At 36.6% G+C, this 72,089-nt stretch overlaps 1 long non-coding RNA gene across 1 annotated transcript; it reads left to right on the top strand.

Moving 5' to 3' along the window:
- Positions 1–13,583: 13,583 nt before the first annotated feature.
- Positions 13,584–52,928, top strand: LOC138808702 (uncharacterized). The gene is made up of 4 exons (XR_011366581.1): positions 13,584–13,626; positions 17,493–17,540; positions 50,841–50,918; positions 52,871–52,928. It is a non-coding gene; the product is annotated as an uncharacterized lncRNA (long non-coding RNA).
- Positions 52,929–72,089: the final 19,161 nt, after the last annotated feature.

Raw genomic sequence — 72,089 nt, 5'->3', positions numbered from 1 at the left:
TTATCCTTAGATTGGGCCTTCTGATGGTGTCTTCCAGGTTTTGGATAGACCTATCATATTTCTTGGACTTGTCTTGGATGGTTGTACGTTCTTTCTCTATAATATCTAGGCTGTCTTCCATCCCTGAGATTCGATCTTCTGCATGGTCTAACCTGCTGTCAAGACTCTCTACTTTGTTTTTTACCTCTTTTCCTTCTAATTGGTCAGCTTTGATGGCTTCAAGTTGTTTGTTGAAGCTCTGTTTTAGGTCTTGTATGAATTTCTTTACTTCCTTAATTTGGTGTTCAGTGTTTGTTCTCAAATCACTTAGTTGATTGGTTATGGTTTCTTTGGACTCCCATTCCTTCTGTTGGGTTCCATTCAGCATTCCCTTTGTGGTCTCCCTGACTTACTTCAGCTCTTTGTTAATGGGTTCCATGAATGCCTTTAGTGATCTTTGTGTATTCTCTACCTGGTCTCTCAATTCCTGAATTACTCTTTGATTAGCTTCCTCCCGTCTGTTGGATTCCTGCAGTTCTCTTTCTTCCCGTTCGTGGGATTCCTGCAGTTCTCTTTGAGTGTTCTCTGCCTGCTCACGCCATTCCTCCCTTTTTCTTTGAGTATTCTAAATTTGATCACGCAAATCCTGTATCAGTTTTTGAGTAGCTTCCTCACGCTTATGATATTCCTGTATAACCTTCTGGCATGCCTCCTCTCTCCCTATCACGCTCATACAGAGTCCTTTGTACATTGTCAAACTTCTCATTTATCATGTTTGCTATTAGTGTTTGTAGAGCTATTTGGGAACTCTCCTCTGGATTATTCTTTATCTGTTCTAATCCCTGATTATCAAGATTGGGAATTGAGATACCCGAATTTGCCATTTTCCTTGTGTTTTTCCGGCTTACTCGGCCCATTTGAGATGAAGATTGCACCAGTTTTGTGCTAGAACACTATCTTAAGGCAACCATCAACCTAAGTTTGCGTTTGTACAGTCAATAGTCTACAGATACAATCTAGTTCAACAGATACATCTATTCAACATCAAACAACTATATGTTAAAGGACTTCGAAGCGCAGAAAAGAATTTGGAAAACCAGAAATTATTAGGATTAGGGAGAGATGTGGGTAAAAAATAGGAATAGATTGGTGTGGGGAGGCACAGGGAGAGTTAACTATGTCCTAATCACAATGCAGGAAATGGGTTGGGTAGGATGCAAGTAGAGAGAGAGAAAAAAAGAAGAGACGGAAAGGGGAATGAAGAGAGACCAGAAAAAAAATAGAAACGTAAAATTTAATGTTATTATAGAGGTTAAAAGACCGTCTATTTAGAGAGGAATGTGAATATGTTCAGAGAAGGGGAGGGACATAGAGGAGATGTGAAAAGCTTTAAGGTTAGGAAAGGGAGAAGAAAAGTTCAGAAGTTCAGTAGCTAGACAAAAAACAAAAAGATAATTAAGAAAGAAAGAAAAAGAGAAAGAAGACAAGAAAAGAAAGGAAAACGCTCATTCACATATTCCTAAAATAAAAATTACAAGACAAGAAAAAAAAAGTTACTGGAAAACAATTATTTTTTCAGAAGAGGCAAAAATTAAAGATTAATAAAACTTTTAGAAGGGAAAAAAAAAATATATATATATATCGTAACAAAAAACAAAAAACAAGCAAAAAAAAAAGAAAAGAAGAAGAAGAAAAAAAGAAAAAAAAGTCTTTTGATTTTTTTTGGGGGGGGTGGGGAGGAGTGGGAAGAATCCTGTATCTCCCTTTTGTCTGTAACCAGTCTCTTGTTGGAGTCTCTGGTCAGCTTGAGGTCCTGTGGCTTGATTGGTTTCTTAAGTCGGTTGGTTGGAAGAGGCAGAAAAATGCTCTGCTTTACCCAAGATTTTGAGATCCCCCTCCCAGTTTAGTTTTCTGGCAGGGTGATCTGCTTTGAGAATCACAAAAGAGGGGGATGTGGTGATGAGGCTAGGTTCTGGGTAGAGTTGAGGCCTTTCAGCAAACAGTAGCTTTTCCCTGGGGCTATTTTGTGATAAAGCTCACAGCGCCCAGCCTGGAGCCATTCTCAGGGTTTCTGTTTTTCAATTGATTGTGGTGGCTGCTAGAGGGAGGGGCAGCCTCTGGCTCTGGTTTCCCAGTGAGGCAAGGCACTCCCATGGCTGGCGCCTGAGCTGGGTGACTTTTCCCTGGATGGAGCTGAGTCTGGCAGGTCACTTCGCCGTTAAGTTCTTGTGACCTGCTAAATGACTCTTTTTATTCCAAGGCCTGAGCTGGAGCTAGCAGCTCCTCCGAGCATTGTTGGTATCCAAGATGGAGATCACCGGTGCTGGGTGGGGAGGGGTGGCCTTCCCTCCTCTGCTCCCTGAGAAGGAGTGAGGTCGTCGTGCTTGTACTCACACCGAGTCTTGGATCCTGGGTCGTCTCTGGTCTGCAAAGAGCAGGATGAAGATGTCCGCTCCTCTTCGGTTCTTGTTGGTGTTGAGTAGAATCCACTCGTCCGCTGCGTCTGGCTCCTTCGTCCGGCACTCTCTGTGTCTCAGGTATGACTCCGCGGCGGTGGTCGCCGCTGCGACCCTGCCGCCGCAGCGGCAGCTGATGTGTTTCCTTGGCTTCCCCTCTCTTGTCTAACTCTCTGTCCTGTGATGGCACACTTGGTGTGATTCTCTGGCTTAGGTCTGTTCACTGGAACTCTACAACTGCTTTCTATGCAAGAGCTTGTTCAGATTCCAGCTTCTCCTCCGCCGTCTTCCCGGAACTCCCTATGTGACTTAATTGTTGTACTGCACATCCTCAGATAAACCCATAGTTGACTATTATACCCTATCCCCCATTGTGAACACACTTAATCCACAAATTTATTACTCAAGTCACAACCTCTAAGACTTAAACTCCTTAATAGCAGTACTACCTCTTTATACCTATATAATATTTTAAATATTTTTATTTTTAAGTTTTTCACATCTTCATTAAATCCCTCCCCTTCTCTCAATAAATTCACGTTCTTATTTAAATAGATTGTTATCGAATCTACATATTTTGATTAATTTCTACCTTTCTATTTTTTCTGGTCTCTTTTCTTTTCCCGTTGCCTTTCTTCTTTTTTTTTTCTCTCTCTCTACTGTCATCCTACCTAACCTATTTCCTGCTTTGAGATTAGGACTTAGTTACCTTGCCCTGAGCCTCCCCACAACAATCTATTCCTATTTTTTATGCACATCTCCCCCTAACTCTAATAATTTCTGGTCTTCCAAATTCTTTCTTGCGGTTCATAGCCCATTAACGTATAGTTGTTTGATGTTGAATAGATGTATCTGTTGAACTAGATTGTATCTGTAGACTATTGACAGTACAAATTCAGACTTGGGTTGATGCTTGCCTTAAGATAGTGTTCTAGCACAAAACTGGTGCTATTTTCATTTGAAAAGGGCAGAGCAAGCAGGAAAAACACAAGAAAAAATGGCAAATCTGGGTATCTCAATTCCCAATCTTGATAATCAGGGAACAGAACAGATAATGAATAATCCAGAGGAGAATTCCCAAATAGCTCTACAAACACTGCTGACAAACATGATAAATCAATAGATTGAAAGCATACAAAGGTCTCTGTATGAGCGTGATGGGGAGAGAGAAGAGGCAATCCAAAAGTTTATACAAGAATATCATAAGCCTGAGTTAGCTACTCAAAAACTGACAAAGGATTTGCATGAACAGCTTGAGAATACTCAAAGAGAAAAGCAGGAATGGCGTGAACAGGCTGAGAACACTCAAAGAGAACTACAGGAATTCCACGAATGGGAGGAAGCTAATCAAAGAGTAATACAGGAATTGAGAGAGCAGGAAGAGAATACACAAAGATCACTAAAGGCATTCATGGAATCCATTAACAAAGAGCTGAAGGAAGTCAGGGAGACCACAAATGGAATGCTGAATGGAACCCAACGGAAGGGATGGGAGTCCAAGGAAACCATAAGCATTCAACTAAGTGATCTGAGAATAAACACGGAATATCAAATTAAGGAAGTAAAGAAGGTCATACAAGATCTAAAACAAAGCTTCAACAAAGAATTTGAAACCATCAAAGCTGACGAATTAGAAGGAAAAGAGATAAACAACAAAGTAGAATGACTTGAAAGCAGGTTAGACCATGCAGAAGATCGAATCAAAGGGACTGAAGACAGCCTAGATATTATAGAAAAGAATATACAACCATCCAAGACAAGTCCAAGAAACATGATAAATGTATCCAACACTTGGAAGATACCATCAGAAGGCCTAATCTAATGATAATGGGTGTAGAGGAGCACCTAGAAACAGAAGTTAATGGCCTAGGAAATTTGTTTAACCGGATTCTAGCAGAGAACTTCCGACACATGCAAAATGATAGGCCTATTCAGATACAAGAAGCTTTTAGAACTCTAAATAAAACAGAGAATAATAGTACATCCCACCATCACATTATAATCCACACAGGATCAACTCAGACCAAGGAAAAGATCCTTAAAACTGCAAGGAGAAAAAATTAATCACCTATAAAGGCAAACCAATTAGAATCACCTCAGATTTCTCAGCAGAGGCAATCAAATAAAGAAGAGCCTGGAAGGATGCATGCCATGTCCTAAAAACAAGCAACTATCAACCAAGAATACTGTACCCAGCTAAACTCTCCTTCACAATTGAAGGCCAAATAAAAACATTTCATAGCAAAGAAAAATTGAAACAATACATCTCCACCAAACCAGCCCTACAAAAGATTCTTAAATATGTCCTACACATAGAAAACCAACAAAAACACAATAATGGCCAAGAAACTGCACCCAAACTGAGAATCCAAGAACCATAGGAAGAACCCAGTTTTCGCAAACCCCAAGAAGGTGGATAACATGGCAGGAATTCCCAAATACCTCTCAGTCCTTTCTCTTAACGTTAACGGACTGAACTCTCCAATTAAGCGACATAGACTGTCTTTTTGGATTGAAAACCAAGACCCTTCTATCTGCTGCCTTCAGGAGTCACATCTTGCCCGTAAAAACAAACACATTTTCAATGTTAAAGGTTGGAACAAAATCTACCAAGCAAACGGCCCCCATAAACAGGCGGGAGTTGCAATCCTAACATCAAATAAAATGGAATTCAAATTAAAATTCGGGAGAAGAGATAAAGAAGGTCGCTACATACTAATTAAGGGATCTCTCTTTCAGGAGGAGAATACAATTCTAAATATCTATTCGCCAAACAATGGAGCACCCAAATTTATCCAAGGAACACTATTTTCCCTCAAATCCCATATAAATCCAAAGACATTAATTGTTGGGGATTTTAACATACCACTCTCCCCACTAGATAGATCAACTTGGCAAAAACTCAACAGAGAAACCCCAGATCAAAACAGCTGCATAGATCAACTAGATTTAACAGATATCTACTGAACATTTCACCCAGCAGCATAAGAATACACGTTTTTCTCAGCAGCACATGGAACATTTTCTAAAATAGATCACATTTTAGGCCATAAAGCAAACTTGCCTAAATTCAGAAACATTGAAGTTATACCTTGCATTTACTCTGACCACAACGGAACAAAATTAGAACTCAACACCAAAAGCCACCAAAGAAAGTCCGGTATCACATGGAGACTGAACAACACACTGCTGAATCACGAGTGGGTCATGGACGAGATTAGAAAGGAATTTCAAATGTTCATGCTATTCAACAAAAATGAATACACAAATTACCAGCTCCTTGGGACACAGAAAACCAGTATTCAGAGGCAAGTTTATACCTCTGAGCTCCGACATCAACAAATTGGAGAGATTTGGAACCAACAATTTAATGAGACATCTCAACCTCCATGAAAAAGAGCAGCAAGTTAAACCCCAATACCGTCGACAGAAAGAAATAATTAAAATTAAATCAGAATTAAATGATTTAGATTCCAAAAAACTATAGAAAGAATCAACAAAACAAAGAGTTGGTTCTTCGAAAAAATTAACAGAATTGACAGACCCTTAGCAAATCTTATCAGAAAAAGATGAGAACACACCCAAATAAATAAACTCAGATTTGAGAATGGAAACCTCACCACGGAAACAACCAAGATTCAAATTATTATAAGGGAATACTTGTCAAAACTTTATGCTAATAAGTTTGAGAACTTGACAGAAATGGACCTTTTCCTAGCAAATATTGACATGGCAAAACTAAACCAAGGTGAGTTAAACAGGCTTAACAGGCCCATATCAAGCATTGAAATAGAAACAGCAATAAGAGACCTTCCAACTAAGTAAAGTCAAGGACCAGATGGTTTTACAGCGGAAATCTTCAAGGACTTCGAAGCAGAGCTCACACCAATACTCCTCCAACTCTTCAATGAAATTGAAATAGAAAGTTCACAACGGAACACATTCTATGAAGCCATCATCACCCTGATCCCAAAACCAGGCAGGCACTCATCAAAGAAAGGGAACTATAGACCCATTTCTTTGATGAACATTGATGCAAAACTACTCAACAAAATTTTGGCCAACCGACTCCAACAATTCATCCAAAAAGTCAAACACCATGATCAAACAGGATTCATTTCGGGAATGCAAAGCTGGTTCAATATACCCAAATCAATTAATATTATTCATCACATCACCAGGGGCAAGAATAAGAACCACATGGTTATCTCAATAGATGCAGAAAAAGCATTCGACAAGATCCAACACCCATTAGGATGAAGGTTTTGGAAAAATTAGGAATCCATAGAACATTCCTCAATAGAATGAAGGCTGTATATGACAAACCTACAGCCAGCATTATACTTAATGGTGAAAAATTAAAGCCATTTCCTCTCAACTCAGGAACAAGACAAGGATGTCCACTCTCTCCACTTCTCTTCAATCTAGTATTAGAATGGCTAGCTAAAGCAATGACAAGATCCAGACATAAAGGGGATCCAAATAGGGAAAGAAGAAATAAAACTATCCCTCTTTGCAGATGACATGATCTTGTATCTAAAGAATCCCATAGACTCCAGTCCCAAATGACTCAAGCTGATTCAAAACTTTGGCAAAGTAGCAGGTTATAAAATTAACCTCCAATATCAATGGCTTTTCTGTATGCCAACAATGAGAAACGTGTGGCTGAAATTAGGAAAGCAATTCCATTTGTAATAGCCCCACAAAAAATAAAATACCTCGATATTAACTTAACCAAAGAAGTGAAGGACCTCTATGATGAAAACTTTAAAATCCTGAAAAAGAAAATCAACACAGAACTTAAAAAATGGCAAAACCTCCCATGCTTCTAGATTGGAAGATTAACATCGTGAAAATGGCCATATTTCCCAAGGCTATCTACAAATTCAACGTGACACCTATCAAAATTCCACCCTCATTCTTCAAGGAAATAGAAGAGGCAATCCAAGAATTCATAAGGAACAATAAAAGACCCCAAATAGCAAAAACGCTCCTCAACGCTAAGAACACTACTGGAGGAATATCAATACCAAATTTCAAACTCTACTATAAAGCCCTAGTAATCAAAACAGCTTGGTATTGGCACAAGAACAGACCTCAGGACCAATGGAATAGAATTGAAAACCCAGAAATGAACCTACAGACCTATAGCCATCTAATCTTAGATAAGGGTGCTAAAAAAATAGAAAGGAACAAAGACAACCTCTTCAGTAAATGGTGCTGGCAAAATTGGTTATCTACTTGTAGAAAACTAAAGCTAGATCCTTATATATAGCCCTGCACCAGAAACAACTCCAAATGGATCAAAAACCTCGAAGTCAAAGCAGACACTCTGAAAACATTATGGGATGGAATAGCAGAAACCCTAGGTCTCCTTGTCTCACGCCAAAATTTTCTGAATAGAGACCCGGAAACACAACAAATCAAAGAAAGGTTTGAAAAATGGGATTGCATAAAGTTGCAGAGCTTCTGCATGGCATAGGACATAGCTAGCAAGATTAATAGAAAGCCACGGATTGGGAGAAAATCTTTAATAGCCATACAAAGGACAAGAGTCTCATATCTAAAATATACTTGGAACTCAAAAAATTAAACCCCCAACAACAAATCCTCAAAGAAACAACTGCCCAATAAATAACTCGGAGAAAGACAATGAGAAACTTCTCTGAAGAAGAAAGAAGGATGGCCAATATACCCATGAAGAAATGCTCAACATCCTTAGCCATAAAAGAAATGCAAATCAAAACAACATTGAGATACCACCTCATTCCAAGAACTCTATCAAGAACTCTATCAACAACAGATGCTGGAGGGGATGTGGACAGAAGGGAACCTTACTTCATTGTTGGTGGGAATGTAAACTTGTTCAACCACTTTGGAAAGCATTATGGAGGTTCCTCAAAATACTTCACATAAAGCTCCCCTATGACCCAGCAATCCCACTTTTCAGCATTTACCCAAATGCTTACAAAGAAGACCACACTAAAGCTTCCAGCTAAACTATGCTTATTGCAGCATTATTTACCATAGCTAAGATATGGAACCAACCCAGATGCCCCTCAATTAATGAATGGATCTTGAAAATGTGGTATATATACACAATGGAATTCTATGCCTCCATCAGAAAGAATGACATTGCCCCATTTGTTAGGAAATGGATAAACTTGGAAAAAATTATATCAAGTGAAGTAAGCCAGGCCCAAAGAAACACACGCTCCATGGTTTCCCTTATTTGCAATATTTAGTATTTGTATGAGTCAAGCGGAAAAGGTCAGATAATGTAATGTTAGGAAAATGAACCCTTAGATATGTATTTTAATGTTTTTTTTTCTCTCATGCATGTGTTTCTAACGCATTTATAAGATTATTTCTTTGTTGCTTTGTATGCCCTTCCCCACAGTATAACCCCTGCTTTCACTATATTTTATGTCCGTATAATTTGTGGAGGAGATGGGGAAAAACAAGTCGTTTAAGGATACAGGTGGACCTGTTGCAACAATGAGAAGTACAAGTTATGTCCAAAACGAGCTTTACAATGTCGGTTTTGGGGGAGAAGAAGGATTGGGATTGGGGAGGGAGGGGGGAGGCTGGGAAAGGATGTCTAGGGTAAACAAAGGAGGAGGCTGTAATATTTGGTATGAAATGTACGCATTATCCTGCCCATGTAATTGTAACCCCTCCATACAATATGTTCACAAATAAAATAAATAAAATTTAAATAAAAATAAAAAAATAAAAAGGTGCGTTTGCTATTTTGTTCAGTCCTGGGGCTTTAAATCAGGCCCTGTACTAGGCCTGACATTATAGTCTTCAAGGATGGTGAGCTTCCCCTTCCCCCTCAGTGCAACAGAGCTATCGAAACCTGAGTTCAAATCCCGTCACTCACAAAAATATTCATCCTGATGTCAGAAGCCAGTTGTTTTAAATGTTTTCATCTCCTGTGTAAGTCCTGAGTCTCAACTAGGAAGGGGAATTCATAGGCAACCCTATAACCATGGGAACAGGTTGTCCTCCATGTCAGCACAGTTAAACCTGTCACCTTACTTAGTAAAATACACAATACCTCCATAAAGTAGAAACAAAATAAGGAGAAATTCACCGAACACAAGATGTTGTACACACACTATGTCAATATAGATCGTATGTTTAAATTATGAATTCATGACTGTAGTGGACCACCCTGGTGATCACTGTCAGATCCTGGGAATGGCCTAGCTCATTAGTAGCTCACAGGTTAGTGTGTTCACCTTGACCTATTGGCCAATTGGTTCTACTAGGCCCTGAGTTAAGATCCCAGCACTACCAACAAGTGAATCGTGGAGTAAGAAGCGAAGTGTAAAACTTGTTTTCCTTTTCTTTGAATATCCTTGGTGATCCTGAGAATCCTGGTATGATGGAGAACATTTCTATAAATCTATATGCTCTGTGAAAGGATGTCATCAATGTAATACATGGAAGGGGTTTCATCATAGTACAATCAATGGTAAATAAATGAATATAACAAAAGATACAAGAACAACCACACCAAACATGTATGGTTGAACATCTATAGGTAAGTAAATATCCTATCTTTACAATGTATATAAATAGTATGTTTCCAGGGCTGGGGCTTGAATTCAGTACTAGTGAACAGGCCTGACTTTTTTATCTTCATCCCCATTGCTGCAGGTTTACCCAGATCCTGAGTTCGAATCCAAAGCCTGGAAGAATAAACAGCATGAATTGCAAGCCAGGGAGCTAATTTTTTTTATTTTACTTTTCTCAATACGGCGCTTGAACTCAGGTTATGGCAACTCTGCCTCAGCTTTGATAACCCTAGGCTGGGGTACAGCCACTAGATCTATAGCTCCTCCTGGGATCCTAGACCCCCAGGCCTTGCAGGGAAATCAATGCACAAAAATGGCCATTTTACGTTTTCTTCCTTTGCATGGTGACCATCATGGGTCTGAATGACACTGTTGCAAAGGGTACTTCACCTTGCATTGCTGAAGGCTGCCAGACTATCAGGATTAACAATGGAATGTTGTCAATGTCAGGGTTGAATGAATTGATCATGGATGATGCTTTATAAAATTAGACAGCATCATTTCAGGAGGCTGATTGATTTGATTTAATATTTATGAAGCATTGAAAGAATATTATTACTTAAAGGAATGCAATAAATTCAGGACATTGATTTCATTAATAGTTTAAGAATGGAAACAATTTATTAATTACATTACATTAATTACATTAACTACATTGAGGCACAATTAATACCCAGGAATTGGTAAGAATGTAGTTTATATAACATCTTTGACACTCTATAAAGATATATATTTATTAGCGTACTGCCATCTGCATGTCAATCTTTTCTTATTTTGGTAACCCCTGGGGCTTGATCTGAGGTCCTGGGAACACCCTATCAGCTCAATTTGCCCCAGGATGGCATGCTAACACTCACCCATTCATGAATTGGGCCTTGTAGGCTTGTAGGCCTTGAGTTAAGATGCCAGCACTACCAAAAATGAATCGTGGAGGAAGAAGATGATGGTGACACATGTTTTCCTTTTCTCTGAAAGTTCTGGGTGTAAGGTATGAAGTGGAATACATATGCAGACCTATATCCTGTGTAATCAATGTAATCAATGTTTTATGTTCCATAATAGTCAATAAAATAAATGGTCAATACATGAATAAAACAAAAAATAAAATAACTATACTGAATGCAATATGGAGTCAACCAATGTATATAAATATAAATCATATATGTAAATTCTACATGAATAGGATATTTTCTAGTGGTGAGGATCTATTTTAGGCATAAGGAACAGACCGGAATTTCTTGATTTCAAGGAGGCCAGCTTCCCATTCCCACACAGTGCAACAGAGTTACTAAGACCATGAATTTCAAACCCAGACCTGGCAGAAAAATGACACCTTTGTAGTATGTGAGGCCCAATTCTTATGTATTTTATTATGTCTAAATTTTATGAATGTGATTGTTTAAATGCTTAATAAGGAATTAACTAAAATCGATCAGTGTCCTATAATATATTGTATATAATTTTATCCTAGAATCATTCAAGAACTGCCCATTCAATCAGGACATACATCACATTCCATTGGCATTCATATGGAAAGGAATGAGTTCCTTAGAATCTCCTGCCATTTGGAGGTGGCAGGACCAGGATTCCAACTGTGGGCTCCAGCTCCCAACACTTCAACCTGGGGATAGGGTACGCACCGGTCTGTCCAAGAATATCAGCAAGACCAATGATTAGGCAGGCACCAGTGGCTCTCAACAGTCCTCCTTGATACTTACAAGGCTATAATGGGAGGATCATGGTCAAAGTCATCCTAGGAAGGAAAGTCCTTGAGACCTCTGTCCAACTTCAGTTCCAACAAAGCCAGAAGCCCAGGGCTCCAGTGTGGAAGGCGAGCCTTGAGCAAAAGCAGCTCACAGACTGTTCCCAGATCCTGAGTTCAAGGTCCGGGTCTGGTAACAAACAGACATACACAACAATCTGTGCAGCCATCCAGCTAAAGCAGGTCACCCTCTTGTCTCCAACTGAATTGGTCCCTGGGAAAAGGGCTGCGGGAGCTGCTGTCTTTTTGACTCCACCCATGCTGCTTGCATCACAGAAATCCAGCCACACCCCCATTATTTCATGGTTCTTTCTGACCAATGGGATACAAGAATGGTGACCACGCCCACATTCTGTGATGCCCAGTAGCACCTGGATTCCCTCTGTTAGTTTACAACATTACCAGCAGTTGAGGAAGGTAGAGGTGGCTGAGTGGTGAGGAAGAGACTCAAGCGACTTTGGATTATAGTAGGAAATTGAGAAGCCTGCCCACACCCTGGCTCCCTCCCCCCTTCCCCAGGTGCAGGATTTCAAACCTCAGGTAAAGGTGCCTACCAGCCCTCCTAAAGCACTGACCTGGTCCCTGGCCCTGGTTCTTTGCTCATGGCCCATCTGTTTGCTATGCCACTGCCATTGATGCTTGCCCCACCTGGAGCAGCCTCCAGCAGCTTTTCCCAGCAGCACAGGTGAGTGGCTGCCCCCAAATCACCACTACCCGAGGTCAGACACCCCTCTGGGGGCACCATGACCCCCTGCTTGTTTCCTCATGCTGGCTCTGAGGAGCCACCTTTCTGTCTTGTGCATTTCTGAAACAGAGACTCAATATATGATTCTGGTTGGACTGGATTGAGGTCCTCCTATCTGGGACAGGTATGCTCTACCGCTCCACCAGACCTGGTCCTCTGTAGTTGGGATGGTAGACATGTAGCACCATGCTCAGTCATCGATTTAGATGGATTATCCCAAACATTTAGTCCACAGCAGCCGATTCTTGACCACAGGTGAAGCTCTGGGTAGGGCCACAACCATCAGACCTCATTCTCTTCACAGGACAGTTTTGAGGAAACAAGGGATTTATACAGAGAGAATCTCTGGAGCATGACTTGGCATGGAGGGAGTGGCCTTTTGAGAAGGTTCTCGGCTATTCTGTTAGCAAATGACAGGAAGATACCTGAAAAGGGCTCAGGTGGGGTCAGTTATTAATCATGCAACAGGTGGGGATTTTGAAACAAAACATGGCTCTCTTTCATCATTACCCTATCCCCATGAGTAAGGGGATGCTTCACTGTGTTGAGTTTTGCATCTGGGGAAACCGAGGCACAGAGAAGTCAGGTGATCTCCTTATCATTTTAACTTCACAGGAAACTCGTCCTGACTTCATTACCATCCTCCCAAGGACAATGGGTGCTATTCAATCCACTTCTTGTGGTAGGAAGTCCACTTCTTGTCAGTTGTGGGGCTTGAACCCTAGGCATGGGCGCTGTTCCTGAGCTCCTCAGCAAAAGGCTAGTGCTCTACCACTTGAGCCCACAGCACCACTTCTGGTTTTCTGGTGGTTCTTTGGAAATAAGAGTCTCAGAGACGTTCCGGCCGGGGCTGGCTATGAACCATGATCCTCATATATCAGCCTTCTGTGTAGTTAGGATTAGAGTTCTGAGCCACCGCCACCCGACTTAATTGTAATTCTGACTTTTCTCTCTCTTTTCACAAAAACTGGTTGAATGGGTTCTGGAGGAGGGGCCCAGCATTCCCATATGGCTGGAATCCAAGGTGACCCTCTCATTCTGGAGGTGGGCTCTGGGTCACGAGCTGTCTCGCTTAGCCTGTTGAAACAGCTCCCTGAGGTAAGACCCACTGGGCCCTGGCTAGACTGTGAAATTCATTGTCCATCCAGCCTTACTGGACTTATTATATTGTATTGCTTTCTGCATCATTTTCTAGCACCTGGACAAACTTATGATACATACTTACGGAATGAAAATGTAATGCCTTCTTAAGAAATTCTCTTAGGGCTTGGGAATGTGGCTTCATGGTATGGTGATTGCCTAGCATGAATGAAACCCTGGGTTCAATTCCTCTGTAACACATAAAAAACAAAAACACTGAAAGGAATGCTGTGCCTCAAGTGGTAGAGTGCTAGCCTTGAGAAAAAAAAAAGCTAAGGAATAATTCCCTACCACAGAGTTTAAGCCCCTGAACTGGCAAAAAAATAGTAATTGGAAAATAAAGAAACCATACTTGAAATATATAATTGCTCCTTTCATACTGACACCTGACAATAGCCCCTAATTCATGTATTTTACTTATGTTAGGATACTGTGTTGAAAAAAGGTTTGTTCATTAAGTCACAGCAATTAATGCCAGGAATGTGCTTAGATGTTAGGTGAAGATTAATTCTGGAAATTCAACGATTCCAGGATTTTGTGTCATCACTGCTAATCACAAAGTGAAAATAGTCTAAGTGTGATTTTGAAAACTTTCTGGTCAGTTTTGGCACCAAAAAGGCAGAAGTTAATTAATAGTTGTGACAGAAAATAAGGAATAACTCCAGATGGAAGGAAAAAATGATAGTAACTAAGTTTACCAGAAACTGGTCTAGAGAACCATTTTTGGTTACTGAAGATCTAGTTGTCAAGTAGGCTTTTCCTCATTGCCTTTAGCATTCTAAATCTCTTAGGCTAGTTCTTAATCTCTGCATGATAAATGTATCTCCTTCTATGCTGTTCTTTCATACCTTATCTCCTTTGTTTTCTAAAAATCTCATTCTTTCTACATTTCTCTATGAACATTTCCTGATACTAAATACACCTATACAGATGTCACAGGATGCTAATGTAAGGGTCCCATAGCTCATGAGTCATTAATGTAACAAAATGGAAAAGGAGGACATATTTACTGCTACCTCAATTTTTCTGAAAATCTACGATGTTATCATTTGGTTAAAAATTCCATTCTTTGTCTACACAGTGTCATTCAGTGCACATATATGCAAATATGAGCTGGGTGTTGGTGGTTTACACCTGTAATCCTAGCTACTCAGGAGGTTAAGACCAGAGGATTGTGGTTCAAAGCAAGCCTTGTCAGGAAAGTCCACGAGACCCTTATCTTCAATTAACCACCAGAAACCCGGAAGTGGTGCTGTAGCTAAAGTGGTAGTGTGCTCAACTTGAACTGAAGAGCTGAGGGACATTGCCCAGGATCAGAATTCAAGCCACACAACCAACAAAAAGTGAAATATGACTTTAAGTTTTCCCAAAAGGAACGACAAGATCAATAATCTTCCCAAGCAAAAAAATTAATTCCAAAATGATTCAGTGCACCTACTTTTGCTGAGTTATGTTATAGAATCTTTGCTGGACATATTCTCTAAAAACAAATCGTTTAGGGATACAGGTGGACCCATTGCAACAATGAGATGTATAAGTCATTATGTTGAAAAACGAACTTTACAACTTTGGTGGGGGGGGAGGATAGGGTGAGGGGAGAGGGGGTATGGGAATGGAAGGGAAGGGGAAACAAAGAAGAGGCAACAATGCTTGATAAGAAATGTGCTCGTTATCTTGCCTGTGTAATTGTAACTCCTGTGTACGGTATTCTCACAATAAAAAAAAGTCAAATACTAGCTTTCCAATAAACATCTAATATTTCTTCTTTGAAGAGACGTCTATACAGTTGATGTCACTTAGCATTACTCCTACGTGGAACACGAAGTATGAGGCCACTCCCTTTCTAAATCATGCTTGCTAATCACGCAACTTTGTAGACAGTAGAATGGAAGCATAATTCTGTTTCCAATGCAAATCAGATATAAGAGCATGGACTTAATTGGAAAAAAAGTCCATCCTGAGAGAGCAGGGATTATACTAGCCATCAACTGGTGGATAAGATCACATTTATTTTCTTTCCTTTACTTATATATTTTTTGTTGGTGGTGGTCTTGGCACTTGAACACAGGGCTGGGATCTGTCCCTCTGCTATTCAGCTCAAGCCTAATGCTCTATACTTGAGCCACAGTGCCACTTTTAATTTTCTTGTAGTTAATTGGAAAAAGAGTCTCTGGGACTTTCCTGTCCAGGCTGGCTTTTAACCCTATCCGAAGATCTCACCACCACCAAGCTTAGGATCACATTTCTAACAGTGTACACTCAGCATATGTAATGTGCATGTTCATCTATCTTTATATAAATTCTTTTTTTTTTAATTTAATTTTATTTTATTTGAGAACATACTGTACAGAGGGGCTACAATTACATGGGCAGGATAATGCATACATTTCTTACCAAGCATTGCAGCCTCCTCCTTTTTTTACGCTTCACCTCCCTTCCCCGCCTCCCACCTCCCCCCACCCAATTATACCTCCCTCCCCCCCCACACCGACATTGTAAAGCTGGTTTTGACATGACATTTTGTACTTCTCATTGTTGCAACAGGTCCACCTGAATCCTTAAACGACTTGTTTGTCCCCATCTCCTCCACATGTTATACTGACATCAAATATAGTGAAAGCGGGGGTTACACTGTGGGGGAGGGACATACAAAGCAACAAAGAAAGAATCTTATAAATGCGTTAGAAACACATGCATGAAAGAAACGAAAACATTAAAATACATATTTAAGGGTTCATTTTCCTAACATCACATTATCTGACCTTTTCCGCTTGACTCATACCTATACTAGATATTGCAAATAAGGGAAACCATGGGACCTATGCTTCTTTGGGCCTGGCTTACTTCACTTAAAATAATTTTTTCCAAACCTTTCCATTTGTTAAAAATCTATGTTACACCTTAGTCTTTACACTCACAAAATATTTGTAATTTAAAATTTGATACTACTGGAGCAATACAACCTAAGAATGTAAAGTAGTCTGGGAAGTTCAGTTTGCATCCAGCCTGGGCAGAACAGTCTTTGAGAAACTATATATAATTAACCAGCCAAAAGTTGGATTGGAAGAATGGCTCAACTATTGGAATACCAGTCATGAGCAAGGTTGCTGAATAAGATGTTGAGGCTTTGCATACATACATGCAATCATACACATATATACAGAGGCACTTATATGTGCACAAATACACATATGAAGCAACTCTCAGAATATGTGTAAAAGTTAGAAAACAATAGAAAATATGTCCTGAGTAAGACTAGAATCAATTGATAATTTTTAATGTTAGAAAATCCTCAAGTGAACTTTCTTCAAAAAAGTTTAAGAATACTACATAGATAGGGACCAGAGATAGTAAGAGAGTCAAGTATTCATTATTAAAGGGATCAGATCCATGGAGGAATGAATCAGAGACTCCTGCAGGTTCATCTGAAAATATTCATATCCTGTGTCAAATGTTAGAACATCTTTGAAGAGTACATGAACACTCTCAGCAGTGCAGTGGATAATATTACTGGAGAAGTTCAGAATTGCTAGTCTGTATCTAGATTAAATAAACCAAGAATCTATGGAGGGGCAATGTGATACAAGGCTAGAATTCTAGCACTGAGATTAAGATAGGAGATTAGATAGTGGAATTACACAGTGATACCTTCCCTGGACCAGGTAGTATACTTTTGTCTTAATAAAATAAACCAAACAAGAAAGGAATACAAAGTTGGACGTTTGGGCTAATTTTGTCATTATGTTTTGAGAAGTCAAGTTTCCTATTGAAGTGCAACTCATATATAATCCTCAGTTGTGTTTTAAATGCACTCTTCATTACAGAACCTTAGATGCAAAATGGATCATGATTCCCATCCAAAATTTGAAAAAGTAAGTAATCATCACTCTGTTTGATTCCAAGGAAAGGATGAAGGATTACAAAAACTTAAGCCTGGGGAAATAGCAAAGTTAATCTAATGAAGGACTATGTAGATCTTGCTAAATTGGAGTTTAGATTTAAAATAAATACTTCGGTTTTGTTTGTAATTTCATATTCTATAAGATACTTACAAAATTCTTTTTAAGTACAGTGTTTAATTGACAAATTTACAAATGTTTCTTGCATTCTATTTGCCTAGAATATTCTTTCATAAGAGTTATAATTAGAACTCAGCTAATAGATAATTACAACACTTCATGTATAAAATGATAATGTGAATAATGTAGAGAGAGTTGCCAACAAATGGATGATATTAATTTATAAATTTAGAAAAAGGGCAATTTTTTTTTGGTCCGGTAGTGGGGCCTGATCTCTGGGCCTGGGTGCTATCCCTCAGCTCTTCAGCTCAAGGCTAGCCCTCTACAACTTGAGCCACAGCACCACTTCCGGTATTTTTCTTTTTCCTTATGTGGTGCTGAGGAATTGAACCCAGGGCCTCAGGCATGCAAGGCAAGCGCTCTGCCACTGAGCCACCTTCCCAGCCCGAAAAAGGGCAATTTTTTGAGGCTTTGGTATAACATGGTATGAAGAGAATAATTGTGTGACATCTTCTTTCTTCTAACTGTATGTAACACAGGAAGAAATTTCCCTTAATTACTTCCTCTGTATACAGTGAGAAAAATGCTAGGTTTGGGATTTGTTTTTATTTTTGTTTTTGTTTTATTGGTTTGTCCTAGGGCTTGAACTCTGGGACTGGACACTCTCTCTGAGCCTGTTTATTCTCAAGGCGTGTGCCCTACTATTTCAACCTCAGCTCACTTGTGTCTGTCTTTTGCTGAGAAGTTTATTGGAGATAAGAATCTAGGAACCTTCCTGCCCGAGTGGACTTTTGTCAACATCTATTGCGTTGGGGTCCCTGGGTAAGGGTAACGAAATCACCAAGACATAAGGGATGCAGAGTGCAAACAGCAATTGCCACTGAATGCTGTGCTTTATTGTCAGTAGTATTTAAAGACAAGCAAGCATGATCTTTGCCAAGATTTGGTCAGAAGACATTCACACAAAAATTTCAACAGATACATTTTTACTTGACCTATGAGACAATGTCTTGGTATTTTATTATCTAACCTATTTTAGAGCAAGCTCAAACCACTTCTTCAATATCAGGAAAATGCTTGACCAGCTGATTATCTATGCTTAAGCAAGCAGAAGAGCTACTTCCTCAGCTCCCAGGAGTCTGTGACATGTGTTTTGAGACAGGGAGAGAGAAAATTTTCCCTCTCTAGCCCGGCATCCAAGAGGTTTCTTAATACTCAAACACAGCCCTCGGATAATCCTGAGGCCAGAGCCTGCATCATTCTGCCCCTTTAACATAGACCCTGAGTCTTCACAACTTTATTCTTTTTTCTTTTTTTTTTTTTTAAAGAAAAGCTTTCCACAGCGTTATCATAGACACTTGCATTGGTTTCATAAAAATCAAATATAACAGTACAAGTGCAAACAAAATAAAAACAATCATGATTCCCATACTACTAGTAGTATTTAAAATGCTATGTTGTATTTCTTTCGGATCCAACCCTTCCGATTGTTTAATAAATGCATCAGCAATATTAGAAGCATCATCATTTGTAAATTGTTTACCAAAAATATCATGTACATTAAATTATAACTGAGCAATCAATTGAGCAGCTGTAGAATTTCCAGATAAATACTACTGTATTACATTCTAATCATGTATAGATTTATTATATTTTACATTAGTAATGCAAAAGGTAGTAAAATTCCAATCACATTTTAATAATAACTGTTTTTCCACAACCAATAACATTTTTCCTAACCATCCCACTGTCTGTTTAAGAATATTAATCTGGGGCTGGGAAGGTGGCTCAGTGGTAGAGCGCTTGCCTTGCATGCTCGAGGCCCTGGGTTCGATTCCTCAGCACCACATAAGCAAAATGAAAAAAGCCGGAAGTGGCACTGTGGCTCAAGTGGTAGAGCGCTAGCCTTGAGCTGAAGAGCTGAGGGACAGTGCCCAGGCCCAGAGTTCAGGCCCCACGACCGGACCCAAAAAAAAAAAAAAAGAATATTAATCTGTGTTTATATTAGAGCATCAATTTCTACCTATGAGACCCACAATTCATGTGAATCCCAGTGCCATTCTTCCACAAAGTGCTTAGTTTGTAAGGAAGTGTATAGGGCAATTCCAGACACTGCAGCAACAGTGGTAATAGCAATTAAGTTTAAGATCACATATAATGGCTCCAATCATACGCTTTGTACGTTTTAGTAGTTTGGTAAAAAAATTCAATAACAACACTATCCAAAGGATTTTGGGACCATTCTCTTCCTAATTTAACAGGTAGCCAAATATGAGTTCTTTGTTGTAATATCATAGTACTATTACTGTCATTAAAATTAAGAGAGGAATTAATGCAAGAATACAGGCGACAAGCTACAGCAATAAGACAGGATGCAGAAAGAAAGGGGATCCAAATAGGGAAAGAAGTAAAAAAACTCTCCCTCTTTGCAGATGACATGATCTTGTATTTAAAGAATCCCATAGACTCCAGTCCCAAATGACACAAGCTGATTCAAAACTTTGGCAAAGTAGCAGGTTATAAAGTTAACCCCCCAAAATCAATGGCTTTTCTGTATGCCAACAATGAGAAAAGTGTGGCTGAAATTAGGAAAGCAACTCCATTTGTAATAGCCCCATAAAAAATAAAATACCTAGGAATTAACTTAACCAAAGAAGTGAAGGACCTCTATAATGAAAACTTTAAAATCTTGAAAAAGGAAATCAACACAGAACTTAAAAAATGGCAAAACCTCCCATGCTCCTGGATTGGAAAGATTAACATCGTGATAATGGCAATACTTCCCAAGGCTATCTACAAATTCAATGCAATAACTATCAAAATTCCACCCTCATTCTTCAAGGAAATAGAAGAGGCAATCCAAAAATTCATATGGAACAAAAAAAGACCCCGAATAGCAAAAACGCTCCTCAACGGAAAGAACACTGCTGGAGGAATATCAATACCAAATTTCAAACTCTACTATAAAGCCATAGTAATCAAAACAGCTTGGTATTGGCATAAGAACAGACCTCAGGACCAATGGAATAGAATTGGAATCCCAGAAATGAACCTACAGACCTATAGCCATCTAATCTTAGATAAGGGAGCTAAAACAATAGAATGGAAGAAAGACAGCCCTTCAGTAAATGGTGCTGGCAAAATTGGTTAACTACATGTAGAAAACTAAAGCTAGATCCTTATATATCACCCTGCACCAGAATCAACTCCAAATGGATCAAAGAACTTGAAGTCAAAGCAGACACTCTGAAAACATTACAGGACGGAATAGGAGAAACCCTAGGTCTCCCTGGCTCAGGCTGAAATTTTCTTAATAAAGACCTGGAAACACAACAAATCAAAGAAAGTTTGGACAAATGGAATTGCATAAAGTTGAGGAGCTTCTGCAGAGCAAATGACATAGCTAGCAAGATCAATAGAAAGCCCACGGATTGGGAGAAGATCTTTACTAGCCATAGAACGGACAAGGGTCTCATATCTAAAATATACTTGGAACTCAAAAAATTAAACCACCCAACAACAAATCCTCAAAGAAACAACTGCCCAATAAATAAGTGGGCAAAAGACTTAAAGAGAAACTTCTCTGAAGAAGAAAGAAGGATGGCCAATAGACACATGAAGAAATGTTCAACATCCTTAGCCATAAAAGAAATGCAAATCAAAACAACATTGAGATATCACCTCACTCCAGTTAGAACGGCAAAAAATCAAGAACTCTAACAACAACAGATGCTGGAGGGGATGTGGACAGAAAGGAACCTTACTTCATTGTTGGTGGGAATGTAAACTTGTTCAACCACTTTGGAAATCAGTATGGAGGTTCCTCAAAATACTTCACATAAAGCTCCCCTATGACCCAGCAATCCCACTTTTGGGCATTTACCCAAATGTTTACAAACAAGACCACACTAAAGCTACCAGCACAACTATGTTTGTTGCAGCATTATTTACCATAGCTAAGATATGGAACCAACCCAGATTCCCCTCAGTAGATGAATGGATCAAGAAAATGTGGTATATATACACAATGGAATTCTATGCCTCCATCAGAAAGAATGACATTGCCCCATTTGTTATGAAATGGATAAACTTGGAAAAAATTATATTAAGTGAAGTAAGCCAGGCCCAAAGAAACATAGGTCCGATGGTTTCCCTTATTTGCAATATCTAGTATATTTATGAGTCAAGCAGATAATGTGATGTCAGGAAAATGAACCCTTAGATATGTATTTTAATGTTTTTTTTCTTTCATGCATGTGTTTCTAATGCATTTAGAAGATTATCTCTTTGTTGCTTTGTATGTCCCTCCCCCACAGTATAACCCCTGCTTTCACTATATTTGATGTCAGTATAACTTGTGGAGGAGATGGGGAAAACCCAGTTTTTTAAGGATACAGGTTGACCTGTTGCAACAATGAGAAGTACAAGTTGTCATGTCCAAAATGAGCTTTACAACATCGGTGCGGGGGGGGGGGGGGGGGGAGAGGGGAAAGAGAAGGATTAGGATGGGGGGGAGGGGAGGCTGGGAAGTGATGTGAAGGGTAAACAAAGGAGGAGGCTGCAATGCTTGGTAAGAAATATATGCATTATCCTGCTCATGCAATTGTAACCCCTCTGTACAGTATGTTCACAAATAAAATAAAATAAAATTATAAAAAAAAGTATACAGGCGACAATTAAAACAAAAATAGTAGGAGAAAATGTAAAATTTCCCACTAAAATACATAAGGCAGAGGTACACAAGCAGTAACATCATAAGATTTGTACAAAGTAAAATTATAAGTGGATGCAGAGTTCGACGTCCCTGAAAACTATCCATTTGATAGCATCACGGGTTTCAGCACTGCTCTGACCTTCCAAATTGAGTCTGAAAACAGTGAGTACAGCCATGAAACCCAGCAGGCATCTGCAATGCCTCCATCTCCCTAGGCCATCAGTCAATCTCCAGTAAGTGATCCATTAATGGCTTCCAGCATCCTAGTAACATTTGATGAATCACATCTGGTACTATTCCATTCTGAACATGTGTTAATAAACTGTCCAAAAGGTCCCTAATTAATAAAATTATTGAACACTTTTCCAAATGTCCCTCTACACTCTTGCCACACAAAAGGCTGATATTATAAATCAATATAAGTAAAATCAGGACACATAGGTAAGGATAACTTGCCATCAAAGGTGACACTTTCCCAGCTACTATTTATGGACCAAGTAGTTAATCGCTTCAGCTGTGTTCTAGAATTGGAAGTGCATTTCCCAGGTAAAACCCAATGTTGCCAATTCATAACTAAACATGGAGGAGGCCCCAGACAAACAGGCAAGGGATGAGTATAGTAAGTAAAATTTAAAAAGCTACCATCATCCTTATTGCAAAATGTCAAATTATTCCAAGGAGAGATTAAACAGCAGGAACATTATAGATGGTTATATCCATGTCTCCCCAAACAACAGGTTCCAATAAAGGAGGGTTAGGAACAAAAGCCCGAATAACTTACATTAGCATTAGCATGGACAGGGTTTACAGCAAGCAGGGCACACATGGCCAGAACAAGTTCTCAGCCACGACAGGTTTACCAGTGCATTGTAACATCTTTTGTCCTTCTCCAGTCAACTTTTTTACCTGTCCCCAGGTGGGCAGTGGGGATTTCTTCTTCCTCAACTGGTGGGGGATTCCTTGCAGGATATGGGGCTGTCCTCACTGGGCCGCGTCTGTATCCATTGTGCAGGAAGACAGTATTGTTTGCCATCCTGTGTAGACACAAAACTCTATCCTCATCCCTTATGTAATGTTCCTAGTTGCCATTCTGCTTTCAATGTAATCTTAATCCATGTGGGAGCATTTAAATAAGGTTTTTGTGATATTTGTTCAAAATGGCGCTCAGCTCTAGGTAAAATATCTCCTTGTGGTAAGTTAAAAACGTTAAGAACAAAAAGAGCTTGATGTAAAATTATTTTAGGATTTTGCATGGAAACCCACAAAATATCCATACCTTCATCCAACCTTTTCCTCCTTTTTAATTTTTTGATTTGTTGTTTTAGTGTGCAATGAACTCGTTCAATAATGGATTGTCTTGGGAGTTATATTCTATTCCGGTAATATGTACCACATCATAAAGTTCACAAAATCTTTTAAATTTGATACTTTTATAGGCTGATCCAATATCAGTCTTTATTTGGCAGGCACTCCCATAATGGCAAAAACTTCCAATAAGTGTTCTATTACATGGTTAACAGTTTCTCCCGTAAGGGCAAAAGCCCAAATTTGGAATAAGTATCTATTGTAACATGTATAAAGGAAAAATGGCCAAAGGCTTGTACATGGATTATGTCCATTTGCCAGAGCTCCTTAGGTTGTAATCCTGAGGATTTACTCCAGCAGGTACAACTCTCAAATGCATTGGTCTGCAGATGGGGCACCTTTTTATAATTTGTTTACCTTGAGAATAAGGTATTTTATAATGCATATGTAAATGGCAAGCATTTGTATGTAAATGAGCATGATCTTGTTTAGCAGAAGCAAAACTAATTTATCAACATGATTATCGCCATATACAAGGTACCCAGGTAACGAAGAGTGAGCCCTAATGTGAGTTAGCACTTTGGCCTTAGGTTGTTGCAGTAATGCTTGTAATTGTTTAAATAATTGGTTTAGCTGGGGTTTAGATGAATAAGGAACAGCAGTGACTATATTAGTCACAACCCCTACAGCATAGGCAGAATCAGTAACAATATTAACATCTCCCACAAAATCTTGTAACACCTTAATAATAGCAAAAAGTTCATTTTGTTGAACTGATGCTAAAGTAGTTGTTTGAACCCAATATGTATTTGTTGTCCAATAAACACTTTTTGTTTTGGAGCCATCTGTAAAAACAGTAAGAGCAGTGGAAATAGGGACCTTGGTAATTATATTATTAAATACAAATTGTTGTTTAAGCAAGCAATTCCACAATCTACCTTTGGGAAAATGATAGGAAAATTTCCCAGTAAATTTTACTAATGTAATTTATAGCATTTCAGACATGTTTAACAAATATTTTACTTGGTCTTTTGGAAAAGGAAGGATAATTTCAAATAAATCATACCCTGATAGGGTGAATACCCATTGCCTGGCCTGTTGAATAATAATTGCCAACTGTTGTTCATAAGGCATATTTTTTGTAAATCTATGCAGTGTATAAATCCATTCTAATGGTATCTCATTTTGTCCTATAATTCCTTTTGGGTGTTTCCATGTATCTAAAATATATAAATTTATGAGTTGATTTAGCGTTACTGGATGTAAAACCATTTATTTTATTCTCTGTTCTACAAATTGTACTTCTCTTTCAGCTTCTTTAGTTAAAGTTCTTTTGCTATGTAAATCAGGCTCCCCTTGTAACAATGAAAACAAATTATGTAATTGATAAGTAGGAATTCTTTTTTTTTAATATTATTTTATTTTATTTGAGAACATACTGTACAGAGGGGCTACAATTACATGGGCAGGATAGATAAGTAGGAATTCTTAAGGCCAGTTCCATCCAATTAATATCTCATAGGAACTTTTGAAAATCATTTAACATATGTAATTGATCACGTCATAAAGATATTTTTTGAGGTGCGACTGTTTGTCTACAGACAACATATCCTAAATATTTTACCAACATGTCTTTTTGTATTTTTTCAGGTGCCATTATTAATCCAAATTCTTTAAATATAGATGGTATGCACTGTAACACCATTTCTAATTCTGTCATATTTGGTCCTGCAACTAAAATATCATTCATATAATGAAAAATATAAACGTGAGGCCATTTTTGTCTAACAGATTTTAAGGCCTTATCAACATATATCTTATCAACATATAACACATAGTTGGAAAATTCACCATTCCTTGGGGCAACACCTTCCATTGGAAGCACTGATAAGGGCCTTGATGATTTATTTGTGGTAAAGAAAAGGCAAGTCTGTTACAATTTTTTTTTTTTTTGTCGGTCGTGGGGCTTGAACTCTGGGCCTGGGCGCTGTCCCTCAGCTCTTCAGCTCAAGGCGAGCACTCTACCACTTGAGCTACAGCGCCACTTCTGTATTTCTGGTGGTTTATTGGAGATAGGAGTCTCACGGTCTCTCCTGCCCGGGCTGGCTTTGAACCGCGATCCTCAGATCTCAGCCTCCTGAGTAGCTAGGATTACAGGCATGAGCCACCAGCGCCCGGCCTGTTACAATTTTTTACATGTACAGGAATGGTAAAAAAGCAATCTTGTAAATCTATTACTATTATTGGCCAATTTTTAGGAAGCATTGCAGGCGATGGTAAACCAGGTTGTAAAGCCCCCATAGGGTACATGGATGCCTTTACTCCTCGTAAATCAGTCCGCAATCTCCATTTCCCTGACTTCTTTTTAATAACAAATATTGGAGAATTCCATGGTGACATAGAGGGCTCAATATGTCCGTTGGTTAACTGTTCTTCAACTAATTGATAAGCTGCTTCTAATTTTTCTTTCGATAAAGGCCATTACTCAATCCAAAGAGGTTCCTCAGATTTCCATAATATCATTATGGGCTCCATCTAAAAATGTTAAAATTGAATATGAGCTCCCCATTGTTCCAGTACATCTCTACCAATTATGTTAACTGGAACTTCCATAATATAAGGTTTAAGGACAGCTGTCTGTCTATCTTCTGAGGTTATAGTAACATACAACACTGCTTGTCCTATAAAATTTACAAGAGTATTGTTAACTCCTTTAATATTACAGGAGATTATTTTATATAATAAATGATTAGGCCATTCATGAGTGTTAATAATTGTAATATCTGAGCCAGTATCTATTAGTCCTGTCAATATCTTTTCCTGAATATTAATCTTAATCTTAGGTGCATTTTAGTAATATGAGTAGTCCAAACACATTTTTGTTGGTTAATACTTCCAAATCCCCCAATGTGGGGTTTAAATGACTTTCCAATAGATATCTATGGTAATAACAAAATTTGAGCAATTCGTTCTCCCTTTTTAAAGGAATTATCTGCAGAAGCTGACATTAAAATTTTTATTTCCCCAATATAGTCAGCATCAATAATTCCTAAATGTACTAAAACTCCTTTTGTATTAAGACTGCATCTACCGGTCAATAGGCCAAATGTTGCTTCAGGTAAAGGCCCATAAATTCTGGTAGGAATTTTTTGTGGCTTATCACCACCTTTCAAAATAAAATCTTTTAAGGCTGGTATGTCCACTGCGGTGCTGTGGGCTGTGGCAGGGACGAGGGAAAAGTTGGTTGGCTGCCCTCGGTTATTAATCCTGGACTCCGGGGCTAGCCCGATGGAGAGTTTCCCTGCATAGGGTAAGCATATTTTATAGGAATTCCTTTATTGTCTCTTTTTGCTCTACACTCCCTTTCTCAGTGCTTCCCCTTTTCACACTTAGGGCAAATTCCACGTCTTCTCTTGTTAACATCAGTAGCCTTTTTAAAATTTTTCTTTATATGTCCCATTTGACCACATCCAAAACACTTTAGATTAGAGGGCTTGTTTGCATAGCATGCCAGGTAGTGGCCATAGTTTCAGCAAACACCTGCATAGGCCTGGATTCAGATGTAAAGTCTTTGCAGGCCCTTAAATATGTATTCACATCCCCAGATTCTTTAATAGGCAATAGGGCTCATCTACAGTCCTCATTAGTATTCTCATAAGCCAACACGCGCAGCAGTTGTTGCCATGCAGCCTCTCCCACAACAGTACGTTCCAAGGTCAATTTCAATCGTGATAAAAATTCAACATAGGGTTTACTAGGTTTTTGAATTACTTTAGTCCAAGAGACATAATGCTCTCCTACCGGTGGAATCCTTTCCCATGCCTCAATACCTATGTCTCTTAACTGCTCATGGATTTCTTCAGGAGAGTTTACTTTTATATGAGCATCCGCATATTGTTCTGTTCGACCTAACATGGGAAAGGTGTGGATTACTGCTCTGTGCATTTTGTCTAGCCCTTTTTGTACATAACTCAGTAAACCACATTTGCCATTGTAGGTGTTTAGGTTTCTTAAGCAAGGCTCTACAAAGCATCTTCCAATCCATGGGAGCAAAATTATTGTAATGTCGGGCAAGCCCATTAAGCAATTCCTTAACATAATGAGACTGAGGACCATACAACTGCCTTCTTAAGTTTACCAATATCATAAACAGCAACACTTTCATATCTGGCTGGTTGAGCTATACCATTCATAGGGGGTGGTTGAATTACAGGATAAGAAAAAATAGGCATTTCATCATCAAACTCACTGTCTGAGCCCTCTGTTTTGGGAGGGAGTGATGCTTTAAATATTGCATCAGCCAGTTGAGGAGCCGAAGGCTGCTTTACTTTCACTTTCTCAGGTTCTCCATTCACTCTGCTAATTTCCAACTCCATATGTTGTAATCTTGATAAAATCAATTCCATTTGCTCAGACATTTTATTTATACTTTCAGTTTATTCTTTTTCAGCCTTTAGCTCTTGTTTTTTCTCTGTTAATTGCAATGCATCCTTATCTATTGCATCTTTAACCTCAGAGTCCAATTGTAAATCTACAAAAGAAGGGGGGAACTCTTTCTTTACATCTGCTATTAATCTTTCCTCATTCAAAGCTTTAAAAAGGGTATGTAAAATAGCCCAAATGGACAAAAATATAATAGCAATCTTTTCCCATTCTTGAACAGCTCTTTCTACATTATTCTTTACTCGGAGAACCAAGGATTCCATTCCCTAACTACATTAATACACATTTCTATGTCATAAGAAGACATATTTACAGCATAAGCAGCAAGTAAATGATTAAGCATATGTAAGTACAGAGTAGATTTAACTTGTCCCATCACCCTGTAATTAAAAGTACTTTCCTGAATATCCTTTCCTGAATTCAACAATGCAGGGTCCCTGTTTGGGCGCCAATTGTAACAAGCAAGCATGATCTTTGCCAAGATGTGGTCAGAAGACATTCAAACAAATATTTCAACAGATACATTTTTACTTGACTTTTGAGATAATGTCTTGGAATATTATTATATAAACTATTTTAGAGCAAGATCAAACCACTTCTCCAATCTCAGGAAAATGCTTAACCAGGTGTTCATCTATCCTTAAGCAAGCAGAAGAGCCATTTCCTCAGCTCCCAGGAGTCTGTGACATGTGTTTTGAGGTAGGGAGAGAGAACATTTTCCCTCTCTAGCCCGCAATGCCAAGAGCTTTCCTAATACTCAAACACAGTCCTCAGATAATCCTGAGGCCAGAGCCTGCATCATTCTGCCCCTTCAACATAGACGCTGAGTCCTCACAGTCTTTGAACTGCAATCTTCCAATCTTTGCATCCTGATTATCTATGATAGTTAAAAAAGTATAAATATAAATAATATTTGTAAGAATACCAGTGAAGGAAAAATGATACAACCCTGTTTATAGTGGTGTTCTTTTCAGAATATATTGGGCATCACATTAGCAGAGGTACAGTGTATTTTCACAATGGACATAAGCTATTTTTGATGTAAATTAAGGGAATTTTGAGGTGCACCCTACAAGTTGGAAACTGGTGCGCTAGGATCACTTTATGGCATAAATTTTGTGATTGATGGTCATAGAAATAATAGCTTAATCTGATAAACAACTGCTTAATCTTGAAGAATTAATTATAAGATGCTTCATAGTTTTATCCCATATCAGAATGTGGCTCTTTTTCTGTTCACATTTCAGTCTGTAACACCCCATTGGAAACTGCATCTACTGCAGAATTAAATAACATGCAAACAGGTTCAGAATTTGAAAATGAGTATTTATTAGTCATAAGAATTTTGAAGAACACATACATTCTGTCCTCTAAACAACTTATTTACTTTTAAAAGTTATGGGATTTCATAGAATTAAACTGTTTTCTGTTTTAGTATTACAAAGTACTATATTTATTTTATTTTCAAAATATTGTGAAAAAAAATTTTTTTTAATTGTATTTTATTTTATTTGAGAACATACTGTACAGGGGGGCTACAATTACATGGGCAGGATAATGCATACATTTCTTACCAAGCATTGCAGCCTCCTCCTTTGTTTACCCTTCACTTCCCTTCCCCTCCTCCCCCCTCCCCCCACCCAATTTTACCCCCCTCCCCCCACCCAATTATACCCCCCTCCCCCCCCCACACCGACATTGTAAAGCTGGTTTTGACATGACATTTTGTACTTCTCATTGTTGCAACAGGTCCACCTGAATCCTTAAACGACTTGTTTGTCCCCATCTCCTCCACATGTTATACTGACATCAAATATAGTGAAAGCGGGGGTTACACTGTGGGGGAGGGACATACAAAGCAACAAAGAAAGAATCTTATAAATGCGTTAGAAACACATTCATGAAAGAAACGAAAACATTAAAATACATATTTAAGGGTTCATTTTACTAACATCACATTATCTGACCTTTTCCGCTTGACTCATACCTATACTAGATATTGCAAATAAGGGAAACCATGGGACCTATGCTTCTTTGGGCTTGGCTTACTTCATTTAATATAATTTTTTCCAAACCTTTCCATTTCCTAACAAATGGGGAAATGTCATTCTTTCTGATGGAGGCATAGAATTCCATTGTGTATATATACCACATTTTCTTGATCCATTCATCTACTGAGGGGCATCTGGGTTGATTCCATATCTTAGCTATGGTAAATAATGCTGCAATAAACATAGTTGTGCTGGTAGCTTTAGTGTGGTCTTGTTTGTAAACATTTGGGTAAATGCCCAAAAGTGGGATTGCTGGATCATAGGGGAGATCTATGTGAAGTCTTCTGAGGAACCTCCATACTGCTTTCCAAAGTGATTGAACAAGTTTACATTCCCACCAACAATGAAGTAAGGTTCCTTTCTGTCCACATCCCCTCCAGCATCTGTTGTTGTTAGAGTTCTTGATTTTTGCTGTTCTAACTGGAGTGAGGTGATATCTCAATGTTGTTTTGATTTGCATTTCTTTTATGGCTAGGGATGTTGAACATTTCTTCATGTGTCTATTGGCCATCCTTGTTTCTTCTTCAGAGAAGCTTCTCTTTAAGTCTTTCGCCCACTTATTTATTGGGCAGTTGATTCTTTAAGGATTTGTTGTTGGGTGGTTTAATTTTTTGAGTTCCAAGTATATTTTAGATATGAGACCCTTGTCCGTTGTATGGCTAGTAAAGATCTTCTCCCAATCGGTGGGCTTTCTATTGATCTTGCCAGCTATGTCATTTGCCCTGCAGAAGCTCTGCAATCTTATGCAATCCCATTTGTCCAACCTTTCTTTGATTTGTTGTGCTTCCGGGTCTCTATTCAGAAAATTTCGACCTGAGCCAAGGAGACCTAGGGTTTCTCCTATTCCATCCTGTAATGTTTTCAGAGTGTCTGCTTTGAGTTCAAGGTCTTTGATCCATTTGGAGTTGATTCTGGTACAGTTTTCTACATGTAGTTAACCAATTTTGCCAGCACCATTTACTGAAGAGGCTGTCTTTCTTCCATTCTATTGTGTTAGCTTCCTTATCGAAGATTAGATGGCTATAGGTCTGTAGGTTCATTTCTGGGTTTTCAATTCTATTCCATTGGTCCTGAGGTCTGTTCTTATGCCAATACCAAGCTGTTTTGATTACTATGGCTTTATAGTAGAGTTTGAAATTTGGTATTGATATTCCTCCAGCAGTGTTCTTTCCGTTGAGGAGCGTTTTTGCTATTCGGGGTCTTTTATTGTTCCATACGAATTTTTGGATTGCCTCCTCTATTTCCTTGAAGAATGAGGGTGGAATTTTGATAGGTATCGCGTTGAATTTGTAGATAGCCTTGGGAAGTATTGCCATTTTCACGATGTTAATCTTGCCAATCCAGGAGCATGGGAGGTTTTGCCATTTTTTAAGTTCTGTGTTGATTTCCTTTTTCAAGATTTTAAAATTTTCATCATAGAGGTCCTTCACTTCTTTGGTTAAGTTAATTCCTAGGTATTTTATTTTTTGTGGGGCTATTACAAATGGAGTTGCTTTCCTAATTTCAGCCACACTTTTCTCATTGTTGGCATATAGAAAAGCCATTGATTTTTGGGGGTTAATTTTATAACCTGCTACTTTGCCAACCTTTTGAATCAGCTTGAGTAATTTGGGAATGGAGTCTATGGGATTCTTTAAATACAAGATCATGTCATCTGCAAAGAGGGAGAGTTTTATTTCTTCTTTCCCTATTTGGATCCCCTTTATGTCTGCATCTTGTCTTATTGCTGTAGCGAGGCATTCTAATACTAGATTGAAGAGAAGTGGAGAGAGTGGGCATCCTTGTCTTGTTCCTGAGTTAAGAGGAAATGGCTTTAGTTTTTAACCATTGAGTATAATGCTGGCTGTAGGTTTGTCATATACAGCCTTTATTGTATTGAGGAATGTTCCATGGATTCCTAATTTTTCCAGAACCTTCATCATAAAGGGGTGTTGGATCTTGTCAAATGCTTTTTCTGCATCTATTGAGATAACCATGTGGTTCTTATTCTTGCTCCTGTTGATGTGATGAATAATATTAATTGATTTGCATATATTGAACCAGCTTTGCATCCCTGAAATGAATCCTGTTTGATCATGGTGTATGATTTTTTGGATGAATTGTTGAAGTCGATTGGCCAAAATTTTGTTGAGAAGTTTTGCATCAATGTTCATCAAAGAAATGGGTCTATAGTTCTCTTTCTTTGATGAGTCCCTGCCTGGTTTTGGGATGAGGGTTATGATGGCTTCATAGAATGTGTTCGGTAGTGAGCTTTCTCTTTCAATTTCATTGAAGAGTTGGAGGAGTATTGGTGTGAGCTCTGCTTTGAAGGCCTTGTAAAATTCCGCTGTAAAACCATCTGGTCCTGGACTTTTCTTAGCTAGGAGGTCTCTTATTGCTGTTTCTATTTCAATGCTTGATATGGGCCTGTTAAGCTGGTTTAACTCATCTTGGTTTAGTTTTGGCATGTCAATATTTGCTAGGAAAAGGTCCATTTCTGTCAAGTTCTCAAACTTATTAGCATAAAGTTTTGAGAAGTATCCCCTAATAATGTTCTGAATCTTGGTTGTTTCTGTGGTGATGTTTCCATTCTCATCTCTGAGTTTATTAATTTGGGTGTGTTCTCTCCTTTTTCTGATAAGGTTTGCTAAGGGTCTGTCAATTTTGTTAAGTTTTTCGAAGAACCAACTCTTTGTTTTGTTGATTCTTTCTATAGTTTTTTTGGATTCTAATTCATTTAATTCTGATTTAATTTTGATTATTTCTTTCCGTCTACTGGATTGGGGTTTATCTTGCTGCTCTTTTTCAAGGAGGTTTAGATGTGTCATTAAATTGTTAGTTTCCGATCTCTCCAGTTTGTTGATGTAGGAGCTCAGAGCTATAAACTTTCCTCTGAGTACTGCCTTTGCTGTGTCCCAGAGGAGCTGGTAATTTGTGTGTTCATTTTTGTTGAATAGCATGAACATTTGAATTTCCTTTCTAATCTCTTCCATGACCCACTCATGATTCAGCAGTGTGTTGTTCAGCCTCCATGTGATACCGGACTTTCTTTGGTGGCTTTTGGTGTTGAGATCTAATTTTATTCCCTTGTGGTCAGAGAGAATGCAAGGTATAACTTCAATGTTTCTGAATTTAGACAAGTTTGCTTTGTGGCCTAAAATGTGGTCTATTTTAGAAAACGTTCCATGTGCTGCTGAGAAGAACGTGTATTCTGTTGCTGCTGGGTGAAATGTTCGGTAAATGTCTGTTAAGTCTAGTTGATCTATGCAGCTGTTTAGATCTGCAGTTTCTCTGTTGAGTTTTTGCCGAGTTGATCTATCTAGTGGGGAGAGTGGTGTGTTAAAATCCCCAACAATTAATGTCTTTGGATCTATATGGGATTTGAGGGAAAGTAGTGTTTCTTTGATAAATTTGGGTGCTCCATTGTTTGGCGAATAGATATTTAGAATTGTAATATCCTCCTGAAGGAGAGATCCTTTAATTAGTATGTAGCGACCTTCTTTATCTCTTCTCACGAATTTTAGTTTGAAGTCTATTTTATCTGATATTAGGATTGCAACTCCCGCCTGTTTATGAGGGCCGTTTGCTTGGTAGATTTTGTTCCAGCCTTTAACTTTGAAAATATGTTTGTTTTTACGGGCAAGATGTGACTCCTGCAGGCAGCAGATAGAAGGGTCTTGTTTTTTAATCCAATTAGACAGTCTATGTCGCTTAATTGGAGAGTTCAGTCCGTTAACGTTAAGAGATAGGACTGAGAGGTATTTGGGAGTTCCTGCCATGTTATCCACCTTCTTGGGGGCTGTGAAAACTGGGTTCTTCCTAAGGTTCTTGGATTCTCAGTTTGGGTGCAGTTTCTTGGCCTTTGTTGCGTTCTTGTTGGTTTTGTATGTGTAGGACATCTTTAAGAACCTTTGCAGGGCTGGTTTGGTGGACATGTATTGTTTCAATTTTTCTTTGCTATGGAAGGTTTTTATTTGGCCTTCAGTTATGTAGGAGAGTTTAGCTGGGTACAGTATTTTTGGTTGATAGTTGTTTGTTTTTAGGGCATGGCATACGTCATTCCAGGCTCTTCGTGCTTTGATTGTCTCTGCTGAGAAATCTGAGGTAATTCTAATTGGTTTCCCTTTATAGGTGATTAACCTTTTCTCCTTGACAGCTTTAAGGATCTTTTCCTTGGTGTGGGTTGATCCTGTGTGGATTATAATGTGACGGTGGGATGTCCTATTCTGGTCTGGTCTATTTGGGGTTCTAAAAGCTTCTTGTATCTGAATAGGCCTATCTTTTTGTATGTTTGGGAAGTTCTCTGCTAGGATCCTGTTAAACAAATTTCCTAGACCATTAACTTCTGTTTCTAGGTGCTCCTCTACACCCATTATCCTTAGATTGGGCCTTCTGATGGTGTCTTCCAGGTGTTGGATAGACCTATCATATTTCTTGGACTTGTCTTGGATGGTTGTATGTTCTTTCTCTGTAATATCTATGCTGTCTTCAATCCCTGAGATTCGATCTTCTGCATGGTCTAACCTGCTGTCGAGACTCTCTACTTTGTTTTTTATCTCTTTTCCTTCTAATTGGTCAGCTTTGATGGTTTCAAGTTCTTTGTTGAAGCTCTGTTTTAGGTCTTGTATGATTTTCTTTACTTCCTTAATTTGGTGTTCAGTGTTTGTTCTCAAATCACTTAGTTGATTGGTTATGGTTTCTTTGGACTCCCATTCCTTCTGTTGGGTTCCATTCAGCATTCCCTTTGTGGTCTCCCTGACTTCCTTCAGCTCTTTGTTAATGGATTCCATGAATGTCTTTAGTGATCTTTGTGTATTCTCTACCTGGTCTCTCAATTCCTGAATTACTCTTTGATTAGTTTCCTCCCTTCTGTGGGATTCCTGCAGTTCTCTTTGAGTGTTCTCTGCCTGCTCACGCCATTCCTCCCTTTCTCTTGGAGTATTCTCAAGTTGTTCACGCAAATCCTGTATCAGTTTTTGAGAAGCTTCCTCACGCTTATGATATTCCTGTATAAACTTCTGGGATGCCTCCTCTCTCTCCCTATCACGCTCATACAGATTCCTTTGTACATTGTCAAACTTCTCATTTATCATGTTTGCTATTAGGGTTTGTAGAGCTATTTGGGAACTCTCCTTTGGATTATTCTTTATCTGTTCTAATCCCTGATTATCAAGGTTGGGAATTGAGATACCCGAATTTGCCATTTTTCTTGTGTTTTTCCGGCTTACTCGGCCCATTTGAGATGAAGATTGCACCAGTTTTGTGCTAGAACACTATCTTAAGGCAACCATCAACCTAAGTTTGCGTTTGTACAGTCAATAGTCTACAGATACAATCTAGTTCAACAGATACATCTATTCAACATCAAACGACTATATGTTAAAGGACTTCGAAGCGCAGAAAAGAATTTGGAAAACCAGAAATTATTAGGATTAGGGAGAGATGTGGGTAAAAAATAGGAGTAGATTGGTGTGGGGAGGCACAGGGAGAGTTAACTATGTCCTAATCACAGTGCAGGAAATGAGTTGGGTAGGATGCAAGTAGAGAGAGAGAGAGAGAAAGAAGAGACGGAAAGGGGAATAAAGAGAGACCAGAAAAAGAATAGAAACGTAAAAATTAATGTTATTATAGAGGTTAAAAGACCGTCTATTTAGAGTGGAATGTGAATATGTTCAGAGAAGGGGAGGGACATAGAGGAGATGTGAAAAGCTTTAAGGATGGGAACGGGAGAAGAAAAGATCAGAAGTTCAGTAGAGCTAGATAAAAAACAAAAAGATAATTAAGAAAGAAAGAAAAAGAGAAAGAAGACAAGAAAAGAAAGGAAAACTCTTATTCACATATTCCTAAAATAAAAATTATAAGATGAGAAAAAAAAAAAAGGTTACTGGAAAACAATTATTTTTTCAGAAGAGGCAAAAATTAAAGATTAATAAAAGTTTTAGAAGGGAAAAAAAAATATATATATATATATATATATAAGGTAACAAAAAACAAAAAATAAGCAAAAAAAAAAGAAAAGAAGAAGAAGAAGAAGAAAAGAAAAAAAAAGAAAAAGAAAAAAAAGAAAAAAAGAAAAAAAGTCTTTTGATTTTTTTTTTTGGGGGGGGGAGGAGTGGGAAGAATCCTGTATCTCCCTTTTGTCTGCAACCAGTCTCTTGTTGGAGTCTCTGGTCAGCTTGATGTCCTGTGGCTTGATTGGTTTCTTAAGTCGGTTGGTTGGAAGAGGCAGAAAAATGCTCTGCTTTACCCAAGATTTTGAGATCCCCCTCCCAGGTTAGTTTTCTGGGAGGGTGGTCTGCTTTGAGAGTCACAAAAGAGGGGGATGTGGTGATGAGGCTAGGTTCTGTGTAGAGTTGAGGCCTTTCAATAAACAGTAGCTTTTCCCTGGGGCTATTTTGTGATAAAGCTCACAGTGCCCAGCCTGGAGCCATTCTCAGGCTTTCTGTTTTTCAATTGATTGTCGAGGCTGCTAGAGGGAGGGGCAGCCTCTGGCTCTGCTTACCCAGTGAAGTAAGGCACTCCGATGGCTGGCGCCTGAGCTGGGTGGCTTTTCCCTGGATGGAGCTGAGTCTGGCAGGTCACTTCGCCGTTAAGTTCTTGTGACCTGCTAAATGACTCATTTTATTCCAAGGCCTGAGCTGGAGCTAGCAGCTCCTCCGAACTTTGTCGGTATCCAAGATGGAGATCACCGGTGCTGTGGGGGGAGGGGTGGCCTTCCCTCCTCTGCTCCCTGAGGAGTGAGGATGTCGGGCTTGTACTCAGGCCGAGTCTTGGATCCTGGGTCGTCTCTGGTCTGCAAACAGCAGGATGAAGATGTTCGCTCCTTGTCGGTTCTTGTTGGTGTTGAGTAGAATCCGCTCGTTCGCTGCGTCTGGCTCCTTCATCCCCGACTCTCTGTGTCTCAGGTATGTCTCCACGGCGGTGGTCGCCGCCGCCGCGGCCCAGCCGCTGGAGCGGCAGCTGCTGCGTTTCCTTGGCTTCCCCTCTCTTGTCTAACTCTCTGTCCTGTGATGACACACTTGGTGTGATTCTCTGGCTTAGGACTGTTCACTGGAACTCTAAAACTCCTTTCTATGCGAGAGCTTGTTCAGATTCCAGCTTCTCCTCCGCCATCTTCCCGGAACTCCGTGAAAAAATTTTGTTGATGACCCTTTGATAAAGAAGAGGTAATTAATTCAAATTAGATGCCAATAAGACTGATTTTTTAAAAGTTACTACATAAAGAATAATATTTACTATACCAAAACAGTGAAATTTTATTTCATCAGCTTATTTTTTTTTATTTTAATGTGAAAATGATGTGCACTGTGGTTACAGCCATTGTAAGGTAGTGAGTACATAACTTTTCAAATTTGTTATCCCTTCACTCAATTTTCTAAGTTTTTCTTTCACCCTAATAACCCTCCCAAGTTGTAATGTACATTTGCAACTTATTGTCTTGTGAGAATTGCTATTGCATTGGTTTGCTGTTTGTCCTTTGACTCGCCATTGTTTTTGTTCCTGTTCCCTTCCTTATTAAGGTAAATGTATACACAATACACAGGGTACCAAAATCAAACACAGCAGGGGATAAACCATAGGGGAAAATCTCAAAGAAACTAGAAATCACATAGTACATAAAAAACCAACTGCAAATAAATATCTGTTTCCATATCTTGGAATTCATTTTGTTCAGCATCAGCTTATGTGGTCAAATATACGCAATACAAACCCACTGGAAAATAGTAGTTTCATGGACACTATATCATTAAAACAACATGTTAACTGTTTTTGATGGTAAAGGTGGGATTAAGATTGGTGAATTCATGATTCTGATAAAGGAATTTAAAAAGAGTTAAAAATTTTTGACAGGTAAATTTTAATTGTTCAAACATTTTAACAACTTAGCCTATTAAGAAAATTTAAAATTGTCTGAGAAAATAGGCTTTAATGCAAAGAAATCCATGGAGACTTAGCTGAGAGGGAACAATGTGGGTGAATATGGCTCATTTTCACACTAAACAAACAAACCTCACAAACCTTGCTGTAAATCCTGTAGGTTCCCTTGAGAATTGTCCTTACCCAGGAAATATACTCTCACTGTGTGAAACAAAGTTGTAGTGGAATTTAAATTCAAAGTTCTTTAAAAAAAAAAGACATCAAAATTTGTGAATTGACATTTAATTACCAAACAATAATTCTCTGAAAAAGAAGGAAATATAATTCAAAATCACTTGACTTTATTAAAAGTATGAGAAAAGATTAGTGAAGACAGATGAGAGAAACCATAGGGTACTGTTTTCTCTCCAGTGGTGTAATGGGTTCTTGATCTTGATTCTTCCATTCTATCTTCATAAGCTATAAAGCCACAGCTCAGGACTGGAGTAAACAGTTCAGACAAAGAATACTCACAGAATGGGGGTTAGATACCTCAGATCCACATAAGCAAAAAGAAAAAAGCCGGAAGTGTAGCTGTGGCTCAAGTGGTAGAGCGCTAGCCTTGAGCTGAAGAGCTAAGGGACAATGCCCAGACCCAGAGTTCAGGCACCATGACCAGACCAAAAAAAAAGAAATACTCACAGAAGAAAATATGTGCAGTAGATGTAGGTGATTTATAACATTAGACAATCTATTTAAATCTGTTCAAAATTCTCCCCTACCTTAAACTGCCCTCTTTGAACAGCTTTGTTTGCTTTTCCCAAGATTGCCCTTCATTTACTGCTTAAAATTTTGTGAGGTCATATATATACTTTCTAGAGATTGCTGTTTGGTTGTGCTTTTTGTGTGTTTTTGTTTGTAGTTGTGTTTTTAACTGAAGTTCAATAGGTTGTGCAATTGTGTTACAATTAAATATGTCCATCTAATTGTCCAATGCTCCTGGATCAGAGTCACTCCTTCTATCATTCTCAACCAACACTTTCTTCAAGATTTATTTCAGATTTACCACTTCTTTTATTATATGTGTACATTGAGTATTGTAGCTGTACTTGCCCCTTGTTCCATTTTTCATTCATTCTATGTCTTTACTATTATTTTTTTCTGGTTTCAACTTCCTGATAGTTATTCTGTTAAATTGTCTGTTAATACTTTGAAACGTTTATATATATTCCATGGTGTTTCAATCCTGCATCTACTTGAACTGATGTCAGCATATACTTCCATAATTCATTCATCTGTAATAACAATTTGCAAGACTGGAGACGTGAAGGACCTAAACATGATTTTATTCTCATATTTTTGGAAGATTAATCTTTAGTCAACAAGAAAGTTTAAAAATTGCTTAGAATTTATAGCTAACTACCAGTTTTTATAAATGGCTTTGTGCAATGATCTGTGATTATTTGATTTTACATGGGATAATATTTTCTACTACCTATATGTTTTGGAAAAAGAAGAAAATTAAAATTTACTACTTAGAGGAATATGATAGAAATAGAAGATAGATTTTATGTTTGTCACATCTCTGATCAGTACCCATATTCAAGACTTACAGTCATATTTATTACTATGTTAGACAGATAGGGAAAATATATGATAAGGCAACACATGATAAGGCAACTATTAGTGACTTTTTAAAATGTACCTTCTTATGTGATGAAATTTACTTTATTAGCTAATATTTGGGTTTGAAATATGGGAGGCTGATCTATTTAACACATTTCTGGAAGGCACCTACTGAACAACGCAAATGGTGGGAGATACTATTTCCACACTTTAATGAATGGTTGAACTTATTTGGCATTAGTGCTCGGTAAATAAATCAACTCTATTGTAACTTGATTCCTACACTTGAGAAACTTTTAATATCACTATCATCTACTTGTCAAGTGTTATTTTGGTGAATATGATTCTAAAAAGTTTATTTGAAAAGGAACATACTTTCAGGAGATTAAATGTAAGTTACATTGGTTTGAGAATGACGACATTTTTATACTACAGAACCAAGTTTTACTGAAGTGCCAGTGTTTTGAAGCACTAGGGTCTTCTCAATGTTTTTCTAAATTATACTTGACATCGAAGTCAAGTTTCCTAGCCTTGGTAGAACAATTATGGATCTATCATTCCAGGAATTTTTTTGGCCTACTTATGCTGGGCTGAAATCTTTCATTCATCAATAGGAGAGAGGTATTAAAAAAAAATCTTGTGACATTTGTGATTTTGTTTACTCATATGGGCTTGTCATCTGTAAATTGAAAGTTTGAACTACAATACTTTCTCTCATATCTTGTGGTTTCCTCTTTCATTTTAAGTTGCCTTACATTTCACAATTGCTTACTGCTAATTACTGCAAGGAATTGGAGCCCTGAAATATTATAGGAAATGAGAAATTGAGATGGGACTTCAATTACTTTCTGTTAGCATGTTGCATGGGCCAAGGTGAGAAGACTTGCCATTGTTATCTGATGATGCAGATAACTGGGATCTGGTATCCTCAGACCCGTGGGTACTGCAGAAGAATAATAGCTTTTAGGCATCATATGGAGAAAAACACTTTGGGACCAGCGAGTTATTACAATAAACACAGCAGCAGTGTAAAATCTCTTCTAGATTAGAGGAAAACAATACTGTTTTTTTTTTTACTATGTGAATTCAGAAGATCAAGAACACTTAGAAGGTATCACAAGCTTATACCAAAGACAATGAAATGATAATTTTTACATTCGAATATATATTCTAAACCTAATTATTTATGTTCCAATCTATTTATGGGAATAAATTTCAATTTATTTGTCAATTTATAAATTAATTCTAGTTAGATTCACTGTGTGAAATTTAAGATCAGCACATATAAATATAAAATATATAAGTAGATATAATATAAGAAATTGTTATGCATTGTTCTGTGTGGTTAGTGTATCAAAGGCAACTCTGTTTTAAAGTATTATCCCATTATTTCTACCTCAGTTTTTGGTAGAGTTAGACCTAAAGCTTTACCATTTGTAAATTTAAAGCCTGGAGGCAAGAGGAAACACTCTGATTAAAACATTACCCATTTAAGGCCTAATATCGAGGAGAAATATATAGACTTCTCCAGGAGCTATGGAAATATTTGGTGATAGAAAGTCATTAGTGTAAGTTCCTGCCTGGTTGTATGGTAGACAGGCCAGGACATTAAGTAAACATGCATATGAACAACTTTTTCATCTTCTTGGCTTTAGCTACTTTTGAAATTATAGGTATAATGAACAATTATATTTTTTTGTTGTTGTGGTTTTTTTGGGTCCAGTCGTGGGGCCTGAACTCTGGGCCTGGGCCCTGTCCCTCAGCTCTTCAGCTCAAGGCTAGCACTCTACCACTTGAGCCACAGCACAACTTCTGGATTTTTTCTTTTTGCTTATGTGACCTGCCAGAATCAGCTCGACCCAGGGAAAAGTAATCCAACTCAGGCGCAAGCCCCAGGAGTGGCATTCTTCACTGGGTAAGCAGAGCCAGAGGCTGCCCCTCCCTTTAGCAGCCTTGACAATCAATTGAAATTCAGTAAACATAAATCCAGAGAGTGGATCCAGGCTGGGCTCTGTGAGTTTCTCACAAACTAGCTCCCAGGAAAAGCTACTGTTTGCTGAAAGGCCTCAGCTCTACCCAGAACCTAGCCTCATCACAGCATCTCCAAACTTGAGGAAAAAGCCATCTCCCTCTTTTGTGATAATCAAAGCATATCCCTCCCATTGAACTAAACTGAGAGGAGGATCACAAAATCCTGGGTAAAGCAGAGCATTTTTCTGCCTGTTCAACCAAACTGACTTAAGAAACCAACCAAGCCACAGGAAAATCAAACACCACAAGCGGACCAGAGACTCAAACAAAAGGCTGTTTATAGACACAAGGGAGATACAGGATTTTTCCCACCACTCCCAAAATAAAGAACTATTTTTTTTTCCTTTTTTTGTACATTTTATAAAAATTTTTTTCTAAAACTTTTTTTTTTAATTTTTAATTTTTACCTTTTTTAAAATAAAATGTTTCCTAGTAACATTTTTCCCTCTTATTATTTTTTTAGAGGTATATGTGTGTATGCGTTTTTCTTTCTTTCTTTTTCTTTTAAATTTTTTTTTGTTTTTTGTTTTGCTCTATTGAATTTCTGATCTTTTTTCTTTCTTTCTTATTCTTTTCCCCTTTTCTTTTCTTTCATTCTCTTTTATGTGAGTTAATTGTTTTTCTGCACATCCTCAGACATGCCCACAGTTGATTATTAGACCTTATCCTTTATTGTGTACACACTTAATCCAAGAATTGATTATTCAGTTCAAAACCTCTTAGACTTAAATTCCTTAATGGCAGTATTACCTCTTTATACCTATATAATATTTTCAGTATTTTTATTTTTCAGTTTTTCACATCTCCTTTATATCCCTCCCCTTCTGCATTATATGCATGTGCTTCTCTGAATATTTCGTTTTGAATCTGCATAATATTTTTAATTTTTACTTTTCTATTTTTTCTGGTCTCTTATTTTTCCCCTTGCTCTTTCTTCTTCTTCTTTTATCTCTACTTTCAACCTATCCCACCTATTTCCTGCTTTGAGATTAGGACTTAGTTAAGTTAAATCTCCCTGTGCCTTCCTACTTTTTACCCATATCTCTCCCTAACCCTAATAATTTCTGGTTTGTCAAATTCATATTTGTGGTTGTTAGCCCATTTGACGTTGAATAGATGTACCTATTGAACGAAATTGTATCTGCAGACTATTGACTGTGCAAATACAGACTTTGGTTGATGCTTGTCTTAAGTTAGTGTTCTAGCACTAAACTGGTGTTATTTTCATCCCAAATGGGCCGAGTAAGCCAGAAAAAGACAAGAAAAATGGCAAGTCCTGGGTATCTCAACTCCCACTCATGATAATCAGGGGACAGAACAGATAATGAATAATCCAGAGGAGAGTTCCCAATTAGCTCTACAAACAGTGCTGGCAAACATGATAAATGAAAAGATTGAAAATATACAAAGGAGTCTGTATGAGCATGATAGAGAGAGAGAGAGAGAGAGAGAGAGAGAGAGAGAGAGAGAGAGAGAGAGAGAGAGAGAGAGAGAGAGAGAGAGAGAGAGAGAGAGAGAGAGAGAGAGAGAGAGAGAGAGAGAGAGAGAGAGAGAGAGAGAGAGAGAGAGAGAGAGAGAGAGAGAGAGAGAGAGAGAGAGAGGATACAAACAAAAGTTCAATGGAGGCAAACAAAAGGTCAATACAGGAAAAGATTGAAAACCTACAAAGGACTCTGTATGAGTGTGATAGGGAGAGAGAGGAGGCAAACCAAAGGTTTATACAGGAATATTCTGAGCTTAGGAAGCTACTCAAAAACTGATACAGGATTTGGGTGTACAGCTTGAGAATACTTAAAGAAAAAGGCAGGAATGGCATGAGCAGGCTGAGAACACTCAAAGAGAACTACAGGAATGGCGTGAACATGAGGAAGCTAAGCAAAGAGTAATACAGGAATTGAGAGTATACACAATGATCACTAAAGGTACACATGGAATCCATTAATAAACAGCTGAAGAAAGTCAGGGAGACCACAAAGGGAATACTGAATGGAACCCAACCGAAGAAAAGGGAATTTAAGCAAACCATGAACATTCAACTAAGTGATTTGAGAATGAACACTGAACACCAAATTAAGGAAGTAAAAAAGTTCATACAACATCAAAAACAAAGCTTCAACAAAGAATTTGAAGCCATCAAAGCTGACCAATTAGAAGGAAAAGAAATTTTAAAATAGAAAGTCTTGACAGCAGTTTAGACCATGCAGAAGATCGAAACTCGGGGATTGAAGACAGCCTAGATATTATAGAGAAAGAACATACAGCCATCCAAGTCAAGTCCAAGAAATATGATAGATCTATCCAACACTTGGAAGACACAATCAGAAGGCCTAATCTGAGGATTATGGGTGTAGCGGAACACCTAGAAACAGAAGTTAATGGTCAAGGAAATTTGTTTAACAGGCTCCTACAAGAGAACTTCCCAACATGCAAAAGGATAGGCCTATTCAGATACAAGAAGCTTTTAGAACTACAAATAGACCAGACAAGAATAGGACATCCCACCGTCACATTATAATCCACATAGGATGAATTGAGAACAAGGAAAAGGTCCTTAAACATGTCAAGGAGAAAAGATCAATCACCTATAAAAGGAAACAAATTAGAATCACCTCAGATTTCTCAGCAGAGACAATCAAAGCAAGAAGAGACTGGAATGATGTATGCCATGCCCTAAAGACAAACAACTACCACCCAAGAATACTGTATCCACCTAAACTCTCCTTCATAACTGAAGGCCAAAAAAAATCCTTCCATAGCAAAGAAAAATTGAAACAGTACATCTCTACCAAAACAGCCCTACAAAAGATTCTTAAAGATGTCCTACACATAGAAAACCAACAAGACCACAATAAAGGCCTAGAAACTGCACCCAAACTGAGAATCCAAGAACCTTAGGAAGAACCCAGTTTTTGTAGACCCCAACAAGGTGGATAACATGGCAGGAACTCCCAAATACCTCTCAGTCCTATCTCTCAACATTAACGGTCTTAATTCTCCAATTAAGCGACATAGACTGTCTAGTCGGACTAAAAAGCAAGATCCTTCTATATGCTGCCTTCAGGAGTCACATCCTGCCAGTAAAAACAAACACATTTTCAATGTTAAAGGTTGGAAAAAAAATCTACCAAGCAAACGGCCCCCATAAACAGGCGGGAGTTGCAATCCTAATATCAGATAAAATAGACTTCCAATGAAAATTCATGAGAAGACATAAAGAAGGTTGCTACATACTAATTAAGGAATCTCTCCTTCAGGAGGATATTACAATTTTAAATATCTACTCGCCAAACAAGGGAGCATCCAAATTTATCCAAGAAACACTAGTTTCCCTCAAATCCCATAGAGTCCAAAGACATTAATTGTTGTGGATTTAACACACTACTCTCCCCACTAGATAGATCAACTCGGCAAAAACTCAACAGAGAAACCCAGATCTAAACAACTTCATAGATCAACTAGATTTAACAGATATCTACCGAATATTTCACCCATCAGCATCAGAATACACATTTTTCTCAGCAGCACGTTTTAGGCCACAATGCAAACTTGTCCAAATTCAGAAACATTGAAGTGATACCGTGCATTCTCTCTGACCACAAGGGATTAAAATTAGAACTCAACACCAAAAGCCACCAAAGAAAGTCCTGTAACACATGGAGGCTGAACAACACACTGCTGAATCATGAGTGGGTGATGGAAGAGATTAGACAGGAAATTCAAATGTTCATGCTATCCAACAAAAATGAGCACACAAATTACCAGCTCCTCTGGGACACAGCAAAGGCAGTACTTAGAGGCAAGTTTATAGCTCTGAGATCTTACATCAACAAATTGGAGAGATCTGAAAGTAACAATTTAATGAGACATCTGAACCTCCTTGAAAAAGAGCTGCAAGATATACCCCAATGTAATAGATGGAAAGAAATAATTATTTCAATTAATTCATTTTAATTAAAATTAAATCAGAAATAAATGAATTAGAATACAAAAAAACTATAGAAAACATCAACAAAAGAAAGACTTGGTTGTTCGAAAAAATTAACAAAATTGACAGGCCCTTCGCAAATCTTATCAGAAAATGAAGAGAACACACCCAAATAAAACTCAGAGATGAGAATAGAAACATCACCACAGAAACAACCAAGATTCAGAACATTATAAGGGAATATTTCACAAAACTTTATGCTAATAAGTTTGAGAACGTGGCAGAAATGGACCTTTTCCTAGCAAATATTGACATGCCAAAACTAAACCAAGATTAGTTAAACCATCTTGAGAGGCCCATTTCAAGCATTGAAATAGAAACTGCAATAGAGACCTCTCAGCTAAGAAAAGTCCAGGTCCAGTTGGTTTAGAGCAGAGTTCTACAAGGCCTTTAAAAGAAGAACTCACACAAATACTACTCCAACTCTTCAATGAAATTGAAAGAGAAAGTTCACTACCCAACACATTCTATGAAGCCATCATAACTCTCATCCCCAAATCAGGAAAGGACTCATCAAAGAAAGAGAACTATAGGCCCATTTCTTTCATGAACATTGATGCAAAACTTCTCAAAATTTTGGCCAATCGTCTTCAGAAAATCCTACACCACAATCTAACAGGATTCATTTCAGGGATGCAAAGCTGGGTCAATATTCGCAAATCAATTAATATAATTCATCACATCAACAGGAGCATGGATAAGAACCACATGGTTATCTCAATAGATGCAGAAAGAGCATTCGACTAGATCCAAAACCCCTTTCTGATGAAGGTTCTGGAAAAATTAGGAATCCATGGAGCATTCCTCAATAGAATAAAGTCTATATATGACAAAACTACAGGCACCATTATACTTAATGGTGAAAATCTAAAGTCATTCCTCTTAACTCTGGAACAAGACAAGGATGTCCACTATCACCACTTCTCTTCAATCTAGTAATAGAATTCCTATCTACAGCACTAAGACAAGATGCAAACATAAAAGTGATCCAAATAGGGAAAAAAGAAATAAAACTCTCCCTCTTTGCAGATGACATGATCTTGTATTTAAAGAATACGATAGACTCGACTCCCAAATGACTGAAGTTGATTCCAAACTTTGGCAAAGTACTGGGGGTATAAAATTAAACCCCCAAATCAATGGCTTTTCTGTATGGCAATAATGAGTAAAGTGTTGCTGAAATTAGGAAAGGAACTCCATTTGTAATAGCCCCACAAAAAATAAAATACCTAGGAATTAACTTAACCAAAGAAGTGAAGGTCATTTATGATCAAAACTGTAAAAACTTGAAAAAGGATATAAAAACAGAACTAAGAAAATGGCGAAAATGCCCATGATCCTGGATTGACAAGATTAACATCGTGAAAATGGCAATACTTCCCAAGGCTATCTACAAATTCAAAGCGATGCCAATCAAAATCCAACCTCATTCTTCAAGGAAATAGAAGTGGCAATCCAAAAATTCATATGGAACAATAAAAGACCCCAAATAGCAAAAACGCTCTTCAACGGAAAGAACACTGCTAGGGAATATCAATACCAAATTTCAAACTCTATTATAAAGCCATAGTAATCAAAACAGCATGATAGTAGCACAAGAACAGATCTCAGGACCTATAGCCATCTAATGATAAGGGAGCTAAAAAGATAGAATGCAAGATAGTCTTTTCAGTAAATGGTGCTTGCAAAATTGGTTAACTACTTGTATAAAACCAAAGCTAGATTCTTATATATCACCGTGCACCAGAAGCAACTCCAAATGGATCAAAGACCTTGGAGTCAAAGCAGACACTCTGAAAACATTACAGGATGGAATAGGAGAAACCCTAGGTCTCCTTGGCGCAGGCCAAAATTTTCTTAATAGAGATCCAGAAACACAACAAATCAAAGAAGGTTTCGACAAATGGGATTGCATGAAGCTGCAGAGCTTCTCTATGGCAAAGGACATAGCTAGCAAGATCAATAGAAATCCCACAGATTGGGGGAAGATCTTCACTAACCATACAATGGACAAGGGTCTCATATCTAAAATATACTTGGAGCTCAAAAAATCAAACCCCCCAACAACAAATCCTCAAAGAAACAACTGCCCAATAAATAAGTGGGCTAAAGACTTAAAGAGAAACTTCTCTGAAGAAGAAAGAAGGATGGCCAATAGACACATGAGGGAATGCACAACCTCCCGAGCCATAAAAGAAATGCAAATCAAAACAACATTGAGATACCACCTCATCCCAGTTAGAATGGCAAAAATCAAGAACTCTAACAACAACAGATGCTGGAGGGGATGTTGATGGGAGTGTAAACTTGTTCACCCACTTTGGAAAGTAGTATGGAAGTTCCTGAAAAGACTCCACATAAAGCTCCCCTCTTACCGAGCAATCCCACTTTTGGGCATTTACCCAAATGTTTACAAACAAGACCACACTAAAGCTGCCAGCACAACTATGTTTATTGAAGCATTATTTACTATAACTACCTTATGGAACCAACCCAGATGCCCCTCACTAGAAGAATGGATCAAGAAAATGTGGTATATATACACAATAGAATTCTCTGTCTCCATCAGAAAGAATGACATTGCCCCATTTGTTAGGAAATGGAAAGACTTGGAAAAAATTATATTAAGTAAGCCAAGCCCAAAGAAACATAGGTCCCATGGTGTTCCTTACTTGCCATATCTAGTATATGTCTGAGTCAAGCAGAAAAGGTCAAATAAGGTGATGTTAGGGAAATGAACCCTAAGATATGTATTCAAATGTTCTTTTTCTTGCATGTGATTGTTTCTAATGCATTTATAAGATTATTTCTTTGTTGCTTTGTATGTCCCTCCCCCACAGTATAACCCCTGCTTTCACTGTATTTGATGTCGGTATAATTTGTAGAGGGGAAGGGGAAAAACAAGTCCTTTAAATAAGAATACAGGTGGACCCGTTGCAACAATGACAAGTACAAGTTGTTATGTCGAAAATGAACTTTACAACTTTGGTAGGGGGGCAGGGAGGGCTGGATGGGAAGGAGGGGGAAGAATGGGAAGGGATGGGAAGGTGGAATAAAAGTGTTTTTTTTCATGTTGTTGTTTCTAACACATTTATATCATGATTTGTTTGTTGCTTTCTATGTCCCTTCCCCAGAGTATAACCCCTGGTTTCACTGTATTTGATGTTGGGATAAGTTGTGGAGGGGAAGGGAAAAAAACAAATAATTTAAATAGGGATACAGGTGGACCCTTGCAACAACGATATGTACAAGTCATTATGTTGAAACATGAACTTTACAACTTTGGCCTGGTGGAGGGGAGGCCGGGGTAAGGAGTAGGGGGAGAGTAGGCGGAGGTGAGGGGTTGGCGGTGCGAGATGGGAAGAGATGGGAAGGAAACAAAGAGGAGGCAACAATTCTTGCTAAAAAATGTACTCATTATCTTGCCCAAGTAACTGTAACTCCTTTGTATGGTATTTTCACAATAAAAAAATCGTAATTGTTAAAAAATAAATAAAATAAAAAAATAAAAAACAAATAATATAAGGACCTAGGAAAAAGGAATCTTAAAGTTTTACTTTATGGAATGTAATCTGAAAGGACACATTTATGAATGAACCTATATATTGTAAATCAATGTAGACTTCAACGTATTATATATAGAAGACAATGAAATATATTATGGACTTTATACAAACATAGATACTTTTTTTAGACAAGCACCAGGAATATCTTTAGTTTCTATACTATTCATTTCAACCATAAGTTAAAATTTAAAAAAATCTCAACCTCTGCAGCAATCATTATAGATGCATACAAACAACTCTTGAATACATTTTGATATCAAATCTGGCAATTCACGTGGAAGAATACTATGGAATCCATGAATTTTTAAATTAAGATATTGCTGTTGCTTTGTATATGAAAATATGTTGTAGGGACACAAAGGATGGACTGGCACTTTTGAAATTTAAGAAACTTAACCAAACTCCTACGTAGGAGAACAATTTGTAGAGCCATCCACAATTTCAAAGAGGTAGTGATACATACTTATCCTTTTGGCAATATCAAATGAAGTTTCTTCCAAGTTGTTCTTCAGACCCGGTTTGATATAATGTTTCAACAGAAGGAGATACAGCATATCTTTGCTATTTCTATTCCCAGCAGCAAAATGCAAGGGTGTCAAGAGACCTTTAGTTTGGGGATTGGTATCTTCATCATAATGAAGTAAGAAAGAATCCATTCTGGTGTTATTCCACGTATAAGCACTGTGCAGGGGTGCCAAGCCATTCAGAGTTATTGCATGAATATCTGCCTTGAGCTACCAACTCATGGACAATGTCTAAATGTCCACTCTAGGCTTCCCGATGAAAAGGGGTATACTTACCTCATCCCTAGTATACATATGAGTGGCCTTTTGGGAAAGTAGTCTCGGAACTCTAGTAAGTCGATTAATTTCGGCATCCCAAAGAAGAAATTTGCATGGATTCTTCTCCATTATTTTCTTGCAATTGATACCATTCTTCACGTTTTCATCTTGTTCCTTGTCTTCATCAGAATTGCCTAACCAGAGACTTTGAGTAATAGTGGGAATGAGGTGTCCATGTATTTCCCCAGTAGCTCACGTTGGTTGACATGGTCAGAAAATCCGGTGAATTTTCTGCATATGTTTTTTCACCATGATTTATTTTCTCTTTTTCCATTTTTACTATTCTAAATTATTCTAACTGGATAGTAGTGAATTGATAAAGAGCAGAGGAAAGATTTCCTCCGTATTCAAATGCACAGACTGAAAATGAGGACCAGTGGTGTCTTCATGTGCAGCTTATTCTAGGAAGGAGAAAATAGGAAACAATGCCTTCTATGTATATGACTTGGGAAATACTATGATATAGTGTAAGAGAACTTACTTTTCAATATATGAGCTTTAAGAGCTTTCTAATAGATCCATTATTTATTGGTACCCAACATTAGAAAAAAAATGTATAATACAGTAGTAAAATAGAAGTCCTTTGCATGACTATTTAAATTCCTTGTTTTTTTAAAGACACTTGTTTTCATCTAAAAAAGTTGGCCTATCTACTGTTTTCAAGTGATTTTGATGATTGAAGATGCTTAATGAGAAGTCAAAATGTATTAGTATTCCTTTGATATCAATTAAATTTCATTTTTTCTTCTTGGAGAATATAATGATCGAAGCAATATTTCAGAATCAGCAAGTAATAGTTCAGCATCATGTTTCCAATGCAAGTGGATCACCAGTAAGTAATCCTCGATACCATTTTCCTCAAAGTTTTTTTTCAAAGATACAATCTGCCTGCCTTCTCTAGCAGCTTTCCTAGCCTGGACCTTTTCTTTCATTGTGCAGGAAAAGTGTGATTCAACTGATTTCAGTCATATTTGTTCCTAGAGTTATCAAGGATTTAGATTCTTTTTTTAAAAAAAAAACATTACTTGTGGGGCCTGAACTCTGGGCTTTGGCACTGTCCTTGAGCTCTTCAAATCAAAGCAAGCGCTCTACTAGTTGAACCACAGAATCACTTCTGTGGTTCTGTTTATGTGGTGCTGATATGGGAAATGATAGAGCAGAAAGTGAAATGATGCAACCAAAAATATAAAAGCAAAATAAATTAGGACAATTATGGAGCAACCATATTGTCTATGAAAATCATGAAAGAGAGAGAGGAAGAGAGATACAGATGTGCAATGACCTAGCTATCCACAAAATCAATGCTTCTGATCTATTTATAAAGCAGTTTTATTGTTTTATTTGTTAAAAGAGATGGAAATAGAATTTATGTATTTACTTGAAATTAGCACATACATTTTTAGTCACCTACATAAAGAGACATAGCTTTGACTAAATTACAGACAAGAATCTTAATCCTTGGGCTGGGAAGGTGATAAGTGGTAGAGTGTTTTTCTTGTAGCTTACTACAGTGCGGACACTACTTTCCAAAAAGGCCACTCATGAATACTAGGGATGAGGATGAGTATACCCCTCTTCATCAGGAAGCCTAGAGCGGACACTTAGACATTGTCCATGAGTTAGTAGCTCAAGGCAGATATTTATGCGATAAATCTGAATGGCTGGACACCCCTGCACAGTGCTTATATGTGAAACATATTGCAGCACACACACACACACACACACACACACACACACACACACACACACACACACACACACATCATCATCATCATCATCATCATCATCATCATCATCATCATCATCATCAGATTTCTTCTTAAGTATTTTTGTGTATGATCTTAAGAAGAAATTTACATTACTAACTTGATTTTCTGAGAGAAGAGTATACTCAGTGTACATCTTGCTTCTATACTCTCAATATTTAATTGCTATCGAAGTATATGCAATAGATAAGTATAGGAAAAAGTAGGAGCCACACTGGTGGTTCATGTCATTATTCCTAGCTAATCAGAAAGATGAAATCTGATGATTGTGGTTTGAAACCAGACCAAGAAAAATAGTCCATTAGATTCTGGTTTGAAAGTAACCAGCAAAAGCTAGAAATGGAGCTGTCTTACAAGCAGTAAAATGCTAGCCTTGAGAAAACTAAAACAAAAAAATAACAAATTCTGGGACAGAGCTAGGCCTTGAGTTCAAGCTCTAGTATTAGTATTTAACTAATGAAGGAATGAATTAGTTAATTAATTACCTAAAATAAAATAAGTGGTCACATGTGGAGGGGCAGGTAAAATGTAACAACCCTGGTGACTGGAATATGTATTATTTTGTAATAAGACAAATTATAATTTGTCCTAATCACTAATATTTTATTTGAACTTTTTTGTACAATAAACTCTGAATTTGGCATGCGTGTATATGTGTACATGTGCACACATATGTGTTTAAGTGTGTGTGTGTGTGTGTGTGTGTGTGTGCTGTTGCAATGTTGCTTGCAAATATGAACAGGGTGAGGCTGAAAAGAGCTGTGTTAAAATGTTTTTTAAAATGTTTTTTATTTATCAGTGTTCTGTCCTGTCATTTCAGTGGAAACACCCTTCTGTACATTTTATTTGTTAATAACATCATCATAATCAAAGCAATTACAACATTAGGTTAGATAAAAGAGATCATTTTCAGCGTTTAGTATGTGTTAGGTAAAAAGATACACATATAATTGGGTAGTAAGTTATGACTGTCAGTTAAGATATGTATTTGACCTCTTAAATTGATTATATTTTTAAGAAATACTCATGGAGTGATTTTGACCGACTTGAACAAATAAGTATTACTCTCTGGTTATTTCTGTGAAACTCAAGGTAGGTAAACTCCGGATTTCTGTTAAAAATAACTTTCTTTGTAAGATCGTATCTATTCACACTAAGATAATAAAATCCGTATTTTTAAGGTTTGAATATCCCATCATATTGACTGAAAATCAGTACTGTGGCTATGCGTGTTAGATATATATTTCAAAAACAAATACAAAAACATGTGTCACCTCCAGATTGTGGATGCATTTGAAGTTTGTACATACAAAGGTTTCTTCATTAATAGTTCTTTTGTGGGAGTAACTATCACAACTTTAACAAATAAGGCTTTTCGAATATCTTTTCCAATATAAATAACATCCCAGAGCGAGTTTTGCAATTTCTGAAAAACATTTAAATATTTTACTATTATTTTAGTTCATTGACTATACAGCTAAAGACATTTCTGAAATAAATATTGTTAAGATCTGAAAATGTAAGTGGGTATATAGGCTTTTCATGCATCATTTCATGAAAAGCCAGTTTTTATGAAACTAAAAGAAATAGAATAAAAGAATGTAAGTGAATTGGGTAACCTAATTATTAGTATAATTTTGTTTTCTATTAGCACAGTCCTTTGAATGTAGATGATGCAGTTAAATTATTTTTTGTCTCACTGTGCTTGTTATTTTTAGATTATTTGTAGTTATAAGAATGAATTTGTAGTATAAATAAAGGTCTTTTAAAATGTTTAGGATTAATCTTGTGTTTTGTATTCTACTCCCATGAAAATGAGTTATGATCAAGTGTTAATAGTTTATAATTGAATCTTCAGCATCATAAGAAATTTTGAAAAATTTGGTAGTATTGATGTCTTTTTTGCGGGGGCGTTCGGTAGTGGGGCCTGAACTCTGGGCATTATCCCTCAGCTCTTCAGGTCAATTCTAGCGCTCTACCACTTGAGCCACAGCGTCATTTCCAGCTTTTTTCTTTTTGCTTTTGTGGTGCTGAGGAATCGAACCCAGGGCCTCATTCATGAAAGGCAAGCGCTCTACCACTAAGCCACCTTCCCAGCCCTTCATGTCTTTTTAAACCAATAGTATTCACAAAATGGAGAGTCTTTAATTCATACTTAGGCCTTGATGTCTATGATTTTAAACCTCTCATTCCTAACATTAATGATAGGTCAGAGTGCATTTTTGGTTATAGGAAAGATAAAATATTTATCTAGGGTCAAAGGTGATTTTTATATCAGTCTTGCTTTAATAGCATTTTAAAGTAGTACCTTTCTCTCAAAATGTTGGGTATAAAAAGCAATCAAAATACTTCTAATGGTAAACAACTTAGTTGAGCTACAATGTGGAAATGATTGGTCCATAAGACCTGCAGTCTGTTTCCATCAGGAATTATGGAGGTCATTCTTTCAGTAAGACAGTGTTAAATAGAGATAGGGTCCCCAGGCAGTTCAGTGTTTAGTGAAGGGTTAAAATATGATTTCTACTATTTTGAGCTAGAAATCAAGAATGTTATACTTTAGCAGTTCTTTTCACCAGGGAGGTATGCATTGATTATGAACTTTGAGTATTCATATTACAGTTCCCTATTTTCTAAGATAAAGTAAAATATTATGAGTGTACACAATAATTCTGGGAAATTTTCCTAGAATTTGTAGACTAAGTGCTGGTATTTTAGTCATAAAATAGAATGAGGATAATTGATACAGTGGGAGATGAACCTCAGGCTAACACCATGTCTGCAATGTTGTACTAGTAATTCCAACTCTGAAGACTTCAATATAATCATCTGAGAATTAAAAATGTAAGGAGCTCCACTTCATGCAATTATTGTGAGGATTAAAGTACTTGGAAAAACAATCAATTAGCATTTGGCACATTCTACCTGTTATTTTATCATGTGATGAAATCAAGCATTTTTACTGTGATTTTATATGTGCAATGTGATGTATTGATATGCATTGCATTGATCACTTTTCTGTCACTATGAGGAAAATACCTGCAAAGAAAATTTCTGAGGAGGAAACTATTATAATGACTCATGGCTTAAGAGAATTCAGTTTAAGATCAAATGTCTCCATTGTTTTTAATCATGTTTTTATTATCTTAACTAGTTGTACACGGGAATTTCCATTCAATAAATGAGTTTTTTAAGTATAATGGATCTTTATATAACTTTTCCTACCCTTCCAAACCTCACCCCACTTTAATTTTTTCTAGTTTCATATTATTTCCATTGAATATAATGTCTTCACTGTTACTCCATAACTCTTTTTATTCCTTCCATTTGACTTCCCCTCACATCTTCCAAGTGATTGTTTCTTGGTATTCAATTTTTTGGATTAAAATTCAATTTTATAAGAAATTACACCTTTTAAATATTGCTCTGAAAAATGAAAGCTTTGGATAATATTGTTGTTTAACTTGCATATAATTCTGGCTTCCAAATACGAGACAGAACATGGGTCCTTTGTGTGTCTGGATCTAACTTCATTTACTTAACATATTTTTAGATCTATCGATTTCTTTGCAAATAATGTAACAGTCCTCATAATGCATAGGTGCAATACAATTGTGTATATATGACACACTTTCTCCAATCATCCTTCTGCCAAAGGGCATCTTGGCTATGGTGAATAGTGCAGTAATGAAGATGATTGTGAAAGTGATTTTACTGTAACCTTTTAGAAGAATTCATCATTATCTTTCTGGGAGCAATCCTATAGCCAGTTTTCTAGAATAAGCACATCCTTCCCTTCATCTCCATCACAACGTATTGCAAATCCTCAAAAACAAACTACCCCATACAGGTCTCAATAAGCTAAAACCACACTGTGCCCATATTCTTTCAATACATTTTTAATAATTACATAAATTTAGTGAGAACGTTCTATGTACTTTCCTAATGTGGGAATGAGAGACATAAAAACAGTGTAAAAGTAAGAAATATGCATTTTAATTAGCTATTATCATATTTAAAATCTTTTTCAGCTCTAACTCATAGCCTCACTTACTATTCTTTTAATCTTTATTTGATTACTTCATCTAGCCCCTAAATTATAACAGGTGAGTTAAATAAAAACAAAAAGTGTGGTTTGATTTTGACACGCATGTACGAGGATGTACAATATGGGTAAATAGATGGATTGGAATTAATAGCAATTATCCATTTTGTTAAAGTAGAGATGGTTTTCCCAAACTGATTCATATTTCATTCAACAAAAAGAAACATGTAACAATTCCCTTTGTTTTCCTCCTCATTAACTTTTGTTTCCATTTTATTTTATAATGAAGGATGATTTCATATATGTACTGTAGATACAAAAATATGTTAAACTATTTCTATCCTTATGTATTGACAAATACACACATACATATATTACACAGGTTACAATGATAATTATAACTTCTGTAACTATACAATTTACTAAATTATTAAAAACATCGATGGCTCATGCCTGGAATCCTGGTTACTCGGGAGGCTGAGATCTGATGAACATGGTTTAAAACCATCCTGGGCAGGAAAGTACATGAGCCTCTTATCTCCAAACAACCAACAGAAAATCAGAATTGGAACTGTGGCTCAAAGTAATAAAGTGGTAGCCTTGAGAGAAAAAGCTCAGGGACATCACCCAAGCTCTTAGTTCAAGAACTACAATCTACCCAAAACAATTATTTAATTTACACCTGTGTAAGTAGAGTATTTCCATCACCCAAATGTACATCCATGCTCATTTGCAAGGTAACTCTGTTTTGTCTGAAGTACCAATAAATATTATCACTTAAGTAGAAAGCATTGGAACATAGGTTCATTCTGTCTCTCTCATGGATTTTTCTCGACTCAAATACTCAAGTGTTACAATTATTCCAATTATTTAAAATCATGGCTTTTATCTTTAATACCCCTAATATTACAGTTTGAATTCAGTGTCTTGTGCTCCCTAAATAGGTGTTCTTACCACTTTGTCATGTGCCCAGCCCTAAATTATCAAGATTATTTTTCAGATAGAAACTGGCTTCCTACTTGTGTATGATCTTGGCCACAGTCCACTTTATGTTATTCTTCCTGCAATTTAGAATAATAAGTGCATGGTATTATGTACAGATCTTTCTGTCTAGTCTGGGCTTTAGCCACTGTTCTCACAACAGTGCACTCCCATGTAGTCAGGATTTTCAAAAGTTTGTCATAGCTGATTTTTTTTAAATCTTTTCATTTCCTGCAGGTTCTTGAGTACTGAATTAATTTGTGTTTTCTTGTGTTGTTTTGTTTCATTTGAATGTATGTATTGATTTGTTCCTTACTTTTCCTTTTGTTTATTTCCCTCAAGTTCTTACCTAAAGTGCTGTGAAACCAATTCTTCTTTCTCAAAATAGGGTGAACATTATTTATTCCAAAGCAATTTCAGTAACATTTAAACACCTTCATATCTATGAATGGTATACAAATGCTAAACGCTGAGAAGGGTGTTTTTACTTTCACGGTAGTCTTTGTCATACACAGATCATGAAATATATGAAGATAATATAACTACAGATGCATGCCAAGAGGAGAAAACCCTATTATTAATTGTTTGACAGAAGCTTCCCTTCTAGTGAAAGAAATATATTACTTGATGCAGGAGTTCACAAAATCATATTGCTAGGAGGAACCTAAACAATCATCTAATACTGTAGACTTGAGAGTGATGACTTGACTACCTGAATAATTTACTTTTGGGTCAAATAAAAGCAGGCTTCCAAAATGAGAGTAGATTTTAGAGAAACATGATGAATTTTATGTAAATAGGTCCTTAGCTGATTTTGTTAATTTGTGACCTAATACAGGGAAATAAAGTACAGCAAGGTAAAAATTAAAGAACTTCACATTGAAATACTCATTTGTGTGTGTGTGTTCATGCGATTGTGAGTATGCAAACTCATATGTGCATGTGCTCATGCATGCATTCATCATTCTTGAGGCTTGATAGTGGCTGGGATATATTCCTCAGCTTCTGTGCCCAAGGATAGTGGTCTACCACTTCAGACACTTCTGTTTTTATTTTTAGATAATCGCTTGTATTTTCATGATTGGACTGGCTTTGAACAGTGGTCATCAGATCTCAGACTCCCTAGTTGCTAGCTAAGCTTATTCAGCCTCTGAGTACCTAGTTAAAATTCTGGGTGTCCTCTATGCTTCACTGCTCTTTTATTCATTTCCTGAGGTAATCACAAGCCTAAGTTATATATATATATATATATATATATATATATATATATATATATATATATATATATATGTCTAATTGCTTTAAAAATAGTTACTGCTTGGTACCAGGGGTTCCCATCTATACTCTTACCTACTTAGGAGGCTTGAGAATAGAACCCAGGCCAAAAGTTTAGTGGAATTCCTTCTCAATCTACAGCTGGGTGCATTGGATCATTTCCAACATCCTTAACTATCTAGTTACTAACATTGGAAGGACTGCGGATCCAGGCCAGTCAAGGTAGCAGGCTAGACAAGTTGGTGTTCATGTCAGATTCCATTGATGATGGGAAGGCTAAAAGGACAGATCAGGTGCATGTTCTTGTGGAAAGAAAATCCCTATCCTAAAATTAACCACTGATATGACGCTGGCCTAGAAAGAAAAATATACTCCAGCTTGAAATACCCACAATTTCCCACAACCAAATTAAGTATATACATGAACAATCAAAAACTTAGTACAATCTGTTCTTTAATATCAGCTTTATCTGATTATCATATGATGTGACAGAATAGTTTCTTCATTAAACTTATGATAATTTAAAAATCCTAGAAAATTCTTTCACACTTATTAAGTGCAAATGAATGGCAAATTGCCTCATTTCTTACATATTTGACTACCACTATAAATTCGTCTTATGATTATTATTAATAGTAATATATTCTGATTTATTACTTTACTTTGTAATAGTTTTTAAACTTTTTGCTTTTCTGCTAATTTTGAAGTATTTAAATAGTATCATCAAAGTATATTCCTTGCATATTTAGGGAAGATTTTTAGAAAGTTTTTAACCAATGGCTTCTAAGAATTCTTAATTGGTATATATATATATATATATATATATATATATATATACCTATATATAGGTTTATTTTAAATTTCAATTAATTTTATTGTAATGGTAATGTACAAAGGAGTTAAAGTTACATAAATGAGGTAATGAATACATTTCTTAGGGAAGGAACATTGTTATATCTTCCATCGATATTTTTGTACACTCAAAACAAGAACCACTGATACTTTTGCTGTTGCTATTGATCAATGGGTTGATATACAGAGGGTTTACACTTAATTAAGTCAACTAAAGAGTACACTTCATTTTATTTTCTAAATTTCATATTTTGTGCTTAAATGTTTTCATTTGTTTCTTTAGGATAATTCATTTTTTTCAGAGTTGTAGAATTAGTTTATTTATTTTTGCATGATTTTTACACATGTAAATTATTCAGACATGTATTTTGCTTTTATAATATTTAACATGTGACTATTTAAAAATTGTTTTCTTAATTTTTATAATGTTAATGATGTTAAATAAATTTATTTTCTTATACTTATGAACATATTTGTCCAGGTAACAAATACTTACTGTATTTTCAAGAAGCACATACTTTATTAAGAAAGGCTTCATTACTTGGTCACTTTTTGGAAATATTTTTACTTGAATTAAAAAAAATGTTTGAGCTCGGCATGTTGATTTGTGGAATCCATTTTCTAGCTATGGTGGGAAGTGTAAATAGAGTTTGTAATTCGGGAGATACTGAGAAACTCTGTGACCTTATTATAAAACTATTCATAGTGAACTGATTAGAGATATAGCCATCGCTAGTGTTATATACAGCACCTCGCTATCATATTCTAAATCTTGAGTTAAAATACAAGTAACATCAATCTTTTTTCAAAATAAAAGGACACGTTTCAAAATGTTTATTATTTAAAACTTATTTGCAAAGGTTCTCATTTCTTGTATTAATTTTCAATTTACTTAAGCTATTAAAATCCAAGCATACTGTGATTATTTTATTTCTACTAAACTTTTAAATAGTACAAGCAATATTATGATATCATATAACATACTTTTACTATTTATTATAATTTCCTCTGTTTAATATGATAAAATCTATATTCCAAATATGTGTATGTGGTGTGTATGTGTGTGTTTATATGGTTTTTGTGTGTGTGCACTTTCTGTGTACTTTGTAATGTTTGGGAGGTCACACCATTGCTTTACACATGCTAGGCCAATGTTTTACCACTGAGCTATACTGCCTAGTTATAATCAAAATAGTGTTTTAAATCATGACTTTGAAACTTTCATTCCTAGTATGTTTTTTCAAAACAATATATGATAAAACGTGATCCATATTCTATCCACGCTAGCAATATTTAGTTACTTAGAATATTCCCACTGCCTTTCCACTTCCAAACTCTTGTGTTTGTTATTGATAAAGGTTTTACTTTGCTTCTTTTCTCTCTTCATTTTTTTTCCTTTAGAGTTTAGCTACTCTTTCTCTTATTTCTTTGAGAATTAATTATCATATTCTTATTACAATATCCTTACATTGTTACAGGTATATACAATCCTCTATTTTTTATTTTATTTTTCCATTTTCACTGACTTTTGGTCCAAACTATTAGATGGATTAAAAAAAAACTTGACTTAGGACAATTACTCTTCTCCTTCTCTTCTCTGAAATCTTTCTGTTTTTTGAAACACAATAGCAATGTCATATAGCTCCTACATGGTCCATCATTCTTTCCCCTCTCACTCTCCTCTGTTGTATAGCTCAAGTTGTTATCATTCAGATTTATTATGCTACAGCATTATCTAAATCTTAACTCATTCCTAAATTAATTTTAGTTATTTCAAGTATTCTCTAAAGACATTTCTCGATATATAATATCTGGGGTCTTGTGTTTTTACAAGGTACAAAATATGAGTGACTATCAAACATCTAGATATCTCTGTAGAATATTGGTCCACCTGCTCAATAAACTTGTATGTAAATTCAAGGAATACATGTCAGTCAGAACAATCATGTAAAATGATGTAGCTTCAGCCTTCATTCTAGCTTTGAAACTTATTACCATGTTTACTAGTGAAGACAAAATAGTTCTACTATAAGAGCAGATACATAGAAGATTGTAACAGATTTGTCAAAAATAAATTCTTAGTTTTATGGTCAATAAATTTTGAAAACTATCCTATAACTTTATGAAATAAAAATAAAATCTTAAATGGTGTATTGGCACTATTGTCTCTTGAGATTTAAAGAATGATCTTAGACTACTACCTCAATACTTTTTTGTTTTGTTTTGTTTTTTGTCATTCATGAGGCTTCAACTCTGGGCTTAGGCGCTGTCTGTGTGCTCTTCTGCTCAACGCGCGTGCCCTACCGCTTGAGTCACAGCACCAGATCTGGTTTTCTAGTGGTTTATTGGATATAAGAGTCTCATGGACGTTCCTGCCACGGCTGGCTTTAAACTGTGATCCTCAGATCTCAGACTCCTCAGTAGTTAGGGTAACAGATATGAGCCTCAGGCACACGTCCTACCTCCATCCTTACACAAAAATTTAAAATAAAAAATGATTATCAAACTAAATGTGAGATGTGAAAACCTATAAAATATAAATATAAAAATTCATGACATTACATCAGTAAACGTTTCTAAAACTTTGACATGGAAAGCATTAGTGGCTAAAGATAAGCAAGAATAAACTGGATTATATCAATTGATAGCATTTCATAATTCAAAGGACCCTATAACCGAAGTGAAAACATATCCAACAGATACAGGGAACATATGTGTTAATGCTCCAATGTTAATGCTACAATGATTCTGAATCTTAAGTATTTTTATATCTTCTAATTCTATATAAATTTTTTCCTGAATAAGATATTTCTTTGAAGAACATATGCAAATAGAAGGAGCATATAAAATAAGTTCCTCTTTAGTATCTAAGAAAAAAGACAAAGAAAACTCACTAGTCTGAACCTAATATAAAAAGATGACACAAAATATAGTAATGCATTTGTGGAGAAAATGATAAGCTCTACATAGGAGAATGATTTGTATAATAGTTCGATCATTTTAGCAAGCAAGATTTCAATTCTTCAAAAGGTCAAAGAGAATTGTATATGATCCAGCCATTACACTTCTATGTATGTATTAAAGAGAAGTAAAAATCTTGTTTGGACAGGGAATGTAGTTCATTGACAGTGTACTTGAGTAATATGTGTGAGACCCTGGAAATAATCCCCAAAAACAAATTTGAAAAGACACACTATAGAGGATGTATGCTGGATAAATTCCTGTAAGTGAATTTTATATCTATTTTAATGTCTGTTCTAAAATTTACAGCATTTCTATTTGAAGAAATGCAAGTTTGTGAAAATTAGGCTTGGAAAACCTATTATTGTATAATTTACTTCCAAAGCACTAAATCTATACAATAAAAGGAGATTAAATATTGCATGTAAATTTCATGGCAATAAAAACAAAACAATTGTTAAAATACTTCACATAAATTGCAGAATACCTAAAAGATGTTTTCAATATTGACTAAAAATTCTTTGTAAACTACAGCATTTAAAACAAATATGTGATTTTGTGTATTTTGAGTGTTTTTGGTCCGTTTTTTTTTTGAGTTCATACAGAGATAACTCAATCAAAAAGTGTATGTGATAACTGTAATATCTAGGAGTTATGCATCACATATAAGTAATTGATAACCTTTTCCGCAAGAAACTTTTAGCAAATGACAGAAGACCCTAATCTATGCATCTGCATTCTATGAAAGTCATATGTTACTTACTCAATTCAATTGCTTTTCTCTACTTTGCTAGGAAAAAAATTATTCTCAAGGTAAGAGCCAATAGCAATGAAAAGAAACAAAATACATAATCATCTTTATTTATTTGTGAAAATAACAAATGAAATAAAACAATTCCACTTAAGCGACTCCAATATTAGTACCTATGAAGATATTCCTGAATATCAATATCCAATGAATTTTTGGAATTTTAATTTCTACCAACATATTAAAACTAGAACAAGAAAACAAATATAGCCTTGGAGCCAACCATCACTGGACTAATTTTTTTAATTGTTTTGAAATTACAAAAGGATTGATACCATTAAGAAAATGATTTTTTTGGAAATCAATTAAAAGTGTTTATTACTTATTATAACTCAAATACCAATCAAGAGTATTTTTATACAATCATTACAAATATCATTTTATTACTATAGTAAAATAGAATAAAAGACCAGTCCCAATAAATTATCATTATTCTTAATTCTTAATTATTACCTTAATATCTTAAACAAACTAAATAGTCATGTCTTTAACATAAACATAAATATTCTATACTTTTTACCTAACATTTTCCAGGGGCATGTATTCATGTTTCTAAGAAATGTTCACAGCAGTTAAATGGTGCTTTTGTGAAATTAATGTGATATATTTTGTTGTTGTTGTTTGCAAGGCCTGGGCATTATTCCTAAGCCTTTTTATGCTCAAAGCCAGCATTCTACAACTTGAGGCACAGAGGTAATTCCGGTTTTTAGTGGTTAATTGGAGATCAGAATCTAACAAGTACTTCTTTAGTGGGGGGATCCAGTAGTGGGGCCTGGGGGCTGTCCCTCAGCTCTTCAGTTCAAGGCTAGTGCTCGACCACTTGAGATACAGAGCCACTTCCAGCTTTTTTTCTTTTTGCTTATGTGGTGCTGAGGAATCTTACCCAGGGCTTCATGCATGCAAGGCAAGGGCTCTACCACTAAGCCACCTTCCCAGCCCCCTAACAAGTACTTTCCTGTCTGAACTAGTTTCGAACACAATTCTAAGATCTCATTACCCAGAACAGCTTAAATTATAGGCACGAGTCCCTGGCGCTTGGTTGGATGTATTTTTTAAATTTTAATTATGTTTTAAGATTTTTGTTTCACTATAATATACATCGTTCTACACATAAATTCATATATATGTATATATTTCTGATGACAAATAATCTCTAAAAATGTATGTCTTTCTACATTATATATATATATATATATATATATATATATATATATATATATATATATATATGTTGCTGAACACAGACTTACTCTAAAACTTTTATGCTATTTTTTTACCTTTTTCATTTCAAAGACATACAGTCTATTGTTCCAAAAGTTTCCTAGAATAGAATAATTAATATTTCAATAGAATGTAGAATCTATTACTTTCAAGGTAATTTTAGATATACACATGATATTGCAGTAACATTTATACTATATTACTTGAAATAATTCTGTTCACACTCTTAAATCTTTGTGTGTAGTGATGGGGAGAGAGGAAGTTATTTCATACTGGTTAGGAATTTGCAATGCTTCCAAAATCTATTCCATAATTTGATATAAGCATGTAGTCAATCTACCTGTTATGGTTTAGTATTTTTGTTTCTTTATTTGTGCAAATTTTTAATATGCATGCATGCACAGTGGTAACATTAAAAATATCAATCGAGATTTTGTGGGTATTTATATTTCTCTTGGGAAAACTAATGAGCTCCAAGAAAATGTCCATAAGGAGCCTTCTAATTCCAATATCACGGTTTGTCTTACAATGCTTTAAATTCTACACACTCTAATGTGGACATAGGGTCATATTGTGGAACTTTTCTCCTCAGAGAGTTAGTACTACACTATTGCTTAACATGGACATTGTACCTTCATACATAGACAGGGCATGTGCAAAGAAGAAGTGGTAGTTGAACAATTTTCTTATCAGTTTTTACAGATGAAATGGAAATAGAGCAAATATGAGCTCAAAAGGAATGTGCAAAGAAGACAAGGGCACAAAATAGAATGTGCCAAGAAATGCTGAAGTATAATTTCAAATAATGTGCTCAGGTGTGAGGGTGTGTTCAAAGTACAAATTCAGACAATGTACTTGGATATCTTGGGGAAAAACCTGCTTTAACCTATTCTGGGATAATTGTACAAGTACAAGCCCTTAACTCTGACTTTAATCAGCCACAACATCATCAACCAGGGACTATTTTCCAACTGCAAAGTGAGAAAAAAAGGGCTCATCACAGTTAGTGTTCAGGTTAAAGCAATGGCAATCACATAACTTTTCTATAATTCTTCAATTGTTTTGGAGCATTAAAATAGGAAAAAGCCAAGTAATTATTTTGCATGAACCTAAATTAAGTAGGATGTATTCTATTGGTCTCTCTTTAACTTGAAAGTTATACATTATGTCTTTTTATACTCTATCATGGGACAATGATATGCGGTCAGTCATTTTCTTCTCTTCCCCTTCTTTTGCCCTTCCACTTACATAATTGTTATTTAAAGAGACATACTTAAGCTTGCATTTCTAAATTCTTCAAAATTATCTGAACTACTTTATACTTCTGGAAGCCTTCTATATCTTTCTCAAGGGAAATATTTTTGTCACTACCATTTTTATTCTCTATGATATTGGATATCTTCCTGCCTAATTCAGTGCAAGATATACACGAGACTCATCCAGATATCTCAAAACTCGTACCACCATGAAAATCCTATCTTACTTAGAAATCATGCTTTTAGAATGTCTGGGGAAGTGGCTTCTCTCATTTTTGAATGACACTAAGTGATAGTTATATGCAGTCATGTTTTAAACCAATATGCCACTCAGTAGATGAACGAATTGACAAAATGTGGTTTATGTATGCACTGGAAAGACTTGGAAAAATCCTATGAAGTAAAATAAACAAGACACAAAGAAACAGATTCCGTGGTTTCCTCATTTGTAATAAGTTAGAAATGTCTAGGATAGTCTTAGCAGTTGAGCAAAATTGCTCAATAACTATGTTTTTATGACCATATAAGATGATGATGAGCAAAATGACCTCCTGGATATGGGAACAGAATTTTCTGTTTGTGGTTGTTGTTTTTAATGTACTATGTGATTTCTTTTTTCTTTTGTGTTTTCTCTTTGGTTTATCCCCTGTTATATTTGATTTCAGTATCCTGTGTATTGTAGATACATTTATCTTAATTTGGCAAGGGAGGATGCACAATGAAATGGCGAGACAAAGAACAAAGGCCAAACCAATGCAATAGCAATACTCAAAAACAACATGTTGGAAATTTACATTACAACTTATGAGCTGTATAGGGGTGAAGGAAAACTGTGAGAAAAATGAGGGAGCAGGTAAAAAGTTCAACATGTTATGTATTCAAACCTTACAATTACTGCAACCCCTTCTATATAACACCTTGATAATAAAATTATATTAAAAATGAGCTGCATAAAATATAATTTCACTGTATTGGTATAGTAAATATTATTCCATGTGTATTACCTTTTTAAGAAATGAACATTTTGGCTACTAATTTGAATTAATTACCCCTTTATCAGAGGGTCATCATCTTAAATATTATGAAACTATACAATATTTTCAGAATTTACTTGCCATTATTTTGAAAAAAACATTATTTTAGTATTGTCTCATACTAAAACAGAAATAGTTCCATTCTATGGAAACTCTTAACTTTTCAAACTGAATAATTGTTAAGAGGGCAGAGTATATGTGTTCTTCAAGATTCCTATTATTACTAACTACTCATTTTCAAATTCTGAACATGCCATACTAGAGACATTCAAAAGAGTACCTGTTTGCATTTTATTTAATTCTGCAATAGGTGCAGTTTTCAATGTGGCATTACATATTTAAATTCAACAGAAAAAATAGCCACAGTCTGGTAGAAGGTAAAACTAAGAAGTATCTATATTAATTCCTCTAGAGTAAACATTTGTTCATCAAAGTAAGCCATTATTTCTATGACCATCAATCCCAAGTTTTCTGCCATAAAGTCATCCTAGCTCAACAATTTCCAACTTGTAATGTGCACCTTAAAATTCCTTAATTTCACAACAGGACAAGCATATAATTATTGTGAAAAAATACTACACTTCTGCTAATATGATGCCCTTCGTATTGTAGAAAGAACACTACACTAAACTTTGCTGCATCATTTTCCACCAGTGTTATTCTTTTTTTTTTTTTCGGTCTTGGGGCTTGAACTCTGGGCCTGGGCACTGTCCCTCAGCTCTTCAGCTCAAGGTGAGCGCTCTATCACTTGAGCCACAGCGCCACTTCCGGTTTTCTGGTGGTTTACTGGAGATAGGAGTCTTATGGTCACTCCTGCTCAGGCTGGCTTTGAACCACGATCCTCAGATCTTAGCCTCCTGATCAGCTAGGATTACAGGCATGAGCCACGAGCGCCCGGCTCCAGTGTTATTCTTGAGATCAGAACACTTGCAAATATTATTTACAGTTATATATTTTATCTATCATAGACATTCAGGAGATCTGAATGTCTGAATATTAAGATATGAAGACCCTGGTTCAAATTCCACCCAGGAAGGAAGGTTCCTTAGATTCTTACCTCCAATAAACTGCTCACGAAAAGTGGCACTGAGGTTCAAGTGGTAGAGCAGTAGCCTTGAGCAAAAGCAGGCTCAGAGACAGTGCCCAGGCCTAGAAGTTAAGCCCTAGGACAAAGCAAACAACAAAACAAAAACAAACCCTAACCCTAACATTTTTCTCATTGTATACAGAGGTACATAATTAAGGAAATTTCTTCCTGTGTTATGTATAGAAAAAAAAGATGTAGAAAAAAAAGATGTCACACAATTACTGTCTTCATACCATGTTACAGCAAAGTCTCAAAAAATTGCTCTTTTGCTAAATTCATAAATTAATAGCATCAAATTGTTGGCAACTTTATCGAGATTATTCACATTATCATGTTACTTATGAACTGTTGAAATTAACTATTAACTAAATTCTAATTATACCTCACTTGACGAATATTTTAGGCAAATAGAATGCCAGAATCATTTGTGAATTTGTAAATTAAACCTTCTACTTAAAAACAATTTTATAGTATCTAATAGAATATTAAATTACAAACAAAAATATTTATTTCAAATCTCAATTCTTATTTAGTCAGGTCTACAAAGTCCTACATTAAATGAACTTTCCTGTTTCTCTAGGCTTAAACTTCTGTAATCCTTCATCATTTCTTTGGAATCTAACAGAATGATTATTGCTCTTTCAAATTCTTGGTTGGGAATCATGTGCTCTTTTGCATCTAGTAATGTTCTGTAATGAAAACGATATTTAAACACAACTGAGTTTAAATATATGAGTTGCAGTTCAATAGGAAACTTGACTTCTCAAAACGTAATGACAAAATTAGCCCAAACTTCCAACTGTGTGTTTCTTTCTGACTTATTTTTTATTCCTTTCTTGGTTTGTTTTATTGAGATAAAATTATACTACCTAGTCCAGTGAAAGTATCACTATGTCATTCCATTCTCTAATTACCTGTTTAAGTCTGAGTGATAGAATTCCTGGCTTGTATCACATTGTCTTACCATAGTTTGTTGGTTTATTTAATCTAGATACAGACTAGAAATTCTGAACTGCTCCAATAATATTTTCCGCTAGACTGATGGCTCAGACTGTTCATGTACTATTTTCAAAGATGTTCTAACATTTGACACAGGATATGAACATTTTCAGATACACCTGAAGGGGTCTGTGATTCATTTCTTCCTGGATCCGATCCCTTTATTAATGATGACTTGATTTTCTTACTATTTTTGTTCCCACCTACGTAATATTCTCAAGCTTTTTGGGGAAATTTCACTTGAAGACTTTCTAGTATTAAAAATTATCACTTGATTTTAGTCTTACTTAGGACATATTTTCTAACTTTTCTACAGAATCTGAGAGTTGTTCCAAATGTGTGTTTTATCATATAAGTGCCTCTGTGTATATGTGCGTATTTGTATGTATGTATGTATGCAAAAACCTCATGCTCTTCTTCAGCAATCTTGCTCATAACTAGTACTCCATCACTTGAGCCATTCTTCTAATGCATCTTTTGGCTGGTTAATTATAGTGTCTCAAAGACTGTTTTGCCCAAGCTGGATGCAAAATGAACTTCCCAGACTCCTTTGCATTCTTAAGTTTTATTTCTCCAGGGGTATCAACTTTTGAACTACAACCATTTTTGTGAGTGTAAAATCTCAGCTGTAGCCCAGATTTTTAACTCAAGTTCATATAAAGATAAATGAACATACACATTACGTATGCTGAGTGTACACTGTTTTCACATTTCTATGTGATCCTAAGAAGGGTTCAAGTGGCTCACACCTGTAATCCTAGCTAATTAGCAGGCTGAGATCTGAGGATTGCAGTTCAAATCCAGCATGAGTAGGAAAGTTTCTGAGGCATTTATCTCTAATTAACCACAAGAAAACTGGAAGTGGTGTGAGTCTCAAAGGTATAGAAAAAGTTTTGAGCTGAAGAATAGAGGGATAGTGCCCAGGCCCGGAGTTCAGGCCCCACTACCATCAAAAAAAAAGAAAGAAAGAGAAGAAAAAAAGAAATGTGATCTTAGCCACTAGTTTATTGCTAGTATAATTCCTGCTTTCTCGACATGGACTTTTTTCCAGTTAAGTCCATGGTCTTATCTCTGACTTGATTGGAACCAGAATTATTCTTCCATTCTACTTTTTACAAATCTGCATGATTAGCTATCATGATTTAGAGCTAGTAGAAGAAAGAGAGTGGTCTCACCCTTCATGTTCCACTTAGTAGTAATGCTTTCTCTATGTCACTCCCATAGATCTACATACTGGCCTTGGCTTTATTATTTCAACGTTGTCTTATTTTCAGAGTCTTCTATCGAGTATTGAACCATTATACTTAAATACAGAACTTCTCTTCCTCCTATACCTATTGTTTCTCCTTCTGTTAACTTATGTACACTTGGGTAATAATGCACAACACAAACACTGACCAAATAAAACGTTTCCGAGAACCTTCTTCCCACTTAAAATTTGTCTTAATTTACAGAGCACTTAGGAAATTTGAACTTAATGTGCTCCAGGATAATGTTTTTTTTCATGTTTTTTTATTGTGAAAAGGGTGGACAAAGGGGTTAGAGTTACATAAGTTAATGACTACATTATCTAAGGAGCATTGTAACCTCCTCTTTTGTCTTTCCCCTGCCATCCCTTTTCTCCCCACCACACCAACTCTCCCCTCCTATCCCCAAGTTGTAAAGTTCCTTTCAACATAGTGTCTTGTTCATCTCATTGTTACAACAGGTCATACTGTATCCTTGATTTACCATTTTATTTCCCTTCCCCTCCCCACATTAGAAAAATGCGTATGCACGATGCAGTTAACCGATATCAAACAGTGGAAACGGGTTATACCATGGAGGAAGAAAATAGAAGAGAAACAAAAAAATCACATAATACATGTTAGATACATTAAAAACAAAAGTAAAAGGGCTGGGATGTAGCTCAGTGGCAAAGCGCTTGCCTAGCAAGTGCAACGTCCTGGGTTCGATCCCCAGTACCAAAAAAGAAAAGACAAAAAAAATACAGTTAACCATGGGACCTATGTTTCTTTGGGCCTGGCTTACTTCACTTAATATAATTTTTTCCAAACCTTTCCATTTCCTAACAAACGGGGAAATGTCATTCTTTCTGATGGAGGCATAGAATTCCATTGTGTATATATACCACATTTTCTTGATCCATTCATCTACTGAGGGAAATCTGGGTTGGTTCCATATTTTAGCTATGGTAAATAATGCTGCAATAAACATAGTTGTGCTGGTAGCTTTAGTGTGGTCTTGTTTGTAAACATTTGGGTAAATGCCCAAAAGTGGGATTGCTGGATCATAGGGGAGATCTATGTGAAGTCTTTTGAGGAACCTCCATACTGCTTTCCAAAGTGGTTGAACAAGTTTACATTCCCACCAACAGTGAAGTAAGGTTCCTTTCTGTCCACATCCCCTCCAGCATCTGTTGTTGTTAGAGTTCTTGATTTTTGCTGTTCTAACTGGAGTGAGGTGATATCTCAATGTTGTTTTGATTTGCATTTCTTTTATGGCTAGGGATGTTGAACATTTCTTCATGTGTCTATTGGCCATCCTTCTTTCTTCTTCAAAGAAGCTTCTCTTTACGTCTTTCGCCCACTTATTTATTGGGCAGTTGTTTCTTTGCCGATTTGTTGTTGGGTGGTTTAATTTTTTGAGTTCCAAGTATATTTTAGATATGAGACCCTTGTCCGTTGTATGGCTAGTAAAGATCTTCTCCCAATCCGTGTGCTTTCTATTGATCTTGCTAGCTATGTCATTTGCCCTGCAGAAGCTCTGCAACCTTATGCAATCCCATTTGTCCAACCTTTCTTTGATTTGTTGTGTTTCCGGGTCTCTATTCAGAAAATTTCAGCCTGAAACAAGGAGACCTAGGGTTTCTCCTATTCCATCCTGTAATGTTTTTAGAGTGTCTGCTTTGAGTTCAAGGTCTTTGATCCATTTGGAGTTGATTCTGGTGCAGGGTGATATATAAGGATCTAGCTTTAGTTTTCTACGTGTAGTTAACCAATTTTGCCAGCACCATTTACTGAAGAGGCTGTCTTTCTTCCATTCTATTGTTTTAGCTTCCTTATCGAAGATTAGATGGCTATAGGTCTGTAGGTTCATTTCTGGGTTTTCAATTCTATTCCATTTGTCCTGAGGTCTGTTCTTATGCCAATACCAAGCTGTTTTGATTACTATGGCTTTATAATAAAGTTTTAAATTTGGTATTGATATTCCTCCAGCAGTGTTCTTTCCGTTGAGGAGCGTTTTTGCTATTCGGGGTCTTTTATTGTTCCATATGAATTTTTGGATTGCCTCTTCTATTTCCTTGAAGAATGAGGGTGGAATTTTGATAGGTATCGCGTTGAATTTGTAGATAGCCTTGGGAAGTATTGCCATAAAGGTCAGATAATGTAATGTTAGGAAAATGAACCCTTAAATATGTATTTTAATGTTTTCGTTTCTTTCATGCATGTGTTTCTAACGCATTTATAAGATTATTTCTTTGTTGCTTTGTATGTCCCTCCCCCACAGTGTAACCCCCGCTTTCAGTATATTTGATGTCAGTATAACATGTGGAGGAGATGGGGACAAACAAGTCGTTTAAGGATTCAGGTGGACCTGTTGCAACAATGAGAAGTACAAAATGTCATGACAAAACCAGCTTTACAATGTCGGTGTGTGGGGGGAGGGTGGTATGATTGGGTGGGGAGGAAGGGGAAGGCTGGGAAGGGAGGTGAAGGTT

Source organism: Dipodomys merriami, unplaced genomic scaffold (assembly GCF_024711535.1).
Source record: "Dipodomys merriami isolate MVZ:Mamm:240054 unplaced genomic scaffold, mDipMer1.0.p SCAF_47, whole genome shotgun sequence".
NCBI lineage: Eukaryota > Metazoa > Chordata > Mammalia > Rodentia > Heteromyidae > Dipodomys > Dipodomys merriami.
Note: the sequence above shows the minus strand (reverse complement) of the source record. Positions and strands in the feature narration are given on the sequence as shown.